We start from the raw sequence: 72,089 nt of genomic DNA, 5'->3' as shown, positions 1-72,089 counted from the left end.
ACGAAATGCAGAAATAGCTTCGGAATTAAATACAAAAGGCACAATGCCGACTTAAGTACAAGAAGACTGACTCTTCTTACTGACTGTTTTGAACCATTCCTGTGACACTTGTTATAGATTACGATGATTCACTTCAGGTTTACTGTATCCCTCTGAATTTCTTATTGACGACGAAACACAAAAATTGCATCGGAATTAAATAGAAACGGCACAATGCCGACTCAAGTACAAGAAGACTGACTCTTCTTACTGACTATGTTTGGAACCATTCCTGTGACACTAGTTATAGATTCCGATGCCTCACTTCAGGTTTACTGTATCCCTCTGACCTTATTATTGACGATGAAACACAGATATTGCGTCGGAATTAAATACACAATTGCACAATGCCGACATAAGTACAAGAGGACTGACTCTTCTTACTGACTGTTTTGAACCATTCCTGTGACACTAGTTATAGATTCCGATGATTCCATCAGGTTTACTGTATCCCTCTGACCTTCTTATTGACGATGAAACACAGAAATTGCATCGGAATTAAATACAAAAGGCACAATGCCAACATAAGTACAAGAAGACTGACTCTTCTTACTGTCTATGTTTTGAACCATTCCTGTGACACTAGTTATAGATTCCGATTCTTCACTTCAGGTTTACTGTATCCCTTGGACCTTCTTATTGACGATGAAACACAGAAAATGCATCGGAATTAAATACAAAAGGCACAATGCCGACTTAAGTACAAGAAGATTGACTCTTCTTACTGACTGTTTCGAACCATTCCTGTGACACAAGTAATAGATTCCAATGCTTCACTTCAGGTTTACTGTATCCCTTGGACCTTCTTATTGACGATGAAACACGGAAAATGCATCGGAATTAAATAAAAAAGGCACAATGCCGACTTAAGTACAAGAAGACTGACCCTTCTTACTGACTGTGTTTGGAACCATTCCTGTGACACTAGTTATAGATTCCGATGCCTCACTTCAGGTTTACTCTATCCCTCTGACCTTCTTATTGACGATGAAACACAGATATTGCATCGGAATTAAATAGAAGAGGCACAATGGCTACTTAAGTACAAGAAGACTGACTCTTCTAACTGACTATGTTTTGAACCATTCCTGTGACACCAGTTATAGATTCCGATGCTTCACTTCAGGTTTACTGTATCCCTCTGACCTCCTTATTGACGATGAAACACAGATATTGCATCGGAATTAAATACAAAATTCACAATGCCGACTTAAGTACAAGAAGACTGACTCTTCTTACTGACTGTTTTGACCCATTCCTGTGACACTTGTTATAGAGTACGATGATTCACTTCAGGTCTACTGTATCCCTTGGACCTTCTTATTGACGATGAAACACAGAAATTGCATCGGAATTAAATAGAAACGGCACAATGCCGACTTAAGTACAAGATGACTGACTCATCTTACTGACTATGTTTTGAACCATTCCTGTGACACTAGTTATAGATTCCGATGCTTCCCTTCAGGTTTACTGTATCCCTCTGACCTTCTTATTGACGATGAAGCACAGAAGTTGCATCGGAACTAAATACAAAATGCAAAATGCCGACTTAAGTACAAGAAGACTGACTCTTCTTACTGTCTATGTTTTGAACCATTCCTGTGACACTAGTTATAGATTCCGATGCTTCACTTCATATTTACTGTATCCCTCTCACCTTCTTATTGACGATGAGACACAGAAATTGCATCGGAATTAAATACAAAAGGCACAATGCCGACTTAAGTACAAGAAGACTGACTCTTCTTACTGACTATGTTTGGAACCATTCCTGTGACACTAGTTAAAGATTCCGATGCCTCACTTCAGGTTTACTGTATCCCTCTGACCTTCTTATTGACGATGAAACACAGATATTGCATCGGAATTAAATAGAAAAGGCACAATGCCGACTTAAGTACAAGAAGACTGACTCTTCCTACTGTCTATGTTTTGAATGATTACTGTGACATTAGTTATTGATTCGATGTTTCACTTCAGGTTTACTGTATCCTTTGGACCTTCTAATTGGCGACGAAATGCGGAAATAACTTCGGAAATAAATACAAAAGGCACAATGCCGACTTAAGTACAAGAAGACTGACCGATCTTACTGTCTATGTTTAGAACCATTGCTGTGACACTAGTTATAGATTCCGATGCTTCACTTCAGGTTTACTGTATCCCTCTGACCTTCTTATTGACGATGAGATACAGAAATTGCATCGGAATTAAATACAAAGGGCACAATGCCGACTTAAGTACAAGAAGACTGACTCTTCTTACTGACTGTTTTGAACCATTCCTGTGACACTTGTTATAGATTACGATGATTCACTTCAGGTTTACTGTATCCCTCTGACCTTCTTATTGACGATGAAACACAGAGATTACATCGGAATTAAATAGAAACGGCACAATGCCGACTTAAGTACAAGAAGACTGACTCTTCTTACTGACTATGTTTGGAACCATTCCTGTGACACTAGTTATAGATTCCGATGCCTCACTTCAGGTTTACTGTATCCCTCTGACCTTATTATTGACGATGAAACACAGATATTGCATCGGAATTAAATACACAATTGCACAATGCCGACATAGGTACAGGAGGACTGACTCTTCTTACTGACTGTTTTGAACCATTCCTGTGACACTAGTTATAGATTCCGATGATTCACTTCAGGTTTACTGTATCCGTCTGACCTTCTTATTGACGATGAAACACAGAAATTGCATCGGAATTAAATACAAAAGGCACAATTCCAACATAAGTACAAGAAAACTGACTCTTCTTACTGACTATGTTTTGCACCATTCCTGTGACATTAGTTATAGATTCCGATGCTTCACTTCAGGTTTACTCTATCCCTAGGACTTTCGTATTGACGATGAAACACAGAAATTGCATCGGAACTAAATACAAGAGGCACAATGCCGACTTAAGTACAAGAAGACTGACCCTTCCTACTGTCTATGTTTGCACGATTCCTGTGACATTGGTTATAGATTCCGATGCTTCACTTCAGGTTTACTATATCCTTTGGACCTTCTTATTGGCGACGAAATACAGAAATTGCATTGGAATTAAATAGAAAAGGCACATTGCCGACTTTAGTACAAGAAGACTGACTCTTCTTACTGTCTATGTTTTGAACCATTCCTGTGACACTAGTTATAGATTCCGATGCTTCACTTCAGGTTTACTGTATCCCTCTGACCTTCTTATTGACGATGAAACACAGAAATTGCATCGGAATTAAATACAAAAGGCACAATGCCGACTTAAGTAGAAGAAGACTGTTTCTTCGTATTGACTATGTTTTGAACCATTCCTGTGACACTAGTTATAGATTACGATGATTCACTTCAGGTTTACTGTATCCCTTGGACCTTCTTATTGACGATGAAACACAGAAATTGCATCGGAATTAAATACAAAGGGCACAATGACGACTTATGTACAAGAAGACTGACTCTTCTTACTGACTATGATTTGAACCATTCCTGTGACGCTAGTTACAGATTCCGATGCTTCACTTCAGGTTTACTGTATCCCTTGGACCTTCTTATTGACGATGAAACACAGAAAGTGCATCGGAATTAAATACCAAAGGCTCAATGCCGACTTAAGTACAAGAAGACTGACTCTTCTTACTGACTATGTTTTGAACCATTCCTGTGACACTAGTAATAGATTCCGATGCTTCACTTCAGGTTTACTGTATCCCTCTGACCTTCTTACTGACGATGAAGCACAGATGTTGCATCGGAATTAAATACAAAATGCACAATGCCGACTTAAGTACAAGAAGACTGACTCTTCTTACTGTCTATGTTTTGAACCATTCCTGTGACAGTAGTTATAGATTCCGATGCTTCACTTCAAGTTTACTGTATCCCTTTGACCTTCGTATTGACGATGAAACACAGATATTACATCGGAAATAAATACAGAAGGCACAATGCCGATTTAACTACAAGAAGACTGACCGATCTTACTGTCTATGTTTAGAAGCATTCCTGTGACACTAGTTATAGATTCCGATGCTTCACTTCAGGTTTACTATATCCCTCTGACCTTCTTATTGACGATGAGACACAGAAATTGCATCGGAATTAAATACAAAGGGCACAATGCCAACTTAAGTACAAGAAGACTGACTCTTCTTACTGACTATGTTTGGAACCATCCCTGTGACACTAGTTATAGATTCCGATGCCTCACTTCAGGTTTATTCTATCCCTCTTACCTTCTTATTGGCGATGAAACACAGATATTGCATCGGAATTAAATAGAAAAGGCACAATGCCTAAATAAGTACAAGAAGACTGACTCTTCCAACTGTCTATGTTTTGAACCATTCCTGTGACACTATATACAGATTCCGATGCTTCACTTCAGCTTTACTGTATCCCTCTGACCTTCTTTTTGACGATGAAACACAGAAATTGCATCGGAATTAAATACAAAAGGCACAATGCCGACTTAAGTACAAGAAGACTGACTCTTCCTACTGTCTATGTTTTGAACGATTCCTGTGACATTAGTTATTGATTCCGATGTTTCACATCAGGTTTACTGTATCCTTTGGGTCTTCTAATTGGCGACGAAATGCAGAAATAGCTTCGGAATTAAATACAAAAGGCACAATGCCGACTTAAGTACAAGAAGACAGACTCTTCTTACTGACTGTTTTGAACCATTCCTGTGACACTTGTTATAGATTACGATGATTCACTTCAGGTTTACTGTATCCCTTGGAGCTTCTTATTGACAATGAAACACAGAAATTGCATCGGAATTAAATAGAAACGGCACAATGCCGACTTAAGTACAAGAAGACTGACTCTTCTTACTGACTATGTTTTGAACCATTCCTGTGACACTAGTTATAGATTCCGATGCATCACTTCAGGTTTACTGTATCCCTCTGACCTTCTTATTGGCGATGAAGCACAGAAGTTGCATCGGATATAAATACAAAATGCACAATGCCGACTTAAGTACAAGAAGACTGACTCTTCTTACTGTCTATGTTTGGAACCATTCCTGTGACACTAGTTATAGATTCCGATGCTTCACCTCAGGTTTACTGTATCCCTTGCACCTTCGTATTGACGATGAAACACAGATATTACATCGGAATTAAATACAAAAGGCACAATGCCGACTTAAGTACAAGAGGACTGACCGATCTTACTGTCTATGTTTAGAACCATTCCTGTGACACAAGTTATAGATTCCGATGCTTCACTTCATGTTTACTGTATCCCTCTTACCTTCTTATTGACGATGAGACACAGAAATTGCATCGGAATTAAATACAAAAGGCACAATGCCGACTTAAGTACAAGAAGACTGACTCTTCTTACTGACTATGTTTGGAACCATTCCTGTGACACTAGTTATAGATTCCGATGCCTCACTTCAGGTTTACTGTATCCCTCTGACCTTCTTATTGACGATGAAACACAGATATTGCATCGGAATTAAATACAAAATGCACAATGCCAACATAAGTACAAGAAGACTGACTCTTCCTACTGTCTATGTTTTAAATGATTACTGTGACATTAGTTATTGATTCCGATGCTTCACTTCAGGTTTACTGTATCCTTTGGACCTTCTAATTGGCGACGACATGCAGAAATAGCTTCGGAATTAAATACAAAAGGAACAATGCCGACTTAAGTACAAGAAGACTAACTCTTCTTACTGACTGTTTTGAACCATTCCTGTGACACTTGTTATAGATTACGATGATTCACTTGAGGTTATTGTATCCCTCTGACCTTCTTATTGACGATGAAACACAGAAATTGCATCGGAATTGAATAGAAACGGCACAATGCCGACTTAAGTACAAGAAGACTGACCCTTCTTACTGACTATGTTTGGAACCGTTCCTGTGACACTAGTTATAGATTCCGATGCCTCACTTCAGGTTTACTGTATCCCTCTGACCTTATTATTGACGATGAAACACAGATATTGCATCGGAATTAAATACACAATTGCACAATGCCGACATAAGTACAAGAGGACTGACTCTTCTTACTGACTGTTTTGAACCATTCCTGTGACACTAGTTATAGATTCCGATGATTCACATCAGGTTTACTGTTTCCCTCTGACCTTCTAATTGACGATGAAACACAGAAATTGCATCGGAATTAAATCCAAAGGCACAATGCCAACATAAGTACAAGAAGACTGACTCTTCTTACTGACTATGTTTTGCACCATTCCTGTGACATTAGTTATAGATTCCGATGGCTCACTTCAGGTTTACGCTATCCCTAGGACCTTCGTATTGACGATGAAACACAGAAATTGCATCGGAACTAAATACAAAAGGCACAATGCCGACTTAAGTACAAGAAGACTGACCCTTCCTACAGTCTATCTTTGCACAATTCCTGTGACATAGGGTATAGATTCCGATGCTTCACTTCAGGTTTACTATATCCTTTGGACCTTCTTATTGGCGACGAAATACAGAAATTGCATTGGAATTAAATAGAAAAGGCACATTGCCGACTTTAGTACAAGAAGACTGACTCTTCTTACTGTCTATGTTTTGAACCATTCCTGTGACACTAGTTATAGATTCCGATGCTTCACTTCAGGTTTACTGTATCCCTCTGACCTTCTTATTGACGATGAGACACAGAAATTGCATCGGAATTAAATACAAAAGGCACAATGCCGACTTAAGTACAAGAAGACTGACTCTTCTTACTGACTATGTTTGGAACCATTCCTGTGACACTAGTTATAGATTCCGATGCCTCACTTCAGGTTTACTCTATCCCTCTGACCTTCTTATTGACGATGAAACACAGATATTGCATCGGAATTAAATAGAAAAGGCACAATGCTTACTTAAGTACAAGAAGACTCACTCTTCTTACTGAGTATGTTTTGAACCATTCCTGTGACACTAGTTATAGATTCCGATGCTTCATTTCAGGTTTACTGTATTCCTCTGACCTCCTTATTGACGATGAAACACAGATATTGCATCGGAATTAAATAGAAACGGCACAATGCCGACTTAAGTACAAGAAGACTGACTCTTCTTACTGACTATGTTTTGAACCATTCCTGTGACACTAGTTATAGATTCCGATGCTTCACTTCAGGTTTACTGTATCCCTCTGACCTTCTCATTGACGATGAAGCACAGAAGTTGCATCGGAATTAAATACAAAATGGACAATGCGGCCTTAAGTACAAGAAGACTTACTCTTCTTACTGTCTATGTTTTGAACCATTCCTGTGATACTAGTTATAGATTCCGATGCTTCACCGCAGGTTTACTGTATCCCTTGCACCTTCGTATTGACGATGAAACACAGATATTACATCGGAATTAAATACAAAAGGCACAATGCCGACTTAAGTACAAGAAGACTGACCGATCTTACTGTCTATGTTTAGAACCCTTCCTGTGACACAGGTTATAGATTCAGATGCTTCACTTCAGGTTTACTGTATCCCTCTCACCTTCTAATTGACGATGAGACACAGAAATTGCATCGGAATTAAATACAAAAGGCACAATGCCGACTTAAGTACAAGAAGACTGACTCTTCTTACTGACTATGTTTGGAACCATTCCTGTGACACTAGTTATTGATTCCGATGCCTCACTTCAGGTTTACTGTATCCCTCTGACCTTCCTATTGACGATGAACACAGATATTGCATCGGAATTAAATAGAAAAGGCACAATGCCGACGTAAGTACAAGAAGACTGACTCTTCTTACTGACTATGTTTTGAACCATTCCTGTGACACTATTTACAGATTCCGATGCTTCACTTCAGCTTTACTGTATCCCTCTGACCTTCTTATTGACGATGAAACACAGAAATTGCATCGGAATTAGATACAAAAGGCACAATGCCGACTTAAGTACAAGAAGACTGACTCTTCCTACTGTCTATGTTTTGAATGATTACTGTGACATTAGTTATTGATTCCGATGCTTCACTTCAGGTTTACTGTATCCTTTGGACCTTCTAATTGGCGACGAAATGCAGAAATAGCTTCGGAATTAAATACAAAAGGCACAATGCCGACTTAAGTACAAGAAGACTGACTCTTCTTACTGACTGTTTTGAACCATTCCTGTGACACTTGTTATAGATTACGATGATTCACTTCAGGTTTACTGTATCCCTCTGAATTTATTATTGACGACGAAACACAAAAATTGCATCGGAATTAAATAGAAACGGCACAATGCCGACTCAAGTACAAGAAGACTGACTCTTCTTACTGACTATGTTTGGAACCATTCCTGTGACACTAGTTATAGATTCCGATGCCTCACTTCAGGTTTACTGTATCCCTCTGACCTTATTATTGACGATGAAACACAAATATTGCGTCGGAGTTAAATACACAATTGCACAATGCCGACATAAGTACAAGAGGACTGACTCTTCTTACTGACTGCTTTGAACCATTCCTGTGACACTAGTTATAGATTCCGATGATTCCCATCAGGTTTACTGTATCCCTCTGACCTTCTTATTGACGATGAAACACAGAAATTGCATCGGAATTAAATACAAAAGGCACAATGCCAACATAAGTACAAGAAGACTGACTCTTCTTACTGTCTATGTTTTGAACCATTCCTGTGACACTAGTTATAGATTCCGATTCTTCACTTCAGGTTTACTGTATCCCTTGGACCTTCTTATTGACGATGAAACACAGAAAATGCATCGGAATTAAATACAAAAGGCACAATGCCGACTTAAGTACAAGAAGATTGACTCTTCTTACTGACTGTTTCGAACCATTCCTGTGACACAAGTAATAGATTCCAATGCTTCACTTCAGGTTTACTGTATCCCTTGGACCTTCTTATTGACGATGAAACACGGAAAATGCATCGGAATTAAATAAAAAAGGCACAATGCCGACTTAAGTACAAGAAGACTGACCCTTCTTACTGTCTATGTTTAGAACCATTCCTGTGACACTAGTTATAGATTCCGATGCTGCATTTCAGGTTTACTGTATCCCTCTGACCTTCTTATTGACGATGAAACACAGAAATTGCATCGGAATTAAATACAAAAGACACATTGACGACTTAAGTACAAGAAGACTAACTCTTCGTACTGACTATGATTTGAACCACTCCTGTGACGCTAGTTACAGATTCCGATGCTTCACTTCAGGTTTACTGTATCCCTTGGACCTTCTTATTGACGATGAAACACAGATATTGCATCGGAATTAAATACAAAAGGCACAATGCCGCCTTAAGTACAAGAAGACTGACTCTTCCTACTGTCTATGTTTTGAACCATTCCTGTGACAGTAGTTACAGATTCCGATGCTTCACTTCAGCTTTACTGTATCCCTCTGACCTTCGTTTTGACGATGAAACACAGACATCGCATCGGTATTAAATACAAAAGGCACAATGCCGGCTTAAGTACAAGAAGACTGACTCTTCCTACTGTCTATGTTTTGAACGATTCCTGTGACATTAGTTATTTATTCCGATGCTTCACTTCAGGTTTACTGTATCCTTTGGAACTTCTAATTGCCGACGAAATGCATAAGTAGCTTCGGAATTAAATACAAAAGGCACAATGCCGACTTAAGTACAAGAAGACAGACTCTTCGTATTGACTATGTTTTGAACCATTCCTGTGACACTAGTTATAGATTACGATGATTCACTTAAGGATTACTGTATCCCTTGGCCCTTCATATTGACGATGAAAAACAGAAATTGCATCAGAATTAAATAGAAAAGGCACAATGCCGACTTAAGTACAAGAAGACTGACTCTTCTTACTGACCATGTTTGGAACCATTCCGGTGACACCAGTTATAGATTCCGATGCCTCACTTTAGGTTTACTGTATCCCTCTGACCTTCTTATTGACGATGAAACACAGAAATTGCATCGGAATTAAGTACAAAAGGCACAATGCCGACTTAAGTACAAGAAGACTGACTCATCTTTCTGTCTATGTTTTGAACCATTCCTGTGACGCTAGTTACAGATTCCGATGCTTCACTTCACCGTTACTGTATCCCTCTGACATTCTTATTAACGATGAAACACTGAAATTGCATCGGAATTAAATAGAAAAGGCACAATGCCGACTTAAGTACAAGAAGACTGACTCTTACTGCTGTCTATGATTTGAACCATTCCTGTGACACTAGGTATAGATTCCGATGCTTCACGTCAGGTTTACTGTATCCCTTGGACGTTCTTATTGACGATGAAACACAGAAATTGCATCGGAATTAAATAGAAAAGGCACAATGCCGACTTAAGTGCAAGAAGACTGACTCTTCTTACTGACTATGTTTTGAACCATTAATGTGACGCTAGTTACAGATTCCGATGCTTCACTTCAGGTTTACTGTATCCCTTGGACCTTCTTGTTGACGATGAAACACAGATACTGCATCTTAATTAAATACAAAAGGCACAATGCCGACTTAAGTACAAGAGGACTGACTCTTCCTACTGTCTATGTTTTGAACCATTCCTGTGACACTAGTTACAGATTCCGATGCTTCACTTCAGGTTAACTGTATCCCTCTGACCTTCTTTTTGACGATGAAACACAGAAATTGCATCGGAATTAAATACAAAAGGCACAATGATGACTTAAGTACAAGAATACTGACTCTTCCTACTGTCTATGTTTTGAACGATTCCTGTGACATTAGTTATTGATTCCGATGCTTCACTTCAGGTTTACTGTATCCTTATACCTTGTAATTGGCGACGAAATGCAGAAATATCTTCGGAATGAAAAACAAAAGGCACAATGCCGACTTAAGTACAAGACGACTGACACTTCTTACGGACTGTTTTGAACCATTCCTGTGACGCTTCTTATAGATTCCGATGCTTCATTTCAGGTTTACTGTATCCCTCTGACCTTCTTTTTGACGATGAAACACAGAAATTGCGTCGGAATTAAATACAAACGGCACAATGCCGACTTAAGTACAAGAAGACTGACTCATCCTACTGTCTATGTTTTGAACGATTCCTGCGACATTAGTTATAGATTCCGATGCTTCACTTCAGGTTTACTGTATCGTTTGGACCTTCTTATTGACGATGAAACACAGAAAATGCATCGGTATTAAATACAAAAGGCACAATGCCGACTTACGTACAAGAAGATTGTCTCTTCTTACTGACTGCTTTGAACCATTCCTGTGACACTAGTCATAGATTCCGATGCTTCACTTCAGGTTTACTGTATCCCTCTGACCTTCTTATTGACGATGAAACACAGAAATTGCATCGGAATTAAATACAAAAGGCACAATGCCGACTTAAGTACAAGAAGACTGACTCTTCTTACTGACTGTTTTGAACCATTCCTGTGACACTTGTTATAGATTCCGATGCTTCACATCAGGTTTACTGTATCCCTCTGACCTTCTTATTGACGATGAAACACCGACATTGCATCGGTATGAAACACAAAAGGCACAATGCCGACTTAAGTACAAGAAGAATGACTCTTCGTACTGACTATGTTTTGAACCATTCCTGTGTTACTAGTTATAGATTATGATGATTCACTTCAGGATTACTGTATCCCTTGGACCTTCTTATTGACGATGAAACACAGAAATTGTATTGGAATTAAATAGAAAAGGCACAATGCCGACTTGAGTACAAGAAGACTGACTCTTCTTACTGACTATGTTTGGTACCATTCCTGTGACACTAGTTATAGATTCCGATGCCTCACTTCAGGTTTATTGTATCCCTCTGGCCATCTTATTGACGATGAAACACAGATATTGCATCGGAATTAAATAGAAAAGGCACAATGCCGACGTAAATACAAGAAGACTGACTCTTCTTACTGACTATGTTTTGAACCATTCCTGTGACACTAGTTACGGATTCCGATGCTTCACTTCAGGTTTACTGTATCCCTCTGACTCCCTTATTGACGATGAAACACAGAAAGTGCATCGGAATTAAATAGAAAAAGCACAATGCCGACTTAAGTACAAGAAGACTGACTCTTCTTACTGTCTATGTTTTGAACCATTCCTGTGACACTAGTTATAGATTCCGATGCTTCACGTCAGGTTTACTGTATCCCTTGGACCTTCTTATTGACGATGAAACACAGAAATAGCATCGGATTTAAATACAAAAGGCACACTGCCGACTGAAGTACAAGAAGACTGACTCCTCTTTCTGTCTATGTTTTGAACCATTCCTGTGACGCTAGTTACAGATTTCGATGCTTCACTTCATGGTTACTGTATCTCTCTGACATTCTTATTGACGATGAAACACTGAAATTCCATCGGAATTAAATAGAAAAGGCACAATGCCGACTTAAGTACAAGAAGAATGACTCTTCTTGCTGTCTATGTTTTGAACCATTCCTGTGACACTAGTTATAGATTCCGATGCTTCACTTCAGGTTTACTGTATCCCTTGGACCTTCTTATTGACGATGAAACAATTCCATCGGAATTAAATAGAAAAGGCACAATGCCGACTTAAGTACAAGAAGACTGACTCTTCTTACTGACTATGTTTTGAACCATTAATGTGACGCTAGTTACAGATTCCGATGCTTCACTTCTGGTTTACTGTATCCCTTGGACCTTTTTGTTGACGATGAAACACAGATACTGCATCTTAATTAAATACAAAAGGCACAATGCCGACTTAAGTACAAGAGGACTGACTCTTCCTACTTTCTATGTTTTGAACCATTCCTATGACACTAGTTACAGATTCCGATGCTTCACTTCAGGTTAACTGTATCCCTCTGACCTTCTTTTTGACGATGAAACACAGAAATTGCATCGGAATTAAATACAAAAGGCACAATGCTGTCTTAAGTACAAGAATACTGACTCTTCCTACTGTCTATGTTTTGAACGATTCCTGTGACATTAGTTATTGATTCCGATGCTTCACTTCAGGTTTACTGTATCCTTTGGACCTTGTAATTGGCGACGAAATGCAGAAATAGCTTCGGAATGAAAAACAAAAGGTACAATGCCGACGTAAGTACAAGACGACTGACTCTTCTTACAGACTGTTTTGAACCATTCCTGTGACGCTTGTTATAGATTCCGATGCTTCACTTCAGGTTTACTGTATCCCTCTGACCTTCTTTTTGACGATGAAACACAGAAATTGCATCGGAATTAAATACAAAAGGCACAATGCCGACTTAAGTACAAGAAGACTGACTCATCCTACTGTCTATGTTTTGAACGATTCCTGTGACATTAGTTATAGATTCCGATGCTTCACTTCAGGTTTACTGTATCCTTTGGACCTTCTTATTGACGATGAAACACAGAAAATGAATCGGAATGAAATACAAAGGGCACAATGCCGACTTACGTACAAGAAGATTGTCTCTTCTTACTGACTGTTTTGAACCATTCCTGTGACACTAGTTATAGATTCCGATGCTTCACTTCAGGTTTACTGTATCCCTCTGACCTCCTTATTGACGATGAAACACATGAATTGCATCGGAATTAAATACAAAACGCACACTGCCGACTGAAGTACAAGAAGACTGACTCATCTTTGTGTCTATGTTTTAAACCATTCCTGTGACGCTAGTTACAGATTCCGATGCTTCACTTCAGGGTTACTGTATCCCTCTGACATTCTTATTGACGATGAAACACTGAAATTGCATCGGAATTAGATAGAAAAGGCACAATGCCGACTGAAGTACAAGAAGACTGACTCTTCCTACTGTCTATGTTTTGAACCATTCCTGTGACACTAGTTATAGATACCGATGCTTCACTTCAGGTTTACTCTATCCGTTGGACGTTCTTATTGACGATGAAACACAGAAATTTCATCGGAATTTTATACAAAAAGCACAATGCCGACTTAAGAACAAGAAGACTGACTCTTCTTACTGACTATGCTTTGAACCATTCCTGTGACGCTAGTTACAGATTCCGATGCTTCACTTCAGGTTTACTGTATCCCTTGGACCTTCTTGTTGACGATGAAGCACAGATATTGCATCGGAATTAAATACCAAAGGCACAATGCCGAATTAAGTACAAGAAGACTGACTCTTCGTACTGACTATGTTTTGAACCATTACTGTGACAGTAGTTATACATTACGATGATTCACTTCAGGTTTACTGTATCCCTTGGACCTTCTTATTGACGATGAAACACAGAAATTGCATCGGAATTAAATAGAAAAGACACAATGCCGACTTAAGTACAAGAATACTGACTCTTCGTACTGACTATGTTTTGAACCATTCCAGTGACACTAGTTATAGATTATGATGATTCACTTCAGGATTACTGTATTCCTTGCACTTTCTTATTGGCGATGAAACACAGAAATTGCATCGGAATTAAATAGAAAAGGCACAATGCCGACTTAAGTACAAGAAAACTGACTCTTCCTAATGTCTATGTTTGAACGATTCCTGTGACATTAGTTATTGATTCCGATGCTTCACTTCAGGTTTACTGTATCCTTTAGACCTTCTAACTGGCGACGAAATGCAGAAATAGCTTCGGAATTAAATACAAAAAGCACAATGCCGACTTAAGTACAAGAAGACTGACTCTTCTTACTGTCTGTTTTGAGCCATTCCTGTGACACTTGTTATAGATTCCGATGCTTCACTTCAGGTTTACTGTATCCCTCTGACCTTCTTTTTGACGATGAAACACAGAAATTGCATCATAATTAGATACAAAAGGCACAATGCCGACTTAAGTACAAGAAGACTGACTCTTCCTACTGTCTATGTTTTGAACGATTCATGTGACATTAATTATAGATTCCGATGCTTCACTTCAGGTTTACTGTATCCTTTGGACCTTCTTATTGACGATGAAACACAGAAAATGCATCGGAATTAAATACAAAAGGCACAATGCCGACCTAAGTACAAGAAGAGTGACTCATCTTACTGACTGTTTTGAACCATTCCTGTGACACTAGTTATAGATTCCGAAGTATCACTTCAGGTTTACTGTATCCCTCTGACCTTCATATTGACGATGAAACACAGAAATTGCATCGGAATTAAATATAAAAGGCACAATGCCGACTTAAGTACAAGAAGACTGACTCTTCTTACTGTCTAAGTTTTGAACCATTCCTGTGACACTAGTTATAGATTCCAATGCTTCACTTCAGATTTACTGTATCCCTTGCACCTTCTTATTGACGATGAAACATAGATATTGCATCGGTATTATGTACAAAAGGCACAATGCCGACTTAAGTACATGAAGACTGACCCTTCTTACTGCCTATGTTTTGAACCATTCCTGTGACACTAGTTATAGATTCCGATGCTTCACTTAAGGTTTACTGTATCCCTCTGACCTTTTTATTGACCATGAAACACAGAAATAGCATCGGAATTAAATAGAAAAGGCACAATGCCGACTTAAGTACAAGAAGACTGACTCTTCGTACTGACTATGTTTTGAACCATTACTGTGACACTAGTTATAGATTATGATGATTCACTTCAGGATTACTGTATTCCTTGCACTTTCTTATTGACGATGAAACACAGAAATTGCATCGGAATTAAATAGAAAAGGCACAATGCCGACTTTAGTATAAGAAGACTGACTCTTCTTACTGACTATGTTTGGAACCATTCCTGTGACACTAGTTATAGATTCCGATGCCTCACTTCAGGTTTACTGTATCCCTCTAACATTCTTATTGACGATGAACTACAGATATTGCATCGGAATCAAATAGAAAAGGCACAATGCAGACTTAAGTACAAGAAGACCGACTCTTCTTACTGACTATGTTTTGAACCATTCCTGTGACACTAGTTATGGATTCCGATGCTTCACTTCAGGTTTACTGTATCCCTCTGACCTTCTTATTGACGATGAAACACAGATATTGCATCGGAATTAAATAGAAATGGCACAATGCCGACTTAAGTACAAGAAGACTGACTCTTCTTACTGTCTATGTTTTGAACCATTCCTGTGACACTAGTTATAGATTCCGATGCTTCACTTCAGGTTTACTGTATCCCTTGGACCTTCTTATTGACGATGAAACACAGAAATAGCATCGGAATTAAATACAAAATTCACACTGCCGACTGAAGTACAAGAAGACTGACTCTTCTTTCTGTCTATGTTTTGAACCATTACTGTGACGCTAGTTACAGATTCCGATGCTTCACTTCGGGTTTACTGTATCCTTTGGACCTTCTTATTGACGATGAAACACAGAAAATATATCGGAATTAAATACAAAAGGCACAATGCCGACCCAAGTACAAGAAGATTGACTCTTCTTACTGACTGTTTTGAACCATTCCTGTGACACTAGTTATAGATTCCGATGCTTCACTTCAGGTTTACTGTATCCCTCTGACCTTCATATTGACGATGAAACTTAGAAATTGCATCGGAATTAAATATAAAAGGCACAATGCCGACTTAAGTACAAGAAGACTAATCTTCTTACTGTCTTAGTTTTGAACCATTCCTGTGACACTAGTTATAGATTCCGATGCTTCACTTCAGATTTACTGTATCCCTTGCACCTTCTTATTGACGATGAAACACAGATATTGCATCGGTATTAAGTACAAAAGGCACAATGCCGACTTAAGTACAAGAAGACTAACCCTTCTTACTGTCTATGTTTTGAACCATTCCTGTGACACTAGTTATAGTTTCCGATGCTTCACTTGAGGTTTACTGTATCCCTCTGACCATTTTATTGACCATGAAACACAGAAATAGCATCGGAATTAAATAGAAAAGGCACAATGCCGACTTAAGTACAAGAAGACTGACTCTTCGTACTGACTATGTTTTGAACCATTCCTGTGACACTAGTTATAGGTTACGATGATTCACTTGAGGTTTACTGTATCCCTTGGATCTTCTTATTGACGATGAAACACAGAAATTGCATCGGAATTAAATAGAAAAGGCACAATGCCGACTTAAGTACAAGAAGACTGACTCTTCGTACTGACTATGTTTATAACCATTCCTGTGACACTAGTTATAGACTATGATGATTCACTTTAGGATTACTGTATTCCTTGCACTTTCTTATTGACGGTGAAATACAGAAATTGCATCGGAATTAAATAGAAAAGGCACAATGCCGACTTAAGTACAAGAAGACGGACTCTTCTTACTGACTATGTTTGGAACCATTCCTGTGACACTAGTTATAGATTCCGATGCCTCACTTCAGGTTTACTGTATCCCTCTGACCTTCGTATTGACGATGAAACACAGATATTGCATCGGAATTAAATAGAAAAGGCACAATGTCGACTTAAGTACAAGAAGACTGACTCTTCTTACTGTCTATGTTTTGAACCATTCCTGTGACACTAGTTATAGATTCCGATGCTTCACTTCAGGTTTACTGTATCCCTTGGACCTTCTTATTGACGATTAAACATAGAAATAGCATCGGAATTAAATACAAAAAGCACACTGCCGACTGAAGTACAAGAAGACTGACTCTTCTTTCTGTCTATGTTTTGAACCATTCCTGTGACGCTAGTTACAGATTCCGATGCTTTACTTCAGGATTACTGTATCCCTCTGACATTCTTATTGACGATGAAACACTGAAATTGCATCGGAATTAGTTAGAAAAGGCACAATGCCGACTTAAGTACAAGAAGACTGACTCTTCCTACTGTCTATGCTTTGAACCATTCCTGTGACACTAGTTATAGATTCCGATGCTTGACTTCAGGTTTACTGTATCCCTTGGACGTTCTTATTGACGATGAAACACAGAAATTGCATCGGAATTAAATACAAAAGGCACAATGCTGACTTAAGAACAAGAAGACTGACTCTTCTTACTGACTATGCTTTGAGCCATTCCTGTGACGCTAGTTACAGATTCCGATGCTTCACTTCAGGTTTACTGTATCCCTTGGACCTTCTTGTTGACGATGAAACACAGATATTGCATAGGAATTAAATACAAAAGGCACAATGCAGACTAAAGTACAAGAGGACTGACTCTTCCTACTGTCTATGTTTTGAACCATTCCTGTGACACTAGTTACAGATTCCGATGCTTCACGTCAGGTTTACGTTATCCCTCTGACCTTCTTTTAACGATGAAACACAGAAATTGCATCGGAATTAAATACAAAAGGCACAATGCCGACTTAAGTACAAGAAGACTGACTCTTCCTACTGTCTATGTATTGAACGATTCCTGTGACATTTGTTATTGATTCCGATGCTTCACTTCAGGTTTACTGTATCCTTTGGACCTTCTAACTGGCGGCGAAATACAGAAATAGCTTCGGAATTAAATACAAAAGGCACAATGCCGACTTAAGTACAAGATGACTGACTCTTCTTACTAACTGTTTTGAACCATTCCTGTGACACTTGTTATAGATTCCGATGCTTCACTTCAGGTTTACTGTATCCCTCTGACCTTCTTTTTGACGATGAAACACAGAAATTGCATCGGAATTAAATACAAAAGGCACAATGCCGATATAAGTACAAGAAGACTGACTCTTCCTACTGTCTATGTATTGAACGATTCCTGTGATATTAGTTATAGATTCCGATGCTACACTTCAGGTTTACTGTATCCCTTGGACATTCTTATTGACGATGAAACACAGAAATTGCATCGGAATTAAATAGAAAAGGCACAATGCCGACTTAAGTAGAAAAAGACTGACTCTTCTTACTGACTATGTTTGGAACCATTCCTGTGACACTAGTTATAGATTCCGATGCTTCACTTCAGGTTTACTGTATCCCACTGACCTTCTTATTGACGATGAAACACAGAAATTGCATCGGAATTAAATAGAAAAGGCACAATGACGACTTAAGTACAAGAAGACTGACTCTTCTTACTGTCTATGTTTTGAACCATTCCTGTGACACTAGTTATAGATTCCGATGCTTCACTTCAGGTTTACTGTATCCCTTGGACCTTCTTATTGACGATGAAACACAGAAATTGCATCGGAATTAAATAGAAAACGAACAATTCCGACTTAAGTACAAGAATACCGACTCTTCTTTCTGTCTATGCTTTGAACCATTCCTGTGACGCTAGTTACAGATTCCCATGCTTCACTTCAGGGTTACTGTATCCCTCTGACATTCTTATTGACGATGAAACACAGAAATTGCATCAGAATTAAATACAAAAGGTACAATGCCGACATAAGTACAAGAAGACTGACTCTTCCTACTGTCTATGTTTTGAACCATTCCTGTGACACTAGTTATAGATTCCGATGCTTCACTTCAGGGTTACTGTATCCCCTGGACGTTCTTATTGACGTTGAAACACAGTAATTGCATCGGAATTAAATACAAAAGGCACAATGCCGACTTAAGTACAAAAAGACTGACTCTTCTTACTGTCTATGATTTGAACCATTCCTGTGACACTAAATATAGATTCCAATGCTTCACTTCAGGTTTACTGTATCCCTTGCACCTTCTTATTGACGAAGAAACACAGATATTGCATCGGATATAAATACAAAAGGCACAATGCCGACTTAAGTACAAGAAGACTAACCCTTCTTACTGTCTATGTTTAGAACCATTCCTGTGACACTAGTTATAGATTCCGATGCTTCACTTCAGGTTTACTGGATCTCTCTGTCCTTCTTATTGACGATGAAACACAGAAATTGCATCGGAATTAAATACAAAAGGCACAATGCCGACTTAAGTACAAGAAGACTGACTCTTCGTACTGACTATGTTTTGAACCATTCCTGGGAGACTAGTTATAGATTATGATGATTCACTTCAGGTTTACGTATCACTTGGACCTTCTTATTGACGATGAAACACAGAAATTGCAACGGAATTAAATAGAAAAGGCACAATGACGACTTAAGTACAAGAAGACTGACTCTTCTAACTGACTATGTTTTGAACCATTCCTGTGACGCTAGTTACAGATTACGATGCTTCACTTCAGGTTTACTGTATCCCTTGGACCTTCTTATTGACGATGAGACACAGATATTGCATCGGAATTAAATACAAAAGGCACAATGCCGACTTAAGTACAAGAAGACTGACTCTTCCTACTGTCTATGCTTTGAACCTTTCCTGTGACAGTAGTTACAGATTCCGATGCTTCACTTCAGGTTTACTGTATCCCTCTGACCTTCTTTTTGACGATGAAACACAGAAATTGCATCGGAATTAAATACAAAAGGCACAATGCCGACTAAAGTACAAGAAGATTGTCTCTTCTTACTGACCGTTTTGAACCATTCCTGTAACACTAGTTATAGATTCCGATGCTTCACTTCAGGTTTACTGTATCCCTCTGACATTCTTATAGACGATGAAACACAGAAATTGCATCGGAATGAAATAGAAAAGGCACAATGCCGACTTAAGTACAAGAGGACATACTCTTCTTACTGTCTATGTTTTGAACCATTCCTGTGACACTAGTTACAGATTCCGATGCTTCACTTCAGGTTTACGGTATCCCTCTGACCTTCTTTTAACGATGCAACACAGAAATTGCATCGGAATTAAATACAAAAGGCACAATGCCGACTTAAGTACAAGAAGACTGACTATTCCTACTGTCTATGTATTGAACGATTCCTGTGACATTTGTTATTGATTCCGATGCTTCACTTCAGGTTTACTGTATCCTTTGGACCTTCTAACTGGTGGCGAAATACAGAAATAGCTTCGGAATTAAATACAAAAGGCACAATGCCGACTTAAGTACAAGATGACTGACTCTTCTTACTAACTGTTTTGAACCATTCCTGTGACACTTGTTATAGTTTCCGATGCTTCACTTCAGGTTTACTGTATCCCTCTGACCTTCTTTTTGACGATGAAACACAGAAATTGCATCGGAATTAAAAACAACAGGCACAATGCCGATATAAGTACAAGAAGACTGACTCTTCCTACTGTCTATGCATTGAACGATTCCTGTGACATTAGTTATAGATTCCGATGCTTCACTTCAGGTTTACTGTATCCCTTGGACCTTCTTATTGACGATGAAACACAGAAATTGCATCGGAATTAAATAGAAAAGGCACAATGCCGACTTAAGTACAAGAAGACTGACTCTTCTTTCTGTCTATGTTTTGGACCATTCCTGTGACGCTAGTTACAGATTCCGATGCTTCACTTCAGGGTTACTGTATCCCTCTGACATTCTTATTGACGATGAAACACTGAAATTGCATCGGAAGTAAATAGAAAAGGCACAATGTCGACTTAAGTACAAGAAGACTGACTCTTCCCACTGTCTATGTTTTGAACCATTCCAGTGACACTAGTTATAGATTCCGATGCTTCACATCAGGTTTACTGTATCCCTTGGACGTTCTTATTGACGATGAAACACAGAAATTGCATCGGAATTAAATAGAAAAGGCACAATGCCGACTTAAGTACAAGAAGACTGACTCTTCGTACTGACTATGTTTTGAACCATTCCTGTGACACTAGTTATAGATTACGATGATTCACTTGAGGTTTACTGTATCCCTTGGACCCTCTTATTGACGATGAAACACAAAAATTGCATCGGAATTAAATAGAAAAGGCACAATGCCGACTTAAGTACAAGAAGACTGACTCTTCGTACTGACTATGTATATAACCATTCCTGTGACACTAGTTATAGATTATGATGATTCACTTCAGGATTACTGTATTCCTTGCACTTTCTTATTGACGGTGAAATAAAGAAATTGCATCGGAATTAAATAGAAAAGGCACAATGCTGACTTAAGTACAAGAAGACTGACTCTTCTTACTGACTATGTTTGGAACCATTCCTGTGACACTAGTTATAGATTCCGATGCTTCACTTGAGGTTTACTGTATCCCTCTGACCATTTTATTGACCATGAAACACAGAAATAGCATCGGAATTAAATAGAAAAAGCACAATGCCGACTTAAGTACAAGAAGACTGACTCTTCGTACTGACTATGTTTTGAACCATTCCTGTGACACTAGTTATAGATTACGATGATTCACTTGAGGTTTACTGTATCCCTTGGATCTTCTTATTGACGATGAAACACAGAAATTGCATCGGAATTAAATAGAAAAGGCACAATGCCGACTTAAGTACAAGAAGACTGACTCTTCGTACTGGATATGTTTATAACCATTCCTGTGACACTAGTTATAGACTATGATGATTCACTTTAGGATTACTGTATTCCTTGCACTTTCTTATTGACGGTGAAATACAGAAATTGCATCGGAATTAAATAGAAAAGGCACAATGCCGACTTAAGTACAAGAAGACGGACTCTTCTTACTGACTATGTTTGGAACCATTCCTGTGACACTAGTTATAGATTCCGATGCCTCACTTCAGGTTTACTGTATCCCTCTGACCTTCTTATTGACGATGAAACACAGATATTGCATCGGAATTAAATAGAAAAGGCACAATGTCGACTTAAGTACAAGAAGACTGACTCTTCTTACTGTCTATGTTTTGAACCATTCCTGTGACACTAGTTATAGATTCCGATGCTTCACTTCAGGTTTACTGTATCCCTTGGACCTTCTTATTGACGATTAAACATAGAAATTGCATCGGAATTAAATAGAAAAGGCACAATGCCGACTTAAGTACAAGAAGACTGACTCTTCTTTCTGTCTATGTTTTGGACCATTCCTGTGACGCTAGTTACAGATTCCGATGCTTCACTTCAGGGTTACTGTATCCCTCTGACATTCTTATTGACGATGAAACACTGAAATTGCATCGGAAGTAAATAGAAAAGGCACAATGTCGACTTAAGTACAAGAAGACTGACTCTTCCCACTGTCTATGTTTTGAACCATTCCAGTGACACTAGTTATAGATTCCGATGCTTCACTTCAGGTTTACTGTATCCCTTGGACGTTCTTATTGACGATGAAACACAGAAATTGCATCGGAATTAAATAGAAAAGGCACAATGCCGACTTAAGTACAAGAAGACTGACTCTTCGTACTGACTATGTTTTGAACCATTCCTGTGACACTAGTTATAGATTACGATGATTCACTTGAGGTTTACTGTATCCCTTGGACCCTCTTATTGACGATGAAACACAAAAATTGCATCGGAATTAAATAGAAAAGGCACAATGCCGACTTAAGTACAAGAAGACTGACTCTTCGTACTGACTATGTATATAACCATTCCTGTGACACTAGTTATAGATTATGATGATTCACTTCAGGATTACTGTATTCCTTGCACTTTCTTATTGACGGTGAAATAAAGAAATTGCATCGGAATTAAATAGAAAAGGCACAATGCTGACTTAAGTACAAGAAGACTGACTCTTCTTACTGACTATGTTTGGAACCATTCCTGTGACACTAGTTATAGATTCCGATGCTTCACTTGAGGTTTACTGTATCCCTCTGACCATTTTATTGACCATGAAACACAGAAATAGCATCGGAATTAAATAGAAAAGGCACAATGCCGACTTAAGTACAAGAAGACTGACTCTTCGTACTGACTATGTTTTGAACCATTCCTGTGACACTAGTTATAGATTACGATGATTCACTTGAGGTTTACTGTATCCCTTGGATCTTCTTATTGACGATGAAACACAGAAATTGCATCGGAATTAAATAGAAAAGGCACAATGCCGACTTAAGTACAAGAAGACTGACTCTTCGTACTGACTATGTTTATAACCATTCCTGTGACACTAGTTATAGACTATGATGATTCACTTTAGGATTACTGTATTCCTTGCACTTTCTTATTGACGGTGAAATACAGAAATTGCATCGGAATTAAATAGAAAAGGCACAATGCCGACTTAAGTACAAGAAGACGGACTCTTCTTACTGACTATGTTTGGAACCATTCCTGTGACACTAGTTATAGATTCCGATGCCTCACTTCAGGTTTACTGTATCCCTCTGACCTTCTTATTGACGATGAAACACAGATATTGCATCGGAATTAAATAGAAAAGGCACAATGTCGACTTAAGTACAAGAAGACTGACTCTTCTTACTGTCTATGTTTTGAACCATTCCTGTGACACTAGTTATAGATTCCGATGCTTCACTTCAGGTTTACTGTATCCCTTGGACCTTCTTATTGACGATTAAACATAGAAATAGCATCGGAATTAAATACAAAAAGCACACTGCCGACTGAAGTACAAGAAGACTGACTCTTCTTTCTGTCTATGTTTTGAACCATTCCTGTGACGCTAGTTACAGATTCCGATGCTTTACTTCAGGATTACTGTATCCCTCTGACATTCTTATTGACGATGAAACACTGAAATTGCATCGGAATTAGTTAGAAAAGGCACAATGCCGACTTAAGTACAAGAAGACTGACTCTTCCTACTGTCTATGCTTTGAACCATTCCTGTGACACTAGTTATAGATTCCGATGCTTCACTTCAGGTTTACTGTATCCCTTGGACGTTCTTATTGACGATGAAACATAGAAATTGCATCGGAATTAAATACAAAAGGCACAATGCTGACTTAAGAACAAGAAGACTGACTCTTCTTACTGACTATGCTTTGAGCCATTCCTGTGACGCTAGTTACTGATTCCGATGCTTCACTTCAGGTTTACTGTATCCCTTGGACCTTCTTGTCGACGATGAAACACAGATATTGCATAGGAATTAAATACAAAAGGCACAATGCAGACTTAAGTACAAGAGGACTGACTCTTCCTACTGTCTATGTTTTGAACCATTCCTGTGACACTAGTTACAGATTCCGATGCTTCACGTCAGGTTTACGTTATCCCTCTGACCTTCTTTTAACGATGAAACACAGAAATTGCATCGGAATTAAATACAAAAGGCACAATGCCGACTTAAGTACAAGAAGACTGACTCTTCCTACTGTCTATGTATTGAACGATTCCTGTGACATTTGTTATTGATTCCGATGCTTCACTTCAGGTTTACTGTATCCTTTGGACCTTCTAACTGGCGGCTAAATACAGAAATAGCTTCGGAATTAAATACAAAAGGCACAATGCCGACTTAAGTACAAGATGACTGACTCTTCTTACTAACTGTTTTGAACCATTCCTGTGACACTTGTTATAGATTCCGATGCTTCACTTCAGGTTTACTGTATCCCTCTGACCTTCTTTTTGACGATGAAACACAGAAATTGCATCGGAATTAAATACAAAAGGCACAATGCCGATATAAGTACAAGAAGACTGACTCTTCCTACTGTCTATGTATTGAACGATTCCTGTGATATTAGTTATAGATTCCGATGCTACACTTCAGGTTTACTGTATCCCTTGGACCTTCTTATTGACGATGAAACACAGAAATTGCATCGGAATTAAATAGAAAAGGCACAATGCCGACTTAAGTAGAAAAAGACTGACTCTTCTTACTGACTATGTTTGGAACCATTCCTGTGACACTAGTTATAGATTCCGATGCTTCACTTCAGGTTTACTGTATCCCACTGACCTTCTTATTGACGATGAAACACAGAAATTGCATCGGAATTAAATAGAAAAGGCACAATGACGACTTAAGTACAAGAAGACTGACTCTTCTTACTGTCTATGTTTTGAACCATTCCTGTGACACTAGTTATAGATTCCGATGCTTCACTTCAGGTTTACTGTATCCCTTGGACCTTCTTATTGACGATGAAACACAGAAATTGCATCGGAATTAAATAGAAAACGAACAATTCCGACTTAAGTACAAGAATACCGACTCTTCTTTCTGTCTATGCTTTGAACCATTCCTGTGACGCTAGTTACAGATTCCCATGCTTCACTTCAGGGTTACTGTATCCCTCTGACATTCTTATTGACGATGAAACACAGAAATTGCATCAGAATTAAATACAAAAGGTACAATGCCGACATAAGTACAAGAAGACTGACTCTTCCTACTGTCTATGTTTTGAACCATTCCTGTGACACTAGTTATAGATTCCGATGCTTCACTTCAGGGTTACTGTATCCCCTGGACGTTCTTATTGACGTTGAAACACAGTAATTGCATCGGAATTAAATACAAAAGGCACAATGCCGACTTAAGTACAAAAAGACTGACTCTTCTTACTGTCTATGATTTGAACCATTCCTGTGACACTAAATATAGATTCCAATGCTTCACTTCAGGTTTACTGTATCCCTTGCACCTTCTTATTGACGATGAAACACAGATATTGCATCGGATATAAATACAAAAGGCACAATGCCGACTTAAGTACAAGAAGACTAACCCTTCTTACTGTCTATGTTTAGAACCATTCCTGTGACACTAGTTATAGATTCCGATGCTTCACTTCAGGTTTACTGGATCTCTCTGTCCTTCTTATTGACGATGAAACACAGAAATTGCATCGGAATTAAATACAAAAGGCACAATGCCGACTTAAGTACAAGAAGACTGACTCTTCGTACTGACTATGTTTTGAACCATTCCTGGGAGACTAGTTATAGATTATGATGATTCACTTCAGGTTTACGTATCACTTGGACCTTCTTATTGACGATGAAACACAGAAATTGCATCGGAATTAAATAGAAAAGGCACAATGACGACTTAAGTACAAAAAGACTGACTCTTCTAACTGACTATGTTTTGAACCATTCCTGTGACGCTAGTTACAGATTACGATGCTTCACTTCAGGTTTACTGTATCCCTTGGACCTTCTTATTGACGATGAGACACAGATATTGCATCGGAATTAAATACAAAAGGCACAATGCCGACTTAAGTACAAGAAGACTGACTCTTCCTACTGTCTATGCTTTGAACCTTTCCTGTGACAGTAGTTACAGATTCCGATGCTTCACTTCAGGTTTACTGTATCCCTCTGACCTTCTTTTTGACGATGAAACACAGAAATTGCATCGGAATTAAATACAAAAGGCACAATGCCGACTAAAGTACAAGAAGATTGTCTCTTCTTACTGACCGTTTTGAACCATTCCTGTAACACTAGTTATAGATTCCGATGCTTCACTTCAGGTTTACTGTATCCCTCTGACATTCTTATAGACGATGAAACACAGAAATTGCATCGGAATGAAATAGAAAAGGCACAATGCCGACTTAAGTACAAGAGGACATACTCTTCTTACTGTCTATGTTTTGAACCATTCCTGTGACACTAGTTACAGATTCCGATGCTTCACTTCAGGTTTACGGTATCCCTCTGACCTTCTTTTAACGATGCAACACAGAAATTGCATCGGAATTAAATACAAAAGGCACAATGCCGACTTAAGTACAAGAAGACTGACTATTCCTACTGTCTATGTATTGAACGATTCCTGTGACATTTGTTATTGATTCCGATGCTTCACTTCAGGTTTACTGTATCCTTTGGACCTTCTAACTGGTGGCGAAATACAGAAATAGCTTCGGAATTAAATACAAAAGGCACAATGCCGACTTAAGTACAAGATGACTGACTCTTCTTACTAACTGTTTTGAACCATTCCTGTGACACTTGTTATAGATTCCGATGCTTCACTTCAGGTTTACTGTATCCCTCTGACCTTCTTTTTGACGATGAAACACAGAAATTGCATCGGAATTAAAAACAAAAGGCACAATGCCGATATAAGTACAAGAAGACTGACTCTTCCTACTGTCTATGCATTGAACGATTCCTGTGACATTAGTTATAGATTCCGATGCTTCACTTCAGGTTTACTGTATCCCTTGGACCTTCTTATTGACGATGAAACACAGAAATTGCATCGGAATTAAATAGAAAAGGCACAATGCCGACTTAAGTACAAGAAGACTGACTCTTCTTTCTGTCTATGCTTTGGACCATTCCTGTGACGCTAGTTACAGATTCCGATGCTTCACTTCAGGGTTACTGTATCCCTCTGACATTCTTATTGACGATGAAACACTGAAATTGCATCGGAAGTAAATAGAAAAGGCACAATGTCGACTTAAGTACAAGAAGACTGACTCTTCCCACTGTCTATGTTTTGAACCATTCCAGTGACACTAGTTATAGATTCCGATGCTTCACTTCAGGTTTACTGTATCCCTTGGACGTTCGTATTGACGATGAAACACAGAAATTGCATCGGAATTAAATAGAAAAGGCACAATGCCGACTTAAGTACAAGAAGACTGACTCTTCGTACTGACTATGTTTTGAACCATTCCTGTGACACTAGTTATAGATTACGATGATTCACTTGAGGTTTACTGTATCCCTTGGACCCTCTTATTGACGATGAAACACAAAAATTGCATCGGAATTAAATAGAAAAGGCACAATGCCGACTTAAGTACAAGAAGACTGACTCTTCGTACTGACTATGTATATAACCATTCCTGTGACACTAGTTATAGATTATGATGATTCACTTCAGGATTACTGTATTCCTTGCACTTTCTTATTGACGGTGAAATAAAGAAATTGCATCGGAATTAAATAGAAAAGGCACAATGCTGACTTAAGTACAAGAAGACTGACTCTTCTTACTGACTATGTTTGGAACCATTCCTGTGACACTAGTTATAGATTCCGATGCCTCACTTCAGGTTTACTGTATCCCTCTGACGTTCTTACTGACGATGAAACACAGATATTGCATCGGAATTAAATAGAGAAGGCACAGTGCCGACTTAAGTACAAGAAGACCGACTCTTCTTACTGACTACGTTATGAACCATTCCTGTGACACTAGTTATGGATTCCGATGCTTCACTTCAGGTTTACTGTATCCCTCTGACCTTCTTATTGACGATGAAACACAGAAATTGCATCGGAATTAAATAGAAAAGGCACAATGTCGACTTAAGTACAAGAAGACTGACTCTTCTTTCTGTCTATGTTTTGAACCATTCCTGTGACACTAGTTATAGATTCCGATGCTTCACTTCAGGTTTACTGTATCCCTCTGACCTTCTTTTTGACGATGAAACACAGTAATTGCATCGGAATTAAATACAAAAGGCACAATGCCGACTTAAGTACAAGAAGAATGTCTCTTCTTACTGACTGTTTTGAACCATTCCTGTAACACTAGTTATGGATTCCGATGCTTCACTTCAGGTTTACTGTATCAATCTGACATTCTTATTGACGATGAAACACAGAAATTGCATCGGAATGAAATGCAAAAGGCACAATGCCGACTTAAGTACAAGAAGACAGACTCTTCGTACTGACTATGTTTGAACCATTCCTGTGACACTAGTTATAGATTACGATGAATCACTTCAGCATTACTGTATCCCTTGGACCTTCTTATTGACGAAGAAACACAGAAATTGCGTCGGAATTAAATAGAAGAGGCACAATGCCGACTTAAGTACAAGAAGACTGACTCTTCTTACTGACTATGTTTGGAACCATTCCTGTGACACTAGTTATAGATTCCGATGCCTCACTTCAGGTTTACTGTATCCCTCTAACCTTCTTATTGACGATGAAACAAAGATATTGCATCGGAATTAAATACAAAATGCACTATGCCGACTTAAGTACAAGAAGATTGTCTCTTCTTACTGACTGTTTGGAACCATTCCTGTGACACTAGTTATAGATTCCGATGCTTCACTTCAGGTTTACTGTATCCCTCTGACCTTCCTATTGACGATGAAACACAGAAATTGCAATCGGAATTAAATACAAAAGGCACAATGCCGACTTAAGTACAAGAAGTCTGACTCTTCGTACTGACTATAATTTGAACCATTCCTGTGACACTAGTTATAGATTACGATGATTCACTTCAGGATTACTGTATCCCTTGGACCTTCTTATTGACGATGAAACACAGAAATTGCATCGGAATTAAATAGAAAAGGGACAATGCCGACTAAAGTACAAGAAGACTGACTCTTCTTACTGACTATGTTTGGAACCATTCCTGTGACACTAGTTATAGATTCCCATGCCTCACTTCAGGTTTACTGTATCCCTCTGACCTTCTTATTGACGATGAAACACAGATACTGCATCGGAATTAAATAAAAAAGGCACTATGCAGACTTAAGTACAAGAAGACTGACTCTTCTTACTGACTATGTTTGAACCATTCCTGTGACACTAGTTATGTATTCCGATGCTTCACTTCAGGTTTACTGTATCCCTCTCAACTTCTTATTGACGAGGAATCACAGAAATTGCATCGGAATTAAATACAAAAGGCACAATGCCGACTTAAGTACAAGAAGACAGACTCTTCTTACTGTCTATGTTTTGAACCATTCCTGTGACACTAGTTATAGATTCCGATGCTTCACTTCAGGTTTACTGTATCCGTTGGACCTTCTTATTGACGATGAAAGACAGAAATTGCATCGGAATGAAATACAAAAGGCACAATGCCGACTTAAGTACAAGAAGACTGACTCTTCTTTCTGTCTATCTTTGAACCATTCCTGTGACGCTAGATACAGATTCCGATGCTTCTCTTCAGGGTTACTGTATCCCTCTGACATTCTTATTGACGATGAAACACTGAAATTGCATCGGAATTAAATAGAAAAGGCACAATGCCGACTTAAGTACAAGAAGACTGACTCTTCCTACTGTCTATGTTTTGAACCATTCCTGTGACACTAGTTATAGATTCCGATGCGTCACTTCAGGTTTACTGTATCCCTTGGACGTTCTTGTTGACGATGAAACACAGAAATTGCATCGGAATTAAATACAAAAGGCACAATGCCGACTTAAGAACAAGAAGACTGAATCTTTTTACTGACTATGTTTTGAACCATACCTGTGACGCTAGTTACAGATTCCGATGCTTCACTTCAGGTTTACTGTATCCCTTAAACCTTCTTGTTGACGATGAAAACAGAAAATGCATCGGAATTAAATACAAAAGGCACAATGCCGACTTAAGTACAAGAAGACTGACTCTTCCTACTGTCTATGTTTTGAACGATTCCTGTGACATTAGTTACTGATTCCGATGCTTCACTTCAGGTTTACTGTACCCTTTGGACCTTCTAATTGGCGACGAAATGCAGAAATTGCTTCGGAATTAAATACAAAAGGCACAATGCCTACTTAAGTACAAGACGACTGACTCTTCTTACTGACTGTTTTGAACCATTCCTGCGACGCTTGTTATAGATTCCGATGCTTCCCTTCAGGTTTACTGTATCCCTCTGACCTTCTTTTTGACGATGAAACACAGAAATTGCATCGGAATTAAATACAAAAGGCACAACGCCGACTTAAGTACAAGAAGACTGACTCTTCCTACTCTCTATGTTTTGAACAATTCCTGTGACAATAGTTATAGATTCCGATGCTTCACTTCAGGTTTACTGTATCCCTCTGACCTTCGTATTGACGATGAAACACAGAAATTGCATCGGAATTAAATACAAAAGGCACAATGCCGACTTAAGTACAAGAAGACTGACTCCACTTACTGACTGTTTTGAACGATTCCTGTGACATTAGTTGTAGATTCCGATGCTTCACTTCAGGTTTACTGTATCCTTTGGACCCTCTTATTGACGATGAAACACAGAAAATGCATCGGAATTAAATACAAAATGCACAATACCGACTTAAGTACAAGAATATTGTCTCTTCTTACTGACTGTTTTGAACCATTCCTGTGACACTAGTTATAGATTCCGATGCTTCACTTCAGGTTTACTGTATCCCTCTGACCTTCATATTGACGATGAAACACAGAAATTGCATCTGAATTAAATACAAAAGGCACAATGCCGACTTAAGTACAAGAAGTCTGACTCTTCGTACTGACTATGTTTTGAACCATTCCTGTGACACTAGTTATAGATTACGATGATTCACTTCAGGTTTACTGTATCCCCCTGACCTTCTTTTTGACGATGAAACACAGAAATTGCATCGGAATTAAATACAAAGGGCACAATGCCGATATAAGTACAAGAAGACTGACTCTTCCTACTGTCTATGTATTGAACGATTCCTGTGACATTAGTTATAGATTCCGATGCTTCACTTCAGGTTTACTGTATCCCTTGGACCTTCTTATTGACGATGAAACACAGATACTGCATCGGAATTAAATAGAAAAGGCACTATGCCGACTTAAGTACAAGAAGACCGACTCTTCTTACTGACTATGTTTGAACCATTCCTGTGACACTAGTTATGGATTCCGATGCTTCACTTCAGGTGTACTGTATCCCTCTGACCTTCATATTGACGATGAATCACAGAAATTGCATTGGAATTCAATACAAAAGGCACAATGCCGACTTAAGTACAAGAAGACAGACTCTTCTTACTCTCTATGTTTTGAACCATTCCTGTGACACCAGTTATAGATTCCGATGCTTCACTTCAGGATTACTGTATCCGTTGGACCTTCTTATTGACGATGAAACACAGAAATTGCATCGGAATGAAATACAAAAGGCACAATGCCGACTTAAGTACAAGAAGACTGACTCTTCTTTCTGTCTATGCTTTGAACCATTCCTGTGACGCTAGATACAGATTCCGATGCTTCACTTCAGGGTTACTGTATCCCTCTGAGATTCTTATTGACGATGAAACACTGAAATTGCATCGGAATTAAATAGAAAAGGCACAATGCCGACTTAAGTACAAGAAGACTGTCTCTTCCTACTGTCTATGTTTTGAACCATTCCTGTGACACTAGTTATAGATTCCGATGCTTCACTTCAGGTTTACTGTTTCCCTTGGACGTTCTTGTTGACGATGAAACACAGAAATTGCATCGGAATTAATTACAAAAGGCACAATGCCGACTTAAGAACAAGAAGACTGACTCTTCTTACTGACTATGTTTTGAACCATACCTGTGACGCTAGTTACAGATTCCGATGCTTCACTTCAGGTTTACTGTATCCCTTGGACCTTCTTGTTGACGATGAAAACAGAAATTGCATCAGAATTAAATACAAAAGGCACAATGCCGACTTTAGTACAAGAAGACTGTCTCTTCTTACTGACTATGTTTGGAACCATTCCTGTGACACTAGTTATAGATTCCGATGCTTCACTTCAGGTTTACTGTATATCTCTGACCTTCTTTTTGACGATGAAACACAGAAATTGCATCGGAATTAAATACAAAAGGCACAATGCCGACTTAAGTACAAGAAGACTGACTCTTCCTACTGTCTATGTTTTGAACCATTCCTGTGACATTAGTTATAGATTCCGATGCTTCACTTCAGGTTTACTGTATCCTTTGGACCTTCTTATTGACGATGAAACACAGAAAAAGCATCGGAATTAAATACAAAAGGCACAATGCCGACTTAAGCACAAGAAGATTGACTCTTCTTACTAACTGATTTGAACCATTCCTGTGACACTAGTTATAGATTCCGATGCTTCACTTCAGGTTTACTGTATCCCTCTGACCTTCATATTGACGGTGAAACACAGAAATTGCATTGGAATTAAATATAAAAGGCACAATGCCGACTTAAGTGCAAGAAGAATGACTCTTCCTACTGTCTATGTTTTGAACCATTCCTGTGACACTAGTTACAGATTCCGATGCTTCACTTCAGGTTTACTCTACCCTTCTGACCTTCTTTTTGACGATGAAACACAGAAATTGCATCGGAATTCCATACAAAAGTCACAATGCCGACTTAAGTACAAGAAGACTGACTCTTCTTACTGTCTATTATTTGAACCATTCCTTTAACACTAGTTATAGATTCCGATGATTCACTTCAGGTTTACCGTATCCCTTGGACCTTCTTATTGACAATGAAACACAGAAATTTCATCGGAATTAAATACAAAAGGCACAATGCCGATTTAAGTACAAGAAGACTGACTCTTCGTACTGTCTATGTTTTGAACCATTCCTGTGACAGTAGTTACAGATTCCGATGCTTCACTTCAGGTTTACTGTATCCCTCTGACCTTCTTTTCGAAGATGAAACACAGAAATGGCATCGGAATTAAATACAAAAGGCACAATGCCGACATAAGTACAAGAAGATTGGGCCGGCCGAAGTGGCCGTGCGGTTAAAGGCGCTGCAGCCTGGAACCGCAAGACCGCTACGGTCGCAGGTTCGAATCCTGCCTCGGGCATGGATGTTTGTGATGTCCTTAGGTTAGTTAGGTTTAATTAGTTCTAAGTTCTAGGGGACTAATGACCTCAGCAGTTGAGTCCCATAGTGCTCAGAGCCATTTGAACCATTTGAACAAGAAGATTGTCTCTTCTTACTGACTGTTTTGAACCATTCCTGTGACACTAGTTATAGATTCCGATGCTTCACTTCAGGTTTACTGTATCCCTCTGACCTTCTTATTGACGATGAAACACAGAAATTTCATCGGAATGAAATGCAAAAGGCACAATGCCGACTTAAGTACAAGAAGACTGACTCTTCGTACTGACTATGTTTGAACCATTCCTGTGACACTAGTTATAGATTACGATGAATCACTTCAGGATTACTGTATCCCTTGGACCTTCTTATTGACGATGAAACACAGAAATTGCATCGGAATTAAATACAAAAGGCACAATGCCGACTGAAGTACAAGGAGACTGACTCTTCTTTCTGTCAGTGTTTTGAACCATTCCTGTGACGCTAGTTACAGATTCCGTTGCTTCACTTCAGGGTTACTGTATCCCTCTGACATTCTTATTGACGATGAAACACTCAAATTGCATCGGAATTAAATAGAAAAAGCACAATGCCGACTTAAGTACAAGAAGACTGACTCTTCCTACTGTCTATGTTTTGAACCAATCCAGTGACACTAGTTATAGATTCCGATGCTTCACTTCAGGTTTACTGTATCCCTTGAACGTTCTTATTGACGATGAAACACAGAAATTGCATCGGAATTAAATACAAAAGGCACAATGCCGACTTAAGAACAAGAAGACTGACTCTTCTTACTGACAATGTTTTGAACCATTCCTGTGACGCTAGTTACAGATTCCGATGCTTCACTTCAGGTTTACTGTATCCCTTGGACCTTCTTGTTGACGATGAAAACAGATATTGCATCGGAATTAAATACAAAAGGCACAATGCCGACTTAAGTGCAAGAGGACTGACTCTTCCTACTGTCTATGTTTTGACCCATTCCTGTGACACTAGTTACAGATTCCGATGCTTCACTTCAGGTTTACTGTATCCCTCTGACCTACTTATTGACGATAAAACACAGATATTGCATCGGAATTAAATACAAAAGGCACAATGCCGACCTAAGTACAAGAAGGCTGAATCTTCCTACTGTCTATGTTTTGAACGATTCCTGTGACATTAGTTATTGATTCCGATGCTTCACTTCAGGTTTACTGTATCCTTTGGACCTTCTAATTGGCGACGAAATGCAGAAATAGCTTCGGAATGAAAAACAAAAGGCACAATGCCGACTTAAGTACAAGACGACTGACCCTTCTTACTGACTGTTTTGAACCATTCCTGTGACACTTGTTATAGATTCCGATGTTTCCCTTCAGGTTTACTGTATCCCTCTGACCTTCATTTTGACGATGAAACACAGAAATTGCATCGGAATTAAATACAAAAGGCACAATGTCGACTTAAGTACAAGAGGACTGACTCTTCCTACTGTCTATGTTTTGAACGATTCCTGTGAGATAAGTTATAGATTCCGTTGCTTCACTTCAGGTTTACTGTAGCCTTTGGACCTTATTATTGACGATGAAACACAGAAAATGCATCGGAATTAAATACAAAATGCACAATGCCGACTTAAGTACAAGAAGATTGTCTCTTCTTACTGACTGTTTCGAACCATTCCTGTGACACTAGTTATAGATTCCGATGCTTCACTTCAGGTTTACTGTATCCCTCTGACCTTCTTATTGACGATGAAACACAGAAATTGCATCGGAATTAAATACAAAAGGCACAATGCCGACTTAAGTACAAGAAGACTGACTCTTCGTACTGACTACGTTTTGAATCATTCCTGTGACACTAGTTATAGATTACGATGATTCACTTCAGGATTACTGTATCCCTTGGACCTTCTTATTGACGATGAAACACGGAAATTGCATCGGAATTAAATAGAAAAGGCATAATGCCGACTAAAGTACAAGAAGAATATCTCTTCTTACTGACTATGTTTGGAAGCATTCCTGTGACACTAGTTATAGATTCCCATGCCTCGATTCAGGTTTACTGTATCCCTCTGACCTTCTTATTGACGATGAAACACAGATATTGCATCGGAATTAAATAGAAAATGCACAATGCCAACTTAAGTACAAGAAGACTGACTCTTCTTACTGACTATGTTTTGAACCATTCCTGTGACACTAGTTATGGATTCCGATGCTTCACTTCAGGTTTACTGTATCCCTCTGACCTTCTTATTGACGATGAAACACAGAAATTGCATCGGAATTAAATACAAAAGGCACAATGCCGACTTAAGTACAAGAAGACTGACTCTTCTTTCTGTCTATGTTTTGAACCATTCCTGTGACGCTAGTTACAGATTCCGATGCTTCACTTCAGGGTGTCTGTATCCCTCTGACATTCTTATTGACGATGAAACACTGAAATTGCATCGGAATTAAATAGAAAAGGGACAATGCCGACTTAAGTACAAGAAGACTGACTCTTCCTACTGTCTATGTTTTGAACGATTCCTGTGACATTAGTTATAGATTCCGATGCTTCACTTCAGGTTTACTGTATCCTTTGGACCTTCTTATTGACGATGAAACACAGAAAATGCATCGGAATTAAATACATAAGGCACAATGCCGACTTAAGTACAAGAAGATTGTCTCTTCTTACTGACTATGTTTTGAACCATTCCTGTGACGCTAGTTACAGATTTCGATGCTTCACTTCAGGTTTACTGTATCCCTCTGACCTTCTTATTGACGATGAAACACAGAAATTGCATCGGAATTAAATACAAAAGGCACAATGCCGACATAAGTACAAGAATACAGACTCTTCTTACTGTCTATGTTTTGAACCATTCCTGTGACACTAGTTATAGATTCCGATGCTTCACTTCAGGTTTACTGTATCCCTTGGACCTTCTTATTGACGATGAAACACAGAAATCGCATCGGAATTAAATAGAAAAGGCACAATGCCGACTAAAGTACAAGAAGACTGACTCTTCTTACTGACTATGTTTGGAACCATTCCTGTGACACTAGTTATAGATTCCCACGCCTCACTTCAGGTTTACTGTATCCCTATGACCTTCTTATTGACGGTGAAACACAGATATTGCATCGGAATTAAATAGAAAAGGCACAATGCCGACATAAGTACAAGAAGACTGACTCTTCTTACTGACTATGTTTTGAACCATTCCTGTGACACTAGTTATGGATTCCGATGCTTCACTTCAGGTTTACTGTATCCCTCTGACCTTCTTATTGACGATGAAACACAGAAATTGCATCGGAATTAAATACAAAAGGCACAATGCCGACATAAGTACAAGAATACAGACTCTTCTTACTGTCTATGTTTTGAACCATTCCTGTGACACTAGTTATAGATTCCGATGCTTCACTTCAGGTTTACTGTATCCCTTGGACCTTCTTATTGACGATGAAACACAGAAATCGCATCGGAATTAAATACAAAAGGCACAATGCCGACTTAAGTACAAGAAGACTGACTCTTCTTTCTGTCTATGCTTTGAACCATTCCTTTGACGCTTGTTACAGATTCCGATGCTTCACTTCAGGGTTACTATATCCCTCTGATATTCTTATTGACGATGAAACACTAAAATTGCATCGGAATTAAGTAGAAAAGGCACAATGCCGACTTAAGTACAAGAAGACTGACTCTTCCTACTGTCTATGTTTTGAACCATTCCTGTGACACTAGTTATAGATTCCGATGCTTCACTTCAGGTTTACTGTATCCCTTGGACCTTCTTATTGACGATGAAACACAGATACTGCATCGGAATTAAATAGAAAAGGCACTATGCCGACTTAAGTACAAGAAGACTGACTCTTCTTATTGACTATGTTTGAACCATTCCTGTGACACTAGTTATGGATTCCGATGCTTCACTTCAGGTTTACTGTATCCCTCTGACCTTCATATTGACGATGAATCACAGAAATTGCATTGGAATTAAATACAAAAGGCACAATGCCGACTTAAGTACAAGAAGACCGACTCTTCTTACTCTCTATGTTTTGAACCATTCCTGTGACACTAGTTATAGATTCCGATGCTTCACTTCAGGTTTACTGTATCCGTTGGACCTTCTTATTGAAGATGAAATACAGAAATTGCATCGGAATGAAATACAAAAGGCACAATGCCGACTTAAGTACAAGAAGACTGACTCTTCTTTCTGTCTATGCTTTGAACCATTCCTGTGACGCTAGATACAGATTCCGATGCTTCACTTCAGGGTTACTGTATCCCTCTGACATTCTTATTGACGATGAAACACTGAAATTGCATCGGAATTAAATAGAAAAGGCACAATGCCGACTTAAGTACAAGAAGACTGACTCTTCCTACTGTCTATGTTTTGAACCATTCCTGTGACACTAGTTATAGATTCCGATGCTTCACTTCAGGTTTACTGTATCCCTTGGACATTGTTATTGACGATGAAACACAGAAATCGCATCGGAATTAATTACAAAAGGCACAATGCCGATATAAGTACAAGAAGACTGACTCTTCCTACTGTCTATGTATTGAACGATTCCTGTGACATTAGTTATAGATTCCGATGCTTTACTTCCGGTTTACTGTATCCCTTGGACCTTCTTATTGACGATGAAACACAGATACTGCATCGGAATTAAATAGAAAAGGCACTATGCCGACTTAAGTACAAGAAGACTGACTCTTCTTATTGACTATGTTTGAACCATTCCTGTGACACTAGTTATGGATTCCGATGCTTCACTTCAGGTTTACTGTATCCCTCTGACCTTCATATTGACGATGAATCACAGAAATTGCATTGGAATTAAATACAAAAGGCACAATGCCGACTTAAGTACAAGAAGACCGACTCTTCTTACTCTCTATGTTTTGAACCATTCCTGTGACACTAGTTATAGATTCCGATGCTTCACTTCAGGTTTACTGTATCCGTTGGACCTTCATATTGACGATGAAATACAGAAATTGCATCGGAATGAAATACAAAAGGCACAATGCCGACATAAGTACAAGAAGACTGACTCTTCTTACTGACTATGTTTGGAACCATTCCTGTGACACTAGTTATAGATTCCGATGCCTCACTTCAGGTTTACTGTATCCCTCTGAACTTTTTATGGATGATGAAACACAGATATTGCATCGGAATTAAATAGAAAAGGCACAATGCCGACTTAAGTACAAGAAGACTGACTCTTCTTACTGACTATGTTTGGAACCATTCCTGTGACACTAGTTACAGATTCCGATGCTTCACTTCAGGTTTACTCTAACCTTCTGACCTTCTTTTTGACGATGAAACACAGAAATTGCATCGGAATTCCATACAAAAGGCACAATGCCGACTTAAGTACAAGAAGACTGACTCTTCCTACTGTCTATGTTTTGAACGATTCCTGTGACATTAGTTCAAGATACCGATGCTTCACTTCAGGTTTACTGTATCCTTTGGACCTTCTTATTGGCGACGAGGTACAGAAATTGCATCGGAATTAAATACAAAAGGCACAATGCCGACTTATGTACAAGAAGACTGACTCTTCTTACTGACTGTTTTGAACCATTCCTGTGACACTAGTTATAGATTCCGAAGCTTCACTTCAGAATTACTGTATCCTTTGGACCTTCTTATTGGCGACGAAATACAGAAATTGCATTGGAATTAAATACAAAATGCACATTGCCGACTTAAGTACAAGAAGACTGACTCTTCTTACTGTCTATTATTTGAACCATTCCTTTGACACTAGTTATAGATTCCGATGATTCACTTCAGGTTTACCGTATCCCTTGGACCTTCTTATTCACAATGAAACACAGAAATTGCATAGGAATTAAATACAAAAGGCACAATGCCGACTTAAGTACAAGAAGACTGACTCTTCGTACTGACTATGTTTTGAACCATTCCTGTGACACTAGTTATAGATTACGATGATTCACTTCAGGTTTACCGTATCCCTTGGACCTTCTTATTGACGATGAAACACAGATATTGCATTGGAATGAAATACAAAAGGCACAATGCCGACTTAAGTACAAGAAGACTGACTCTTGCTACTGTCTATGTTTTGAACCATTCCTGTGACAGTAGTTAAAGATTCCGATGCTTCACTTCAGGTTTACTGTATCCCTCTGACCTTCTTTTCGACGATGAAACACAGAAATTGCATCGGAATTAAATACAAAAGGCACAATGCCAACATAAGTACAAGAAGATTGTCTCTTCTTACTGACTGTTTTGAACCATTCCTGTGACACTAGTTATAGATTCCGATGCTTCACTTCAGGTTTACTGTATCCCTCTGACCTTCTTATTGACGATGAAACACAGAATTTGCATCGGAATGAAATGCAAAAGGCACAATGCCGACTTAAGTACAAGAAGACTGACTCTTCGTACTGACTATGTTTGAACCATTCCTGTGACACTAGTTATAGATTACGATGAATCACTTCAGGATTACTGTATCCCTTGGACCTTCTTATTGACGATGAAACACAGAAATTGCATCGGAATTAAATACAAAAGGCACAATGCCGACTTAAGTACAAGGACTAACTCTTCTTTCTGTCTATGTTTTGAACCATTCCTGTGACGCTAGTTACAGATTCCGATGCTTCACTTCAGGGTTACTGTATCCCTCTGACATTCTTATTGACGATGAAACACTCAAATTGCATCGGAATTAAATAGAAAAAGCACAATGCCGGCTTAAGTACAAGAAGACTGACTCTTCCTACTGTCTATGTTTTGAACCATTCCAGTGACACTAGTTATAGATTCCGATGCTTCACTTCAAGTTTACTGTATCCCTTGGATGTTCTTATTGACGATGAAACACAGAAATTGCATCAGAATTAAATACAAAAGGCACAATGCCGACTTAAGAACAAGAAGACTGACTCTTCTTACTGACAATGTTTTGAACCATTCCTGTGACGCTAGTTACAGATTCCGATGCTTCACTTCAGGTTTACTGTATCCCTTGGACCTTCTTGTTGACGATGAAAGCAGATATTGCATCGGAATTAAATACAAAAGGCACAATGCCGACTTAAGTGCAAGAGGACTGACTCTTCCTACTGTCTATGTTTTGACCCATTCCTGTGACACTAGTTACAGATTCCGATGCTTCACTTCAGGTTTACTGTATCCTTTGGACCTTCTAATTGGCGACGAATTGCAGAAATAGCTTCGGAATGAAAAACAGAAGGCACAATGCCGACTCAAGTACAAGACGACTGACTCTTCTTACTGACTGTTTTGAACCATTCCTGTGACACTTGTTATAGATTCCGATGTTTCCCTTCAGGTTTACTGTATCCCTCTGACCTTCATTTTGACGATGAAACACAGAAATTGCATCGGAATTAAATACAAAAGGCACAATGTCGACTTAAGTACAAGAGGACTGACTCTTCCTACTGTCTATGTTTTGAACGATTCCTGTGACATAAGTTATAGATTCCGTTGCTTCACTTCAGGTTTACTGTATCCTTTGGACCTTCTTATTGACGATGAAACACAGAAAATGCATCGGAATTAAATACAAAAGGCACAATGCCGACTTAAGTACAAGAAGATTGTCTCTTCTTACTGACTGTTTCGAACCATTCCTGTGACACTAGTTATAGATTCCGATGCTTCACTTCAGGTTTACTGTATCCCTCTGACCTTCTTATTGACGATGAAACACAGAAATTGCATCGGAATTAAATACAAAAGGCACAATGCCGACTTAAGTACAAGAAGACTGACTCTTCGTACTGACTACGTTTTGAATCATTCCTGTGACACTAGTTATAGATTACGATGATTCACTTCAGGATTACTGTATCCCTTAAACCTTCTTATTGACGATGAAACACGGAAATTGCATCGGAATTAAATAGAAAAGGCATAATGCCGACTAAAGTACAAGAAGAATAACTCTTCTTACTGACTATGTTTGGAACCATTCCTGTGACACTAGTTATAGATTCCCATGCCTCACTTCAGGTTTACTGTATCCCTCTGACCTTCTTATTGACGATGAAACACAGATATTGCATCGGAATTAAATAGAAAAGGCACAATGCCGACTTACGTACAAGAAGACTGACTCTTCTTACTGACTATGTTTTGAACCATTCCTGTGACACTAGTTATGGATTCCGATGCTTCACTTCAGGTTTACTGTATCCCTCTGACCTTCTTATTGACGATGAAACACAGAAATTGCATCGGAATTAAATACAAAAGGCACAATGCCGACTTAAGTACAAGAAGACTGACGCTTCTTTCTGTCTATGCTTTGAACCATTCCTGTGACGCTAGTTACAGATTCCGATGCTTCACTTCATGGTTACTGTATCCCTCTGACATTCTTATTGACGATGAAACACTGAAATTGCATCGGAATTAAATAGAAAAGGCACAATGCCGACTTAAGTACAAGAAGACTGACTCTTCCTTCTGTCTATGTTTTGAACCATTCCTGTGACGCTAGTTACAGATTCCGTTGCTTCACTTCAGGGTTACTGTATCACTCTGACATTCTTATTGACGATGAAACACTGAAATTGCATCGGAATTAAATAGAAAAGGCACAATGCCGACTTAAGTACAAGAGGACTGACTCTTCCTACTGTCTATGTTTTGAACCATTCCAGTGACACTAGTTATAGATTCCGATGCTTCACTTCAGGTTTACTGCATCCCTTGGACGTTCTTATTGACGATGAAACACAGAAATTGCATCGGAATTAAATACAAAAGGCACAATGCCGACTTAAGAACAAGAAGACTGACTCTTCTTACTGACTGTTTTGAACCATTCCTGTGACACTTGTTATAGATTCCGATGCTTCCCTTCAGGTTTACTGTATCCCTCTGATCTTCTTTTTGACGATGAAACACAGAAATTGCATCGGAATTAAATACAAAAGGCACAATGCCGACATAAGTACAAAAAGACTGACTCTTCCTACTGTCTATGTTTTGAACGATTCCTGTGACATTAGTTATTGATTCCGATGCTTCACTTCAGGTTTACTGTATCCTTTGGACCTTCCAATTGGCGACGAAATGCAGAAATAGCTTCGGAATTAAATACAAAAAGCACAATGCCGACTTAAGTACAAGAAGACTGACTCTACTTACTGACTGTTTTGAACCATTCCTGTGACACTTGTTATAGATTCCGATGCTTCACTTCAGGTTTACTGTATCCCTCTGACCTTCTCTTTGACGATGAAACACAGAAATTGCATCGGAATTAAATACAAAAGGCACAATGCCGACTTAAGTACAAGAAGACTGACTCTTCCTACTGTCTATGTTTTAAACGATTCCTGTGACTTTAGTTATAGATTCCGATGCTTGACTTCAGGTTTACTGTATCCCTCTGACCTTCGTATTGACGATGAAACACAGAAATTGCATCGGAATTAAATACAAAAGGCACAATGCCGACTTAAGTACAAGAAGACTGACTCTACTTACTGACTGTTTTGAACGATTCCTGTGACATTAGTTGTCGATTCCGATGCTTCACTTCAGGCTTACTGTATTCTTTGGACCTTCTTATTGACGATGAAACACAGAAAATTCATCGGAATTAAATACAAAAGGCACAATGCCGACTTAAGTACAAGAAGATTATCTCTTCTTACTGACTGTTTTGAACCATTCCTCTGACACTAGTTTTAGATTCCGATGCTTCACTTCAGGTTTACTGTATCCCTCTGACCTTCTTATTGACGATGAAACACAGAAATTGCATCGGAGTTAAATACAAAAGGCACAATGCCGACTTAAGTACAAGAGGTCTGACTCTTCGTACTGACTATGTTTTGAACCATTCCTGTGACACTAGTTATAGATTACGATGATTCACTTCAGGATTACTGTATCCGTTGGACCTTCTTATTGACGATGAAACACAGAAATTGCACCGGAATTAAATAGAAAAGGCACAATGCCGACTAAAGTACAAGAAGACTGACTCTTCTTACTGACTATGTTTGGAACCATTCCTGTGACACTAGTTATAGATTCCAATGCCTCACTTCAGGTTTACTGTATCCCTCTGGCCTTCTTATTGACGATGAAACACAGATATTGCATCGGAATTAAATAGAAAAGGCACAATGCCGACTTAAGTACAAGAAGACTGACTCTTCTTACTGACTATGTTTTGAACCATTCCTGTGACACTAGTTATGGATTCCGATGCTTCACTTCAGGTTTACTGTATCCCTCTGATCTTCTTATTGACGATGAAACACAGAAATTGCATCGGAATTAAATACAAAAGGCACAATGCCGACTTATGTACAAGAAGACAGACTCTTCCTACTGTCTATGTTTAGACCCATTCCTGTGACACTAGTTATAGATTCCGATGCTTCACTTCAGGTTTACTGTATCCCTTGGACTTTCTTATTGACGATGAAACACAGAAATTGCATCGGAATTAAATACAAAACGGACAATGCCGACTTAAGTACAAGAAGACTGACTCTTCTTTCTGTCTATGCTTTGAACCATTCCTGTGACGCTAGTTACAGATTCCGATGCTTCACTGCAGGGATACTGTATCCCTCTGACATTCTTATTGACGATGAAACACTGAAATTGCATCGGAATTAAATAGAAAAAGCACAATGCCGACTTAAGTACAAGAAGACTGACTCTTCTTTCTGTTTATGGTTTGAACCATTCCTGTGACGCTAGTTACAGATTCCGATGCCTCACTTCAGGGTTACTGTATCCCTCTGACATTCTTATTGACGATGAAACACTGAAATTGCAACGGAATTAAATAGAAAAGGCACAATGCCGACATAAGTACGAGAAGACTGACTCTTCCTACTGTCTATGTTTTGGACCATTCCAGTGACACTAGTTATAGATTCCGATGCTTCACTTCAGGTTTACTGTATCCCTTGGACGTTCATATTGACGATGAAACACAGAAATTGCATCGGAATTAAATACAAAAGGCACAATGCCGACTTAAGAACAAGAAGACTGACTCTTCTCACTGACTGTTTTGAACCATTCCTGTGACACTTGTTATAGATTCCGATGCTTCCCTTCAGGTTTACTGTATCCCTCTGACCTTCTCTTTGACGATGAAACACAGATATTGCATCGGAATTAAATAGAAAAGGCACAATGCCGACTTAAGTACAAGAAGACTGACTCTTCGTACTGACTATGTTTTGAACCATTCCTGTGACACTAGTTATAGATTAAGATGATTCACTTCAGGATTACTGTATCCTTTGGACCTTCTTATTGACGATGAAACACAGAAATTGCATCGGAACTAAATAGAAAAGGCACAATGCCGACTAAAGTACAAGAAGACTGACTCTTCTTACTGACTATGTTTGGAACCATTCCTGTGACGCTAGTTACAGATTCCAATGCTTCACTTCAGGGTTACTGTATCACTCTGACATTCTTATTGACGATGAAACACTGAAATTGCATCGGAATTAAATAGAAAAGGCACAATGCCGACTTAAGTACAAGAGGACTGACTCTTCCTACTGTCTATGTTTTGAACCATTCCAGTGACACTAGTTATAGATTCCGATGCTTCACTTCAGGTTTACTGTATCCCTTGGACGTTCTTATTGACGATGAAACACAGAAATTGCATCGGAATTAAATACAAAAGGCACAATGCCGACTTAAGAACAAGAAGACTGACTCTTCTTACTGACTGTTTTGAACCATTCCTGTGACACTTGTTATAGATTCCGATGCTTCCCTTCAGGTTTACTGTATCCGTCTGATCTTCTTTTTGACGATGAAACACAGAAATTGCATCGGAATTAAATACAAAAGGCACAATGCCGACTTAAGTACAAAAAGACTGACTCTTCCTACTGTCTATGTTTTGAACGATTCCTGTGACATTAGTTATTGATTCCGATGCTTCACTTCAGGTTTACTGTATCCTTTGGACCTTCTAATTGGCGACGAAATGCAGAAATAGCTTCGGAATTAAATACAAAAAGCACAATGCCGACTTAAGTACTAGAAGACTGACTCTACTTACTGACTGTTTTGAACCATTCCTGTGACACTTGTTATAGATTCCGATGCTTCACTTCAGGTTTACTGTATCCCTCTGACCTTCTCTTTGACGATGAAACACAGAAATTGCATCGGAATTAAATACAAAAGGCACAATGCCGACTTAAGTACAAGAAGACTGACTCTTCCTACTGTCTATGTTTTAAACGATTCCTGTGACTTTAGTTATAGATTCCGATGCTTGACTTCAGGTTTACTGTATCCCTCTGACCTTCGTATTGACGATGAAACACAGAAATTGCATCGGAATTAAATACAAAAGGCACAATGCCGACTTAAGTACAAGAAGACTGACTCTACTTACTGACTGTTTTGAACGATTCCTGTGACATTAGTTGTCGATTCCGATGCTTCACTTCAGGCTTACTGTATTCTTTGGACCTTCTTATTGACGATGAAACACAGAAAATGCATCGGAATTAAATACAAAAGGCACAATGCCGACTTAAGTACAAGAAGATTATCTCTTCTTACTGACTGTTTTGAACCATTCCTGTGACACTAGTTTTAGATTCCGATGCTTCACTTCAGGTTTACTGTATCCCTCTGACCTTCTTATTGACGATGAAACACAGAAATTGCATCGGAATTAAATACAAAAGGCACAATGCCGACTTAAGTACAAGAAGTCTGACTCTTCGTACTGACTATGTTTTGAACCATTCCTGTGACACTAGTTATAGATTACGATGATTCACTTCAGGATTACTGTATCCGTTGGACCTTCTTATTGACGATGAAACACAGAAATTGCACCGGAATTAAATAGAAAAGGCACAATGCCGACTAAAGTACAAGAAGACTGACTCTTCTTACTGACTATGTTTGGAACCATTCCTGTGACACTAGTTATAGATTCCAATGCCTCACTTCAGGTTTACTGTATCCCTCTGGCCTTCTTATTGACGATGAAACACAGATATTGCATCGGAATTAAATAGAAAAGGCACAATGCCGACTTAAGTACAAGAAGACTGACTCTTCTTACTGACTGTGTTTTGAACCATTCCTGTGACACTAGTTATGGATTCCGATGCTTCACTTCAGGTTTACTGTATCCCTGTGATCTTCTTATTGACGATGAAACACAGAAATTGCATCGGAATTAAATACAAAAGGCACAATGCCGACTTATGTACAAGAAGACAGACTCTTCCTACTGTCTATGTTTAGACCCATTCCTGTGACACTAGTTATAGATTCCGATGCTTCACTTCAGGTTTACTGTATCCCTTGGACTTTCTTATTGACGATGAAACACAGAAATTGCATCGGAATTAAATACAAAAGGGACAATGCCGACTTAAGTACAAGAAGACTGACTCTTCTTTCTATCTATGCTTTGAACCATTCCTGTGACGCTAGTTACAGATTCCGATGCTTCACTGCAGGGATACTGTATCCCTCTGACATTCTTATTGACGATGAAACACTGAAATTGCATCGGAATTAAATAGAAAAAGCACAATGCCGACTTAAGTACAAGAAGACTGACTCTTCTTTCTGTTTATGGTTTGAACCATTCCTGTGACGCTAGTTACAGATTCCGATGCCTCACTTCAGGGTTACTGTATCCCTCTGACATTCTTATTGACGATGAAACACTGAAATTGCATCGGAATTAAATAGAAAAGGCACAATGCCGACATAAGTACGAGAAGACTGACTCTTCCTACTGTCTATGTTTTGGACCATTCCAGTGACACTAGTTATAGATTCCGATGCTTCACTTCAGGTTTACTGTATCCCTTGGACGTTCATATTGACGATGAAACATAGAAATTGCATCGGAATTAAATACAAAAGGCACAATGCCGACTTAAGAACAAGAAGACTGACTCTTCTCACTGACTGTTTTGAACCATTCCTGTGACACTTGTTATAGATTCCGATGCTTCCCTTCAGGTTTACTGTATCCCTCTGACCTTCTCTTTGACGATGAAACACAGATATTGCATCGGAATTAAATAGAAAAGGCACAATGCCGACTTAAGTACAAGAAGACTGACTCTTCGTACTGACTATGTTTTGAACCATTCCTGTGACACTAGTTATAGATTAAGATGATTCACTTCAGGATTACTGTATCCTTTGGACCTTCTTATTGACGATGAAACACAGAAATTGCATCGGAACTAAATAGAAAAGGCACAATGCCGACTAAAGTACAAGAAGACTGACTCTTCTTACTGACTATGTTTGGAACCATTCCTGTGACACTAGTTATAGAGTCCCATGCCTCACTTCAGGTTTACTGTTTCCATCTGACCTTCTTATTGACGAAGAAACACAGATATTGCATCGGAATTAAATAGAAAAGGCACAATGCCGACTTAAGTACAAGAAGACTGACTCTTCTTACTGACTATGTTTTGAACCATTCCTGTGACACTACTTATGGATTCCGGTGGTTCACTTCAGGTTTACTGTATCCCTCTGACCTTCTTTTTGACGATGAAACACAGAAATTGCATCGGAAATAAATACAAAAGGCACAATGCCGACTTAAGTACAAGAAGACTGACTCTTCTTACTGTCTATGTTTTGAACCATTCCTGTGACACTAGTTATAGATGCCGATGCTTCACTTCAGGTTTACTGTATCCCTCCGACATTCTTATTGACGATGAAACACTGAAATTGCATCGGAATTAAATAGAAAAGGCACAATGCCGACTTAAGTACAAGAGGACTGACTCTTCCTACTGTCTATGTTTTGAACCATTCCTGTGACACTAGTTACAGATTCCGATGCTTCATTTCAGGCTTTCGGTATCCCTCTGACCTTCTTTTAACGATGAAACACAGAAATAGCATTGGAATTAAATACAAAAGGCACAATGCCGACTTAAGTACAAGAAGACTGACTCTTCCTACTGTCTATGATTTGAACGATTCCTGTGACATTAGTTATCGATTCCGATACTTCACTTCAGGTTTGCTGTATCCTTTGGAACTTCTAATTGGCGACGAAATGCAGAAATAGCTTCGGAATTAAATACAAAAGGCACAATGCCGACTTAAGAACAAGAAGACTGACTCTACTTACTGACTGTTTTGAACCACTCCTGTGACACTTGTTATATATTCCCATGCTTCACTTCAGGTTTACTGTATCCCTCTGACCTTCTCTTTGACGATGAAACACAGAAATTGCATCGGAATTAAATACAAAAGGCACAATGCCGACTTAAGTACAAGAAGACTGACTCTTCCTACTGTCTATGTTTTGAACGATTCCTGTGACATTAGTATTTGATTCCGATGCTTCACTTCAGGTTTACTGTATCCTTTGGACCTTCTTATTGACGATGAAACACAGAAAAAGCATCGGAATTAAATACAAAAGGCACAATGCCGACTTAAGTACAAGAAGATTGACTCTTCTTACTGACAGTTTTTAACCATTCCTGTAACACTAGTTATAGATTCCGATGCTTCACTTCAGGTTTACTGTATCCCTCTGACCTTCATATTGACGATGAAACACAGATATTGCATCGGAATTAAATAGAAAAGGCACAATGCCGACTTAAGTACAAGAGGACTGACTCTTCTTACTGACTATGTTTTGAACCATTCCTGTGACACTAGTTATGGATTCCGATGCTTCACTTCAGGTTTACTGTATCCCTCTGACCTTCTTATTGACGATGAAACACAGAAATTGCATCGGAATTAAATAGAAAAGGGACAATGAGGACTTAAGTACAAGAAGACTGACTCTTCTTTCTGTCTATGCTTTGAACCATTCCTGTGACGCTAGTTACAGATTCCGATGCTTCACTGCAGGGATACTGTATCCCTCTGACATTCTTATTGACGATGAAACACTGAAATTGCATCGGAATTAAATAGAAAAAGCACAATGCCGACTTAAGTACAAGAAGACTGACTCTTCCTACTGTCTATGTTTTGAACGATACTTGTGACATTAGTTATTGATTCCGATGCTTCACTTCAGGTTTACTGTATCCTTTGGACCTTCTTATTAACGATGAAACACAGAAAATGAATCGGAAATAAATACAAAAGGCACAATGCCGACTTAAGTACAAGAAGATTGTCTCTTCTTACTGACTGTTTTGAACCATTCCTGTGACGCTAGTTACAGATTCCGATGCTTCACTTCAGGTTTACTGTATCCCTCTGACCTTCTTATTAACGATGAAACACAGAAATTGCATCGGAATTAAATAGAAAAATCACAATGCCGACTTAAGTACAAGAAGACTGACCCTTCGTACTGACTATGTTTTGAACCATTCCTGTGACACTAGTTATAGATTACGATGATTCACTTCAGGATTACTGTATCCTTTGGACCTTCTTATTGACGATGAAACACAAAAATTGCATCGGAATTAAATAGAAAAGGCACAATCCCGACTAAAGTACAAGAAGACTGACTCTTCTTACTGACTATGTTTGGAACCATTCCTGTGACACTAGTTATGGAATCCGATGCTTCACTTCAGGTTTACTGTATCCCTCTGACCTTCTTATTGACGATGAAACACAGAAATTGCATCGGAATTAAATACAAAAGGCACAATGCCGACTTAAGTACAAGAAGACTGACTCTTCTTACTGTCTATGTTTTGAACCATTCTTGTGACACTAGTTATAGATTCCGATGCTTCACTTCAGGTTTACTGTATCCCTTGGACCTTCTTATTGACGATGAAACACAGAAATTGCAACGGAATTAAATACAAAAGGCACAATGCCGACTTAAGTACGAGAAGACTGACTCTTCTTTCTGTCTATGCTTTGAACCATTCCTGTGACGCTAGTTACAGATTCCGATGCTTCACTTCAGGGTTACTGTATCCCTCCGACATTCTTATTGACGATGAAACACTGAAATTGCATCGGCATTAAATAGAAAAGGCACAATGCCGACTTAAGTACAAGAAGACTGACTCTTCCTACTGTCTATGTTTTAAACCATTCCTGTGACACTAGTTATAGATTCCGATGCTTCACTTCAGGTTTACTGTAACCCTTGGAAGTTCTTATTGACGATGAAACACAGAAATTGCATCGGAATTAAATACAAAAGGCACAATGCCGACTTAAGAACAAGAAGACTGACTCTTCTTACTGACTATGTTTTGAACTATTCCTGTGACGCTAGTTACAGATTCCTATGCTTCACTTCAGGTTTACTGTATCCCTTGGACCTTCTTGTTGACGATGAAAACAGATATTGCATCGGAATTAAATACAAAAGGCACAATGCCGACTTAAGTACAAGAGGACTGACTCTTCCTACTGTCTATGTTTTGAACCATTCCTGTGACACTAGTTACAGATTCCGATGCTTCATTTCATGTTTTCGGTATCCCTCTTACCTTCTTTTAACGATGAAGCGCAGAAATTGCATCGGAATTAAATACAAAAGGCACAATGCCGACTTAAGTACAAGAAGACTGACTCTTCCTACTGTCTATGATTTGAACGATTCCTGTGACATTAGTTATCGATTCCGATGCTTCACTTCAGGTTTACTGTATCCTTTGGACCTTCTAATTGGCGACGAAATGCAGAAATAGCTTCGGAATTAAATACAAAAGGCACAATGCCGACTTAAGAACAAGAAGACTGACTCTACTTACTGACTGTTTTGAACCATTCTTGTGACACTTGTTATATATTCCCATGCTTCACTTCAGGTTTACTGTATCCCTCTGACCTTCTCTTTGACGATGAAACACAGAAATTGCATCGGATTCAAATACAAAAGGCACAATGCCGACTTAAGTACAAGAAGACTGACTCTTCCTACTGTCTATGTTTTGAACGATTCCTGTGACATTAGTTATAGATTCCGATGCTTCACTTCAGGTTTACTGTATCCTTTGGACCTTCTTATTGACGATGAAACACAGAAAAGGCATCGGAATTAAATACAAAAGGCACAATGCCGACTGAACTACAAGAAGACTGACCCTTCTTACTGTCAATGTTTTGAACCATTCCTGTGACACTAGTTATAGATTACGATGATTCACTTCAGGTTTACTGTATCCCTTGGACCTTCTTATTGACGATGAAACACAGAAATTGCATCGGAATTAAATAGAAAATGCACAATGCCGACTTAAGTACAAGAAGACTGACTCTTCTTACTGACTATGTTTTGAACCATTCCTGTGACACTAGTTATAGATTCCGATGCCTCACTTCAGGTTTACTGTATCCCTCTGACCTTCTTATAGATGATGAAACACAGATATTGCATCGGAATTAAATAGAAAAGGCACAATGCCGACTTAAGTACAAGAGGACTGACTCTTCTTACTGACTATGTTTTGAACCATTCCTGTGACACTAGTTACAGATTCCGATGCTTCACTAAAGGTTTACTGTATCCCTCTGACCTTCTTATTGACGATGAAACACAGAAATTGCATCGGACGTAAATAGAAAATGCACAATGCCGACTTAAGTACAAGAAGACTGACTCTTCTCTCTGTCTATGTTTTGAACCAATCCTGTGACGCTAGTTACAGATTCCGATGCTTCACTTCAGGGTTACTGTATCCCTTGGACGTTCTTATTGACGATGAAACACAGAAATTGCATCGGAATTAAATAGAAAATGCACAATGCCGACTTAAGTACAAGAAGACTGACTCTTCCTACTGTCTATGTTTTGAACGATTCCTGTGACGTTAGTTATAGATACCGATGCTTCACTTCAGGTTTACTGTATCTTTTGGACCTTCTTATTGGCGACGAAGTACAGAAATTGCATCGGAATTAAATACAAAAGGCACAATGCCGACTTATGTACAAGTAGACTGACTCTTCTTACTGACTGTTTTGAACCATTCCTGTGACACTAGTTATAGATTCCGATGCTTCACTTCAGGTTTACTGTATCCTTTGGACCTTCTTATTGGCGACGAAATACAGAAATTGCATTGGAATTAAATACAAAAGGCACATTGCCGACTTAAGTACAAGAAGACTGACTCTTCTTACTGTCTATTATTTGAACCATTCCTTTGACACTAGTTATAGTTTCCGATGCTTCACTTCAGGTTTACTGTATCCCTTGGACCTTCTTATTGACGATGTATAACAGAAAATGCATCGGAATTAAATAAAAGAGGCACAATGCCGACTTAAGTACAAGAAGACTGACACTTCCTACTGTCAATGTTTTGAACGATTCCTGTGACATTAGTTACAGATTCCGATGCTTCACTTTAGGTTTACTGTATCCTTTGGACCTTCTAATTGGCGACGAAATGCAGAAATAACTTCGGAATTAAATACAAAAGGCACAATGCCGACTTAAGTACAAGAAGACTGACTCTACTTACTGACTGTTTTGAACCATTCCTGTGACACTTGTTATGGATTCCGATGCTTCACTTCAGGTTTACTGTATCCCTCTGACCTTCTTTTTGACGATGACACACAGAAATTGCATCGGAATTAAATACAAAAGGCACAATGCCGACTTAAGTACAAGAAGACTGACTCTTCCTACTGTCTATGTTTTGAACGATTCCTGTGACATTAGTTATAGATTCCGATGCTTCACTTCAGGTTTACTGTGTCCTTTGGACCTTCTTATTGACGATGAAACACAGAAAAAGCATCGGAATTAAATACAAAAAGCACTATGCCGACTTAAGTACAAGAAGATTGACTCTTCTTACTGACTGTTTTGAACCAACCCTGTGACACTAGTTATGGAGTCCGATGCTTCACTTCAGGTTTACTGTATCCCTCTGACCTTCATATTGACGATGAACACAGAAATTGCATCGGAATTACATATAAAAGGCACAATGCCGACTTAGGTACAAGAAGACTGACTCTTCTTACTGTCTAAGTTTTGACCATTCCTGTGACACTAGGTATAGATTCCGATGCTACACTTCAGATTTACTGTATCACTTGCACCTTCTTATTGACGATGAAACACAGATATTGCATCGGTATTTAGTATAAAAGGCACAATGCCGACTTAAGTACAAGAAGACTGACCCTTCTTACTGTCTATGTTTTGAACCATTCCTGTGACACTAGTTATAGATTACGATGATTCACTTCAGGTTTACTGTATCCCTTGGACCTTCTTATTGACGATGAAACACAGAAATTGCATCGGAATTAAATAGAAAAGGCACAATGCCGACTTAAGTACAAGAAGACTGACTCTTCTTACTGACTATGTTTGGAACCATTCCTGTGACACTAGTTATAGATTCCGATGCCTCACTTCAGGTTTACTGTATCCCTCTGACCTTCTTATATATGATGAAACACAGATATTGCATCGGAATTAAATAGAAAAGGCACAATGCCGACTTAAGTACAAGAAGACTGACTCTTCTTACTGACTATGTTTTGAACCATTCCTGTGACACTAGTTATAGATTCCGATGCTTCACTTCAGGTTTACTGTATCCCTCTGACCTTCTTATTGACGATGAAACACATAAATTGCATCGGACTTAAATAGAAAAGGTACAATGCCGACATAAGTACAAGAAGACTGACTCTTCCTACTGTCTATGTTTTGAACCATTCCTGTGACACTAGTTATAGGTTCCGATGCTCCACCTCAGGTTTACTGTATCCCCTGGACCTTCTCATTGACGATGAAACACAGAAATTGCATCGGAATTAAATAGAAAAGGAACAATGCCGACTAAAGTACAAGAAGACTGACTTTTCTCTCTGTCTATGTTTTGAACCAATCCTGTGACGCTAGTTACAGATTCCGATGCTTCACTTCAGGGTTACTGTATCCCTCTGACATTCTTATTGACGATGAAACACTGAAATTCCTTTGGAATTTAATAGAATAGGTACAATGCCGACTTAAGTACAAGAAGACTGACTCTTCCTACTGTCTATGTTTTGAACCATTCCTGTGACACTAGTTATAGATTCCGATGCTACACTTCAGGTTTACAGTATCCCTCTGACCTTCTTATTGACCATGAAACACAGAAATTGCATCGGAATTAAATAGAAGAGGCACAATGCCGACTTAAGTACAAGAAGACTGACTCTTCTTACTGACTATATTTGGATCCATTCCTGTGACAGTAGTTATAGTTTCCGATGCCTCACTTCAGGTTTACTGTATCCCTCTGACCTTCTTATTGACGATGAAACACAGATATTGCATGGGAATTAAATAGAAAAGGCACAATGCCGACTTAAGTACAAGAAGACCGACTCTTCTTACTGACTATGATTTGAAACATTCCTGTGACACTAGTTATAGATTCAGATGCTACACTTCAGGTTTACTGTATCCCTTGGACCTTGTTATTGACGATGAAACACTGAAATTGCATCGGAATTAAATAGAAAAGGTACAATGCCGACTTAAGTACAAGAAGACTGACTCTTCCTACTGTCTATCTTTTGAACCTTTCCTGTGAGGCTAGTTATAGATTCCGATGCTTTACTTCAAGTTTACTGTATCCGTTGGACCTTCTTATTGACGATGAAACACAGAAATTGCTTCAGAATTAAATACAAAAGACACAATGCCGACATAAGTACAAGAACCCTGACTCTTCCTACTGTCTTTGTTTTGAACGATTCCAGTGACAATAGTTATAGATTCCGATGCTTCACTTCAGGTTTACTGTTTCCGTTGGACTTTCTTATTGGCGACGAAATACAGAAATTGCATTGGAATTAAATAGAAAAGGCACATTGCCGACTTAAGTACAAGCGGACTGACGCTTCTTACTGTCTATGTTTTGAACCATTCCTGTGACACTAGTTATAGATTCCGATGCTGCACTTCTGGTTTACTGTACCCCTTGGACCTTCTAATTGACGATGAAACACAGAAAATGCAACGGAATGAAATACAAAAGGCGCAATGCCGACTTAAGTACAAGAAGACTGACTCTTCGTACTCACTATGTTTTGAACCATTCCTGTGACACTAGTTATAGATTACAATGATTCACTTCAGGTTACTGTATCCCTTGGACCTTCTTATTGACGATGAAACACAGAATTTGCATCGGAATTAAATTGAAAAGGCACAATGCCGACTTAAGTACAAGAAGACTGACTCTTCTTACTGACTATGTTTGGAACCATTCCTGTGACACTAGTTGTAGATTCCGATGCTTCCCTTCAGGTTTACTGTATCCCTTGGACCTTCTTATTGACGATGAAACACAGAATTTGCATCGGAATTAAATAGAAAAGGCACAATGCCGACTTAAGTACAAGAAGACTGACTCTTCTTTCTGTCTATGTTTGAACCATTCCTGTGACGCTAGTTACAGATTCCCATGCTTCACATCAGGGTTACTGTATCCCTCTGACATTCTTATTGACGATGAAACACTGAAATTGCATCAGAATTAAATATAAAAGGTACAATGCTGACTTAAGTACAAGAAGTTTGACTCTTCTTACTGACTATGTTTGGAACCATTCCTGTGACACTAGTTATAGATTCCGATGCCTCACTTCAGGTTTGCTGTATCCCTCTGACCTTCTTATTGACGATGAAACACAGATATTGCATTGGAATTAAATACAAAAGGCACAATGCCCACTTAAGTTCAAGAAGACTGACCCATCTTACTGTCTATGTTTTGAACCATTCCTGTGACTCTAGTTATAGATTCCGATGCTACACTTCAGGTTTGCAGTATCCCTCTGACCTTCTTATTGACCATGAAACACAGAAATTGCATCGGAATTAAATAGAAAAGGCACAATGCCGACTTAAGTACAAGAAGACTGACTCTTCTTACTGACTATATTTGGATCCATTCCTGTGACAGTAGTTATAGTTTCCGATGCCTCACTTCAGGTTTACTGTTTCCCTCTGACCTTCTTATTGACGATGAAACACAGATATTGCATCGGAATTAAATAGAAAAGGCACAATGCCGACTTTAATACAAGAAGTCCGACTCTTGTTACTGACTATGATTTGAACCATTCCTGTGACACTAGTTATAGATTCAGATGCTACACTTCAGGTTTGCAGTATCCCTCTGACCTTCTTATTGACCATGAAACACAGAAATTGCATCGGAATTAAATAGAAAAGGTACAATGCCGACTTAAGTACAAGAAGACCGACTATTCCTACTGTCTATGTTTTGAACCATTCCTGTGACGCTAGTTATAGATTCCGATGCTTTACTTCATGTTTACTGTATCCGTTGGACCTTCTTATTGACGATGAAACACAGAAATTGCATCAGAATTAAATACAAAAGGCACAATGCCGACATAAGTACAAGAAGGCTGACTCTTCCTACTGTCCAAGATTTGAACGATTCCAGTGACAATAGTTATAGATTCCGATGCTTCACTTCAGGTTTACTGTTTCCGTTGGACTTTCTTATTGGCGACGAAATACAGAAATTGCATTGGAATTAAATAGAAAAGGCACATTGCCGACTTAAGTACAAGAGGACTGACGCTTCTTACTGTCTATGTTTTGAACCATTCCTGTGACACTAGTTATAGATTCCGATGCTGCACTTCTGGTTTACTGTACTCCTTGGACCTTCTCATTGACGATGAAACACAGAAAATACATCGGAATTAAATACAAAAGGCACAATGCCGACTTAAGTACAAGAAGACTGACTCTTCTTACTGACTATGTTTGTAACCATTCCTGTGACACTAGTTATAGATTCCGATGCCTCACTTCAGGTTTACTGTATCCCTCTTACCTTCTTATTGACGATGAAACACAGATATTGCATCGGAATTAAATAGAAAAGGCATAATGCCGACTTAAGTACAAGAAGACTGACTCTTCTTACTGACTATGTTTTGAACCATTCCTGTGACACTAGTTATAGATTACGATGATTCACTTCAGGTTTACTGTATCCCTTGGACCTTCTTATTGACGATGAAACACAGAAATTGCATCGGCATTAGATACAATAGGCGCAATGCCGACTTAAGTACAAAAAGACTGACTCTCAATACTGTCTATGTTTTGAACCATTCCTGTGACACTAGTTACAGATTCCGATGCTTCACTTCAGGTTTACTGTATCCTTCTGACCTTCCTTTTGACGATGAAACACAGAAATTGCATCGGAATTCCATACAAAAGGCACAATGCTGACTTAAGTACAAGAAGACTGACTCTTCCTACTGTCTATGTTTTGAACGATTCCTGTGACATTAGTTATAGATACTGATGCTTCACTTCAGGTTTACTGTATCCTTTGGACCTTCGTATTGGCGACGAAGTACAGAAATTGCATCGGAATTAAATACAAATTGCACAATGCCGACTTATGTACAAGAAGACTGACTCTTCTTACTGCCTGTTTTGAACCATTCCTGTGACACTAGTTATAGATTGCGATGCTTCACTTCTGGTTTACTGTATCCTTTGGACCTTCTTATTGGCGACGATATACAGAAATTGCATTGGAATTAAATACAAAAGGCACATTGCCGACTTAAGTACAAGAAGACTGACTCTTCTTACCGTCTATTATTTGAACCATTCGTTTGACACTAGTTATAGATTCCGATGCTTTACATCAGGTTTACTGTATCCCTTGGACCTTCTTATTGGTGATGAATAACAGAAAATGCATCGGAATTAAATACAAGAGGCACAATGCCGACTTAAGTACAAGAAGACTGACTCTTCCTACTGTCTATGTTTTGAACGATTCCTGTGGCATTAGTTACAGATTCCGATGCTTCACTTCAGGTTTACTGTATCCTTTGGACCTTCTTATTGGCGACGAAATACAGAAATTGCATTGGAATTAGATAGAAAAGGCACATTGCCGACTTAAGTACAAGAGGTCTGACTCTTGTTACTGTCTATGTTTTGAACCAATCCTGTGACACTAGTTATAGATTCCGATGCTTCACTTCAGGTTTACTGTATCCCTTGCACCTTCTTATTGACGATGAAACACAGATATTGCATTGGAATTAAATATAAAAGGTACAATGCTGACTTAAGTACAAGAAGTTTGACTCTTCTTACTGACTATGTTTGGAACCATTCCTGTGACACTAGTTATAGATTCCGATGCCTCACTTCAGGTTTACTGTATCCCTCTGACCTTCTTATTGACGATGAAACACAGATATTGCATTGGAATTAAATACAAAAGGCACAATGCCCACTTAAGTTCAAGAAGACTGACCCATCTTACTGTCTATGTTTTGAACCATACCTGTGACACTAGTTATAGATTCCGATGCTTCACTTCATGTTTACTGTATCCCTTGGACCTTCTTATTGGCGATGAAACACAGAAATTGCATCGGAATTAAATACAAAAGGCACAATGCCGACTTAAGTACAAGAAGACTGACTCTTCCTACTGTCTATGTTCTGAACGATTCCTGTGACATTAGTTATAGATTCCGATGCTTCACTTCAGGTTTACTGTATCCCTTGGACCTTCTTATTGACGATGAAACACAGATATTGCATCGGAATTAAATACAAAAGGCACAATGCCGACTTAAGTACAAGAAGATTGACTCTTCTTACTGACTGCTTTGAACCATTCCAGTGACACTAGTAATAGATTCCGATGCTTCACTTCAGGTTTACTGTATCCCTCAGACCTTCTTATTGACGATGAAAACCAGAAATTGCATCGGAATTAAAAAGAAAAGGCACAATGCCGACTTAAGTACAAGAAGACTGACTCTTCTTACTCTCTACGTTTTGAACCATTCCTGTGACACTAGTTATAGATTCCGATGCTTCACTTCAGGTTTACTGTATCCCTTGGGCATTCTTATTGACGATGAAACACAGAAATTGCATCGGAATTAGAAAGAAAAGGCACATTGCCGACTTAAGTACAAGCAGACTGATTCTTCTTTCTGTCTATGTTTTGAACCATTCCTGTGACGTTAGTCACAGATTCCGATGCCTCACTTCAGGGCTACTGTATTACTCTGACATTCTTTTTGACGATGAAACACTGAAATTGCATCGGAATTAAATAGAAAATGTACAATGCTGACTTAAGTACAGGAAGACTGACTCATCCTGCTGTCTATGTTTTGAACCATTCCTGTGACACTAGTTATAGATTCCGATGCTTCACTTCAGGTTTACTGTATTCCTCTGACCTTCTTATTGACGATGAAACACAGATATTGCATCGGAATTAAATAGAAAAGGCTCAATGCCGACTTAAGTACAAGAAGACCGACTCTTCTTACTGACTATGATTTGAAACATTCCTGTGACACTAGTTATAGATTCAGATGCTTCACTTCAGGTTTACTGTATCCCTTGGACCTTGTTATTGACGATGAAACACTGAAATTGCATCGGAATTAAATAGAAAAGGTACAATGCCGACTTAAGTACAAGAAGACTGACTCTTCCTACTGTCTATCTTTTGAACCTTTCCTGTGAGGCTAGTTATAGATTCCGATGCTTTACTTCATGTTTACTGTATCCGTTGGACCTTCTTATTGACGATGAAACACATAAATTGCTTCAGAATTAAATACAAAAGGCACAATGCCGACATAAGTACAAGAACACTGACTCTTCCTACTGTCTATATTTTGAACGATTCCAGTGACAATAGTTATAGATTCCGATGCTTCACTTCAGGTTTACTGTTTCCGTTGGACTTTCTTATTGGCGACGAAATACAGAAATTGCATTGGAATTAAATAGAAAAGGCACATTGCCGACTTAAGTACAAGCGGACTGACGCTTCTTACTGTCTATGTTTTGAACCATTCCTGTGACACTAGTTATAGATTCCGATGCTGCACTTCTGGTTTACTGTACCCCTTGGACCTTCAAATTGACGATGAAACACAGAAAATGCAACGGAATGAAATACAAAAGGCGCAATGCCGACTTAAGTACAAGAAGACTGACTCTTCGTACTCACTATGTTTTGAACCATTCCTGTGACACTAGTTATACATTACAATGATTCACTTCAGATTTACTGTATCCCTTGGACCTTCTTATTGGCGATGAAACACAGAATTTGCATCGGAATTAAATTGAAAAGGCACAATGCCGACTTAAGTACAAGAAGACTGACTCTTCTTACTGACTATGTTTGGAACCATTCCTGTGACACTAGTTATAGATTCCGATGCTTCACTTCAGGTTTACTGTATCCCTTGGACCTTCTTATTGACGATGAAACACAGAAATTGCATCGGAATTAAATAGAAAAGGCACAATGCCGACTTAAGTACAAGAAGACTGACTCTTCTTTCTGTCTATGTTTGAACCATTCCTGTGACACTAGTTACAGATTCCCATGCTTCACATCAGGGTTACTGTATCCCTCTGACATTCTTATTGACGATGAAACACTGAAATTGCATCAGAATTAAATATAAAAGGTACAATGCTGACTTAAGTACAAGAAGTTTGACTCTTCTTACTGACTATGTTTGGAACCATTCCTGTGACACTAGTTATAGATTCCGATGCCTCACTTCAGGTTTACTGTATCCCTCTGACCTTCTTATTGACGATGAAACACAGATATTGCATTGGAATTAGATACAAAAGGCACAATGCCCACTTAAGTTCAAGAAGACTGACCCATCTTACTGTTTATGTTTTGAACCATTCCTGTGACTCTAGTTATAGATTCCGATGCTACACTTCAGGTTTGCAGTATCCCTCTGACCTTCTTATTGACCATGAAACACAGAAATTGCATCGGAATTAAATAGAAAAGGCACAATGCCGACTTAAGTACAAGAAGACTGACTCTTCTTACTGACTATATTTGGATCCATTCCTGTGACAGTAGTTATAGTTTCCGATGCCTCACTTCAGGTTTACTGTATCCCTCTGACCTTCTTATTGACGATGAAACACAGATATTGCATCGGAATTAAATAGAAAAGGCACAATGCCGACTTAAGTACAAGAAGACCGACTCTTCTTACTGACTATGATTTGAACCATTCCTGTGACACTAGTTATGGATTCAGATGCTTCACTTCAGGTTTACTGTATCCCTCTGACCTTCTTATTGACGATGAAACACAGAAATTGCATCGGAATTAAATAGAAAAGGCACAATGCCGATTTAAGTACAAGAAGACTGAATCTTCTTACTGTCTATGTTTTGAACCATTCCTGTGACACTATTTATAAATTCCGATGCTTCACTTCAGGTTTACTGTATCCCTTGGACCTTCTTATTGACGATGAAACACTGAAATTGCATCGGAATTAAATAGAAAAGGTACAATGCCGACTTAAGTACAAGAAGACCGATTATTCCTACTGTCTATGTTTTGAACCATTCCTGTGACGCTAGTTATAGATTCCGATGCTTTACTTCATGTTTACTGTATCCGTTGGACCTTCTTATTGACGATGAAACACAGAAATTGCATCAGAATTAAATACAAAAGGCACAATGCCGACATAAGTACAAGAAGGCTGACTCTTCCTACTGTCCAAGATTTGAACGATTCCAGTGACAATAGTTATAGATTCCGATGCTTCACTTCAGGTTTACTGTTTCCGTTGGACTTTCTTATTAGCGACGAAATACAGAAATTGCATTGGAATTAAATAGAAAAGGCACATTGCCGACTTAAGTACAAGAGGACTGACGCTTCTTACTGTCTATGTTTTGAACCATTCCTGTGACACTAGTTATAGATTCCGATGCTGCACTTCTGGTTTACTGTACCCCTTGGACCTTCTCATTGACGATGAAACACAGAAAATTCATCGGAATTAAATACAAAAGGCACAATGCCGACTTAAGTACAGGAAGACTGACTCTTCTTATTGACTATGTTTGTAACCATTCCTATGACACTAGTTATAGATTCCGATGCCTCACTTCAGGTTTACTGTATCCCTCTTACCTTCTTATTGACGATGAAACACAGATATTGCATCGGAATTAAATAGAAAAGGCATAATGCCGACTTAAGTACAAGAAGACTGACTCTTCTTACTGACTATGTTTTGAACCATTCCTGTGACACTAGTTATAGATTACGATGATTCACTTCAGGTTTACTGTATCCCTTGGACCTTCTTATTGACGATGAAACACGGAAATTGCATCGGAATTAAATAGAAATGGCACAATGCCGACTTAAGTACAAGAAGACTGATTCTTCTTTCTGTCTATGTTTTGAACCATTCCTGTGACGCTAGTTACTGATTCCGATGCTTCACTTCAGGGTTACTGTATCCCTCTGACATTCTTATTGACGATGAAACACTGAAATTGCATTGGAATTAAATAGAAAAGCTACAATGCCGACATAAGTACAAGAAGACTGACTCTTCCTACTGTCTATGTTTTGAACCATACCTGTGACACTAGTTATAGATTCCGATGCTTCACTTCATGTTTACTGTATCCCTTGGACCTTCTTATTGGCGATGAAACACAGAAATTGCATCGGAATTAAATACAAAAGGCACAATGCCGACTTAAGTACAAGAAGACTGACTCTTCCTACTGTCTATGTTCTGAACGATTCCTGTGACATTAGTTATAGATTCCGATGCTTCACTTCAGGTTTACTGTATCCCTTGGACCTTCTTATTGACGATGAAACACAGATATTGCATCGGAATTAAATACAAAAGGCACAATGCCGACTTAAGTACAAGAAGATTGACTCTTCTTACTGACTGCTTTGAACCATTCCAGTGACACTAGTAATAGATTACGATGATTCACTTCAGGTTTACTGTATCCCTTGGACCTTCTTATTGACGATGAAACACGGAAATTGCATCGGAATTAAATAGAAATGGCACAATGCCGACTTAAGTACAAGAAGACTGATTCTTCTTTCTGTCTATGTTTTGAACCATTCCTGTGACACTAGTTATAGATTCCGATGCTTCACTTCAGGTTTACTGTATCCCTTGGGCATTCTTATTGACGATGAAACACAGAAATTGCATCGGAATTAGAAAGAAAAGGCACATTGCCGACTTAAGTACAAGCAGACTGATTCTTCTTTCTGTCTATGTTTTGAACCATTCCTGTGACGTTAGTCACAGATTCCGATGCCTCACTTCAGGGCTACTGTATCCCTCTGACATTCTTTTTGACGATGAAACACTGAAATTGCATCGGAATTAAATAGAAAAGGCACAATGCCGACTTAAGTACAAGAAGACCGACTCTTCTTACTGACTATATTTGGATCCATTCCTGTGACAGTAGTTATAGTTTCCGATGCCTCACTTCAGGTTTACTGTGTCCCTCTGACCTTCTTATTGACGATGAAACACAGATATTGCATCGGAATTAAATAGAAAAGGCACAATGCCGACTTAAGTACAAGAAGACCGACTCTTCTTACTGACTATGATTTGAACCATTCCTGTGACACTAGTTATAGATTCGGATGCTTCACTTCAGGTTTACTGTATCCCTCTGACCTTCCTATTGACGATGAAACACAGAAATTGCATCGGAATTAAATAGAAAACGCACAATGCCGATTTAAGTACTTGAAGACTGGCTCTTCTTACTGTCTATGTTTTGAACCATTCCTCTGACACTAGTTATAAATTCCGATGCTTCACTTCACGTTTACTGTATCCCTTGGACCTTCTTAATGACGATGAAACACTGAAATTGCATCGGAATTAAATAGAAAAGGTACAATGCCGACTTAAGTACAAGAAGACTGACTCTTCCTACTGTCTATGTTTTGAACCATTCCTGTGACGCTAGTTATAGATTCCGTTGCTTTACTTCATGTTTACTGTATCCGTTGGACCTTCTTATTGACGATGAAACACAGAAATTGCATCAGAATTTAATACAAAAGGCACAATGCCGACATAAGTACAAGAAGACTGACTCTTCCTACTGTCTATGTTTTGAACGATTCCAGTGACAATAGTTATAGATTCCGATGCTTCACTTCATGTTTACTGTATCCCTTGGACCTTCTTATTGGCGATGAAACACAGAAATTGCATCGGAATTAAATAGAAAAGGCATAATGCCGACTTAAGTACAACAAGACTGACTCTTCTTACTGACTATGTTTTGAACCATTCCTGTGACACTAGTTATAGATTACGATGATTCACTTCATGTTTACTGTATCCCGTGGACTTTCTTATTGACGATGAAACACAGAAATTGCATCGGAATTAAATAGAAATGGCACAATGCCGACTTAAGTACAAGAAGACTGATTCTTCTTTCTGTCTATGTTTTGAACCATTCCTGTGACGCTAGTTACAGATTCCGATGTTTCACTTCAGGGTTACTGTATCCCTCTGACATTCTTATTGACGATGAAGCACTGAAATTGCATCGGAATTAAATAGAAAAGGTACAATGCCGACATAAGTACAAGAAGACTGACTCTTCCTACTGTCTATGTTTTGAACCATTCCTGTGACACTAGTTATAGATTCCGATGCTTCACTTCATGTTTACTGTATCCCTTGGACCTTCTTATTGGCGATGAAACACAGAAATTGCATCGGAATTAAATACAAAAGGCACAATGCCGACTTAAGTACAAGAAGACTGACTCTTCCTACTGTCTATGTTCTGAACGATTCCTATGACATTAGTTATAGATTCCGATGCTTCACTTCAGGTTTACTGTATTCCTTGGACCTTCTTATTGACGATGAAACACAGATATTGCATCGGAATTAAATACAAAAGGCACAATGCCGACTTAAGTACAAGAAGATTGACTCTTCTTACTGACTGCTTTGAACCATTCCAGTGACACTAGTAATAGATTCCGATGCTTCACTTCAGGTTTACTGTATCCCTCTGACCTTCTTATTGACGATGAAACACAGAAATTGCATCTGAATTAAATAGAAAAGGCACAATGCTGACATAAGTACAAGAAGACTGACTCTTCTTACTGACTATGTTTCGAAATATTCCTGTGACACTAGTTATCGATTCCGATGATTCACTTCAGGTTTACTGTATCCCTTGGACCTTCTTATTGACGACTAAACACAGATATTGCATCGGAATTAAATACAATAGGCACAATGCCGACTTCTGTACAAGAAGACTCACTCTTCTTACTGCCTGTTTTGAACCATTCCTGTGACACTAGTTATAGATTCCGATGCTTCACTTCTGGTTTACTGTATCCTTTGGACCTTCTTATTGGCGACGAAATACAGAAATTGCATTGGAATTAAATACAAAAGGCACATTGCCGACTTAAGTACAAGAAGACTGACTCTTCTTACCGTCTATTATTTGAACCATTCGTTTGACACTAGTTATAGATTCCGATGCTTTACTTCAGGTTTACTGTATCCCTTGGACCTTCTTATTGACGATGAATAACAGAAAATGCATCGGAATTAAATACAAGAGGCACAATGCCGACTTAAGTACTAGAAGACTGACTCTTCCTACTGTCTATGATTTGAACGATTCCTGTGGCATTAGTTACAGATTCCGATGCTTCACTTCAGGTTTACTGTATCCTTTGGACCTTCTTATTGGCGACGAAATACAGAAATTGCATTGGAATTAGATAGAAAAGGCACATTGCCGACTTAAGTACAAGAGGTCTGACTCTTCTTACTGTCTATGTTTTGAACCATTCCTGTGACACTAGTTATAGATTCCGATGCTTCACTTCCGGTTTACTGTATCCCTTGCACCTTCTTATTGACGATGAAACACAGATATTGCATTGGAATTAAATACAAAAGGCACAATGCCCACTTAAGTACAAGAAGACTGACCCATCTTACTGTCTATCTTTTGAACCATTCCTGTGACTCTAGTTATAGATTCCGATGGTACACTTCACCTTTACAGTATCCCTCTGACCTTCTTATTGACCATGAAACACAGAAATTGCATCGGAATTAAATAGAAAAGGCACAATGCCGACTTAAGTACAAGAAGACTGACTCTTCTTACTGACTATATTTGGATCCATTCCTGTGACAGTAGTTATAGTTTCCGATGCCTCACTTCAGGTTTACTGTATCCCTCTGACCTTCTTATTGACGATGAAACACAGATATTGCATCGGAATTAAATAGAAAAGGCACAATGCCGACTTAAGTACAAGAAGACTGACTCTTCGTACTCACTATGTTTTGAAAAATTCCTGTGACACTAGTTATAGAATACAATGATTCACTTCAGGTTTACTGTATCCCTTGGACCTTCTTATTGACGATGAAACACAGAATTTGCATCGGAATTAAATAGAAAAGGCACAATGCCGACTTAAGTACATGAAGACTGACTCTTCTTACTGACTATGTTTGGAACCATTCCTGTGACACTAGTTATAGATTCCGATGCTTCACTTCAGGTTTACTGTATCCCTTGGACCTTCTTATTGACGATGAAACACAGAAATTGCATCGGAATTAAATAGAAAAGGCACAATGTCGACTTAAGTACAAGAAGACCGACTCATCTTTCTGTCTATGTTTGAACCATTCCTGTGACGCTAGTTACAGATTCCGATGCTTCACATCAGGGTTACTGTATCCCTCTGACATTCTTATTGACGATGAAACACTGAAATTGCATCGGAATTAAATAGAAAAGGTGCAATGCTGACTTAAGTACAAGAAGACTGACTCTTCTTACTGACTATGTTTGGAACCATTCCTGTGACACTAGTTATAGATTCCGAAGCCTCACTTCAGGTTTACTGTATCCCTCTTACCTTATTATTGACGATGAAACACAGATATTGCATCGGAATTAAATAGAGAAGGCATAATGCCGACTTAAGTAGAAGAAGATTGACTCTTCTTACTGACTATGTTTTGAACCATTCCTGTGACACTAGTTATAGATTACGATGATTCACTTCACTTTTACTGTATCCCTTAAACCTTCTTATTGACGATGAAACACAGAAATTGCATCGGAATTAAATAGAAATGGCACAATGCCGACTTAAGTGCAAGAAGACTGATTATTCTTTCTGTCTATGTTTTGAACAATTCCTGTGACGCTAGTTACAGATTCCGATGCTTCACTTAAGGGTTACTGTATCCCTCTGACATTCTTATTGACGATGAAACACTGAAATTGCATCGGAATTAAATAGAAAAGTTACAATGCCGATTTAAGTACAAGAAGACTGACTCTTCCTACTGTCTATGTTTTGAACCATTCCTGTGACAGTAGTTATAGATTCCGATGCTTCACTTCATGTTTACTGTATCCCTTGGACCTTCTTATTGGCGATGAAACACAGAAATTGCATCGGAATTAAATACAAAAGGCACAATGCCGACTTAAGTACAAGAAGACTGACTCTTCCTACTGTCTATGTTCTGAACGATTCCTGTGACATTAGTTATAGATTCCGATGCTTCACTTCAGGTTTACTGTATCCCTTGGACCTTCTTATTGACGATGAAACACAGATATTGCATCGGAATTAAATACAAAAGGCACAATGCCGACTTAAGTACAAGAAGATTGACTCTTCTTACTGACTATGTTTGAACCATTCCAGTGACACTAGTAATAGATTCCGATGCTTCACTTCAGGTTTACTGTATCCCTCTGACCTTCTTATTGGCGATGAAACACAGAAATTGCATCTGAATTGAATAGAAAAGGCACAATGCTGACATAAGTACAAGAAGACTGACTCTTCTTACTGACTACGTTTGGAACCATTCCTGTGACACTAGTTACAAATTCCGATGATTCACTTCAGGTTTACTGTATCCCTCAGACCTTCTTATTGACGATGGAACACAGAAATTGCATCGGAATTAAAAAGAAAAGGCACAATGCCGACTTAAGTACAAGAAGACTGACTCTTCTTACTGTCTACGTTTTGAACCATTCCTGTGACACTAGTTATAGATTCCGATGCTTCACTTCAGGTTTACTGTATCCCTTGGGCATTCTTATTGACGATGAAACACAGAAATTGCATCGGAATTAAATAGAAAAGGCACATTGCCGACTTTAGTACCAGCAGACTGATTCTTCTTTCTGTCTATGTTTTGAACCATTCCTGTGACGTTAGTCACAGATTCCGATGCCTCACTTCAGGGTTACTGTATCCCTCTGACATTCTTTTTGACGATGAAACACTGAAATTGCATCGGAATTAAATAGAAAAGGTACAATGCTGACTTAAGTACAAGAAAACTGACTCATCCTGCTGTCTATGTTTTGAACCATTCCTGTGACACTAGTTATAGATTCCGATGCTTCACTTCAGGTTTACTGTATCCCTCTGACCTTCTTATTGACGATGAGATACAGAAATTGCATCGGAATTAAATACAAAGGGCACAATGCCGACTTAAGTACAAGAAGACTGACTCTTCCTACTGTCTATGTTTTGAACGATTCCTGTGACATTTGTTATTGATTCCGATGCTTCACTTCAGGTTTACTGTATCCTTTGGACCTTCTTATTGGCGACGATGTACAGAAATTGCAATCGGAATGAAATACAAAAAGCACAATGCCGACTTAAGTACAAGAAGACTGACTCTTCCTACTGTCTATGTTTTGAACCATTCCTGTGACACTAGTTATAGATTACGATGCTTCACTTCAGGTTCACTGTATCCCTCTGACCTTCTTTTTGACGATAAAACACAGATATTGCATCGGAATTAAATCCAAAAGCACAATGCCGACTTAAGTACAAGAAGACTGACCATTCTTACTGTCTATGTTTAGAACCATTCCTGTGACACTAGTTATAGATTCCGATTCTGCACTTCAGGTTTACTGTATCCCTCTAACCTTCTTATTGACGATGAAACGCAGATATTGCATCGGAATTAAATAGAATAGGGGAATGACGCCTTACGTACAAGAAGACTGACCCTTCTTACTGTCTATGTTTTGTGCCATTCCTGTGACACTAGTTATAGATTCCGATGCTTCACTTCAGGTTTACTGTATCCCTTGGACCTTCTTATTGACGATGAAACACAGAGATTGCATCGGAATTAAATAGATAAGGCACAATGCCGACTTAAGTACAAGAAGACTGACACTTCTTCCTGTCTATAATTTGAACCATTCCTGTGACGCTAGTTACAGATTCCGATGCTTCACTTCAGGGTTACTGTATCCCTTGGACCTTTTTATTGACGATGAAACACAGAAATTGCATCGGAATTAAATACAAAAGGCACAATGCCGACTTAAGTACAAGAAGACTGACTCTTCTTACTGACTGTTTTGAACAATTCCTGTGACACTTGTTATAGATTCCGATGCTTCACTTCAGGTTTACTGTATCCCTCTGACCTTCTTTTTGACGATGAAATACAGAAATTGCATCGGAATTAAATACAAAATGCACAATGCCGACTTAAGTACAAGAAGACTGACTCGTCGTACTGACTATGTTTTGAACCATTCCTGTGACACTAGTTATAGATTACGATGATTCAGTTCAGGTTTACTGTATCCGTTGGACCTTCTTATTGACGATGAAACACAGAAATTGCATCGGAATTAAATAGAAAAGGCACAATGCCGACTTAAGTACAAGAAGACTGACTCTTCTTACTGACTATGTTTGGAACCATTTCTGTGACCCTAGTTATAGATTCCGATGCCTCACTTCAGGTTTACTGTATCCCTGTGACCTTCTTATTGACGATGAAACACAGATATTGCATCGGAATTAAATAGAAAAGGCACAATGCCGACTTAAGAACAAGAAGACTGACTCTTCTTACTGACTAAGTTTTGAACCATTCATGTGACACTAGTTATAGATTCCGATGCTTAACTTCAGGTTTACTGTATCCTTCTGACCTTCTTATTGACGATGAAACACAGAAATTGCATCGGAATTAAATACAAAAGGCACAATGCCGACTTAAGTACAAGAAGACTAACTCTTATTACTGTCTATGTTTTGAACCGTTCCTGTGACACTAGTTATAGATTCCGATGCTTCACTCAGGTTTACTGTATCCCTTGGACCTTCTTATTGACGATGAAACATAGAAATTGCATCGGAATTAAATGGAAAATGCACAATGCCGACTTAAGTACAAGAAGACTGACTCTTCTTACTGACTATGTTTGGAACCATTCCTGTGACACTAGTTATAGATTCCGATGCCTCATTTCAGGTTTACTGTATCCCTCTGGCTTTCTTATTGACGATGAAACACTGAAATTGCATCGGAATTAAATAGAAAAGGCACAATGCCGACTTAAGTACTTGAAGACTGACTCTTCCCAGTGTCTATGTTTTGAGCGATTCCTGTGACATTAGTTATAGATTCCGATGCTTCACATCGGGTTTACTGTATCCTTTGGACCTTCTTATTGACGATAAAACACAGAAATTGCATCGGAACTAAATACAAAAGCCACAATGCCGACTTAAGTACAAGAAGACTGTCCATTCCTACTGTCTATGTTTTGAACGATTCCTGTGAAATTAGTTATAGATTCCGATGCTTCACTTCAGGTTTACTCTATCCCTAGGACCTTCTTATTGACGATGAAACACAGAAATTGCATCGGAATTAAATAGAAAAGCACAATGCCGACTTAAGTACAACAAGACTGACTCTTCCTACTGTCTATGTTTTGAACCATTCCTGTGACACTAGTTATAGATTCCGATGCTACACTTCAGGTTCACTGTATCCCTCTGACCTTCTTTTTGACGATGAAACACAGAGATTGCATCGGAATTAAATACAAAACTCACAATGCCGACTTAAGTACAAGAAGACTGACTCTTCTTACCGACTATGTTTTGAACCATTGCTGTGACACTAGTTATAGATTCCGATGCTGCAATTCACGTTTACT

This window comes from Schistocerca americana, chromosome X, assembly GCF_021461395.2.
Source record: "Schistocerca americana isolate TAMUIC-IGC-003095 chromosome X, iqSchAmer2.1, whole genome shotgun sequence".
In the NCBI taxonomy this organism is placed as follows: domain Eukaryota; kingdom Metazoa; phylum Arthropoda; class Insecta; order Orthoptera; family Acrididae; genus Schistocerca; species Schistocerca americana.
The sequence above is the reverse complement of the archived record's forward strand: the minus strand, read 5'-3'. Positions refer to the sequence as shown.